The following is a 60,322-nucleotide window of genomic DNA, read 5'->3' as shown; positions in this document are numbered from 1 at the left end:
TACCTTAGATCTTCAGATTGATCCATTGATACTAGGGTACACATTTTATATCTATGGATAGGTTTAGGATATTTCCATGCTTAGTGTCATGCACCATCTTGCATGATTGCATGCTGTGCGATAGTCGACTCCATTATTGTTGAGCACATCGTTAGTTACATGGATCTGTACACACCACCACTTATGGGTTAGTGATTTTTATCAGACAGGGTGTGTGGCAGTTCTGCTGTTAGGCTCCGCTGGTCTGGTGACTTAGCGTGGTAGCGGACAGACAGTTCTGCTCTGTTAGGCCCCGCTGGTTTAGTGTAGCAGCGTGGTAGCCGGTAGACGGTTGAACTTTGTTAGGCTCCGTTGGTCCGCTCATGGGTAGTGTGACGCAGCGTGGTAGCTGGCAGAGATTCCTCCCTGTCATTGTGTACCGGGAGATGAGATCATTGAGCTCCCCCATTTATGATTTGGGGTAGGAGGATAGGTGTACTCTGACAGCATCCCGTCCACTCGGTCACTCATCAGGAGTATGTGATATCAGAGTGCACGGTTGTCACGACCCTACCCACTCGGTCTCACCATCGTGTGCGAGATGGCTAACTGGCGTCAGGGGTGACCAGGACCCATCATTGGCATCATATGCATTTATGCATTTTCTGATTGTGTTTGCTGCATACAGGATTTTGATACCCCTCGGTCTGACGTCCCTGTTATACTTATACCTTGGTCCTGGTTAATACAGTTTTCTCCTGCTTGTTTCAGTTGCATTTATCCTTCTTATATCAGGAGACTGTATGCATGATTAGTGCTGGTTGTTATTTTTTTTATTATGCATATCAGTTGTTACCCGTTGAGTGTTAGACTCACACCCTTCTCCGTTACTATTTTCAAGTTGATGTTGTCCGGAGAGTTCCAGTCGCTAGTCCCCTACAGTCCACGAGGACGTTTGTTGGTCCTTTGGTTTTTCTTTATTAGACTATGTTTAGACTTGTTCTGTTTTGATACTTTGGATCTTGTATGGATTTTTATTTGTCGATGGATTTTTATTCGATATGATCTTCTACATGTCTGCCTGGACGGCAGAAGAAGTAAGTTGACTTTATTTGCATAGTTGAGTTTTTGTGCTTTATGAGTGTAGTTGAATAGGATATCAGTTTTGTACTTTATGAGTGTAGTTGAATAGGATGATTTGAGATGTTTACTTAACATTTGTTTTAGTTCACTATTTAACTGCGTGGATGATGTGATTGTTTGCTTATTTATTTGTTGTTATATTCATATGTTCCGGTCGTGTTGCCCGTGTATAATTATGGATGTAGATAAGTTTCAGATTGTCACATGTACAGGAGAGATGCTGTCGAAATTTCTTCGGACAGGGACTCCCCCGGGGTGTGACAAAACGAACCAAGTTTAATCTAAGATTCAAATAAGCTCAAGATAGGTCTAGGGTGTAGCACAGACGGTGAACACATGACATCTCTGACATAATAACCAGGGGTCGATTATCAGAAACTGACGACTTAGGATTTATCCCACCATGCGTCTGACGCCTGTGTACTTACATGTACCTTTCTCCATATCCGTGAGGTCGACATTAGGGGAGTCCTTAATATAATGAATCTACATTTCAAATAAACTCAAAGTTATAAAAAATAAATTAAGTCAAATTTAAAAATCATTTTAAAGATTTGATTCTTTTTAAACTCAACTCAATTTAATTCATTGAGGTATACACTTAACTCTTGGTCATCTCCTAACATAAGGGCATCTCTTTGTTGGGTTGTGGATCTACAAACTAGCATATCTTCGAAGATATGAGACAAGTTGATTTAGTTGTGGAACCATCTTTCTGGATGGCATAATATTCTTTAAATAATATTTAAAAGATATAAGACAAGTAGATTCTACTAGCTGAGAACTATCTTTAATTGAACAATCAGTTATGTTGTATTAATTTCAACATTAATAGTTTATTTACTCGATTATAAAGAGAAGATAATTTTTTTTGATAAAATTCTATACGAAATTTTATTATTTTGCATATATTTTACATTATTTTTTTTAATAGTTATTGTGCTTTATGAACATCATAGCCCTTGACCTCATAGGAAATCCTATGGAAAGTTCCTCTAATAGAAATTTAAAATTTGAGACCGACCAAAGACCAACACGGGTCTATTCCGCGGGCCCCACACCGCCTAGCTACTTGTTGTTCGGCTGCGTGGCTCCAGGCCTGCATTTTATTTTTTTATTGGAGGCCCCACTTCTGTCCAATCACAGCATGCCTTCGCCATGGGCGGTGGGCGAGTGGGTGGGGCCGTGGGATAGTGAATTATTTATATATTTAAAGGTCCACCGTGGGTTTCCGTGGCACCACCGAGGGTTCGGAATCATCCGGTCGCGCGATCTCCCCCCACTTGCCAGCGCTTTCTCGATCGTTCTCGGCCTCTCGCTCCTCCTCCCAGCCGCCGCCCTCCATTCGCCGTCGCTTCCGCCGCCGATATCCCACCGCCCAGCCAGTTATTGTATCTCGCTGCTCCTGTCGGTAATCCTACGACGTGTTTTCATTTCGCTCTCCTCTGCTCTTCCAGTTGTTCCAACAATGGGGTGTGATTCGTTGTTTCACTAAAATCTTCTGTTTGAGTTATCGTCAGGAGTGTCCAGTGAGTTTCCTTTCAATTTCCGTTGCGAGGCGGTTGACTTTGGTGCTAGCGTTCTTCTAGATCTCTCGACGCGTTCCATTCTTTTGTGTTGGAGTTGCTAGGTCTATTCTTTTGATTATGATTTGAGTGTTGTCCTTGACTTTGCGGTGACAGGAGCTTGATAGGTTAAACTAGTGATGATTCGACTTGCAGAAATCTATGACATTTTTGGCTTATTTGTTAAACGTCTGTTCAAGCTGTTCCACTGAGCGATATTTTTCCCCCTACGCTTGGCTTATTCATCTGATATATGTCGGTATCGATTGTTTAATTTTTTTATTTGTTGATGGGTGGATTAAACCGTGGTCTACGTGCATTCAGATAGGAATCTGTATGACATATGGTCCGTTTGTGCTGGATTTCTTTGATATTGTCTTGTTACTGTCCATATCTTTTGTTCTTTAGAACATAATATTTGGGGGCGATAAAGTTGATCTTTTTTTGAACTCATCAGTATGCATTAGGTGTAGAAAAGTCACCTCACCGTCAGCAAATTCTTTGTATCTCAACATGATTATACAGTAGATTTCTTTGTTGACTCCAGCACTGGGCGTGTATTCCTAATTCAAGGAGATAACTGCCAAAAGTGAGACCACCTGAAAAACCACATGATAGCACAGAAAAGTAAAGAAGAGTCGTTTTTCTACCCGACTGGATTACTAACATCCGTTAGGAACCCATACTTGTTTGGTGTTCTATTCACTTCGCATGGTTCAGCTGAAAAAGATAAAAGGACCATAACGTAAATTATGATTTGGTTTAAGGATTTATTTCTCCACTTAAACCAAAACTAGGTTTCCATTGGCTGCCTAAATCAATGAAAGAGCAAGAATATGTTTTTCTGGATAACTCCATGTCCAAGCAGGAAGTTTTCCAACTTCCATCTGCTAGAATCCTAGAATTTGCACTCCTGGTGCACATAGGGACCTATATCTGAGCTTGGAAATGTTCATACAAGCCATCACGTTCAGTCCATCATTTCTCATAATTACAGTAAGTAATATTTTTCGAACAAAATAAGCAATAAGATAATACTATATGCATATATTATGTTAATTTTTTGTGGTTCTCTGACTTCTGACTAATGACTGAATTTAGTATGCGGTATTGGTTCTCTGGCTTATGTAGGCAGCACAGGGTCAATCTACTATACAGTAGATATACAGTATATAGGGGCAATATGTGATCATTGTCATAATTTTTTAAAATATTTAGAATGATAAAAATTACTAATTTACACACAATAGAGCATCTTTATTAAGTATCAACACATCCACTTTATACTCCCACTGTCCCACAGAGAAAAAATTATGTCAATCATACAATACAAAACATATAACAACAAATATGAATTAAAAAAAAATTAAGGGGGCGTTTGGTTTAGGGGAATAGGAGTGGGGAATGAGAATGGGAATCATTGATTGCCATTGTTAATGTTTGGATTATAGGAATAGGAATACAAATAAGGAAATGAATCCTTGAAATTGGGTAATAACTCATTCCCATATACCTCCCTTTCAATGAGTCATTACCCTATTTTCATCAATCAAAATATTTCCTTATTCCAAAAATATCCTTGACCTAAAACTAAAATTTTCTCCCTTAATATCAAATATCAAAATATATTTATTTATTTTTTATTTCATTTCACTTCTCTCTCCTTGTTCTCTCTCATCATATTTTCTCTCTCATCATTTTATCACACACTTTCTCTCTCCTTAATCTCTCCTATCACACTCTCTTTCTTCTTTTTTTCTCATTACACTTTCTCTCTCATCATATTTTCTCTCTCCTCAATTTCTTCCATCGCACTCTCTTCCTCTTTTTTCTCATCATACTTTCTCTCTCCTCAATCTCTCCCATCACACCCTCTTTTCTCTTTTTTTTCTCATCACACTTTCGCTCTCATCACACTTTCTCTCTCCTCAATCTCTCTTGTCACACTCCCTCATTATATTTTCTCTCTCATCATACTTTTTCTCTCCTCAATCTCTCCCATCACACTCACTGTTCTCTTTTTTTCTCATCACACTTTCTCTCTCATCATACTTTCTCTCTCCTCAATCTCTCTCATCACACTCTCTCTCCTCATTTTTCTCATTATATTTTTTCTCTCTTCATCCTCTCCCATCATACTTTCTCTCACATCATATTTTCTCTCTTATCTTCTCTCATCATGCTCTCTCCTATCACACTCTCTTTTCTCATTTTGTCTCATCACACTTTCTCTCTCATCACACTTTCTCTCTCATCATTCTCTTTCATCATATTTTTCTCTCACATTCATCTTTCTCTCACATTTAATTTTTTCTCTTATTTTCCTTTAAGGATAAAAAAGGAAATTTTGATTTATTCCGATAGAAAATATGCAACTAACCAAACATTGCTTTTAAGAATGATATCCATGCTCATACCCATTCCCATTCCACAATACAATGATTCTCATTCCGATTCCTATTCCTATTCCTAGGAAAGAACCAAACGCCCCCTAAAATTGATCCAACTAATTTTTTTAAAAAAATTTTATTTTTTGTCCACATGTAAACTGTATGTCATATGTAGTCACTATGTGTTCACTTCCAAATTCCCCTAGGAGGCTGCATATGACCCCCAAATGAATACTTTTTTAAAACATGATTAGCTTAATGTTCCTAATATTAATAAGGAAACTCAAAGTTTGCAGCTTGGATGACTTTATGCTTGAATTGATTGTGCCAAGCTAGGTGGTAACTAGCTGAGTTAATAAGGAAACATGATCACTTTTGAAATTTTAGACAAATTTTTTAGTATTGTACCTAAAATTTTAATGGCAACTAACTGAGTTTTCTGTTGCCTTAGTTAATTTTGGAACTGATTCAATCTTTACGTCATAAAAACTGTTAACTATGTCTAGTTCTAGACTACTGTGTTAGCTGTTGATAATTCAAATGCTTGAGTATCTTGCATAATCTTATTTCACACTATAGATGATATTATTCCTCATCTGAATGTAGAAACTTCTGCCAAATGTTTCAGTTTAATGGAAAAGTTCAAACACTTAGTATAGTTTGCACTTTAAATTGTAGATTCTTTAGCAGCCTTCATCCACTAGCTTAGTTATTACGATTATAATTTAATTTTTCTTATAGGTTTCAATCTCCATTCTACACTTATATTCTTTTGCTTATGGCTTATTTCTTCTACTCATGCTTATTTTACTTGTGGTACAGAGCTATCCCACTTTTTTTTTTGTCGATGGATCAAGATAATTCTATGATGGACTCACCTCGACGTAGGCATGGCCTATTAAGAGATCAAGTTCAGTTGGTGAAGAGAAAGGATTCTGATCGTTATGAAATTGTTCCAATTCAAGATCCACTGTCTTTTGAAAAAGGTTTCTTCATAGTAATAAGAGCATGCCAGTTATTGGCCCAAAAGAATGATGGGATAATTGTGGTTGGGGTAGCTGGTCCTTCTGGTGCTGGGAAGACTGTATTTACTGAGAAAGTTCTCAATTTCATGCCAAGCATCGCTGTCATATCGATGGACAACTACAATGATTCTAGTCGCATCATTGATGGAAATTTTGATGGTAAGTTTTACTCTGAGGAAGAATTTTTTCTTTCGATACTTTGCTCCTGGTTTCTTTAATCTCTTTTTCCTGTCACAAGCATATTGCTCTCCATCTTGATGTTATACATTTTCTTTTCTGTTCTTCTTATATCTTTTCCTCAATTCTTTAAGCATGGATCTGATACCTACTGCTATTTAAAAATTTTTATCTATCACTTTTATATTTAGGTAGGTAAAAAAGATTCACTCGCCCAGCTGGTTGTAGTGTGCTGATGAATTGCCTCACTTACAAGTGTTTATAATTTTGATAACAAAAGAAAGTTCCTTTTTGGTAGCTTTTTCCTGAATTTTGTGGATCCTGTTTTAATAAATTAAGTAGAATGAAAACTTTGGAGTTTTTTATGATAATACTGCATTATTATTTTGAGTAGGGAATCACAATTTTTACATTTTTCAATATGCTTGTTTTTGACTGAATTGCAGCTTGCTTCCTGTATTTCCTCCTTTTCCCATTCCTCTCTTTAAAACATTATTTAATGAAGAATATATAGGCTAACCACAATGTGCACGAATACACTCAAACAAAGATTGGCCCCCAAGGCCACTGCCAGGCTACACTTAGATGCAATGGACATTTGTGGTTCTTGTTCATGAATTCTGAAGATGCTCATCTAACACAAATATTCTCTAATGCAACCACCTTAATGTAAAAATGCTTCCAAACGATAAATTTTACCATAACTAATCTGTAGGCCTACACACTTTTGGATCTAACTTATCTTTCATTTATTGTTTATACTGTATCATATTTGGACTCTTCATCTACCTCTCTAACCTATGACAAATACACAACACTCGGATACTCTCACTCCTAGTAGAATCAATATTTTTATTGATCACATGCAAACAATTTTAGATGAGTCAATACACTTGGATCTATACTCATGTAGGATAGTTGTATCTCGATCCGAGTAACATGGCTTATAGTTGCATCACAATGATTTGTTTTTGTTTTTGTTTTTGTTCTTGCACTTATCATTTGTTTCTTCAGAGTAGAGTGTTGTTTGTTCCTGTATGTTCACGATTGGAACTGGACTTGTTTCTTTTTGTACCTATAATCTTTTTGTTAATGACCTCAAACAACTTCATGTTACGAAGCTTGGAATTATACATGTTACACTACATCATTTTATGCTTTCTAATTCATGCATTTTCTTCCAGATCCACGGTTAACAGATTATGACACTTTGCTTGAAAATATTCGCGGACTAAAAGAAGGGAAATCTGTTCAGGTGCCCATATATGATTTCAAGTCAAGCAGTCGCATCGGATACAGGTAAATATCAACAAAATTTTGATTTTTTTAAATATCTATAAAATTAGGTAGCAGTGCACCAGAACTCCCGACCATCTTTTCATAGGATAAGGACTTATCATCCTTCTTGTTGTTTTCTTGGCAGGACTGTCGATGTCCCAAGCTCTAGGATTGTTTTTCTTGAAGGGATCTATGCTTTGAGTGAGAAGTTGCGCCCTTTACTTGATCTACGGGTTTCTGTGACTGGTGGTGTACATTTTGACCTTGTTAAAAGGGTTTTGCGGGACATACAGCGTGCCGGACAAGAACCTGAAGAGATAATTCATCAAATTTCAGAAACAGTTATCTACTTTATCTTTTTTTCCTAACTTCTGCTAACTGCACTTTAAATTAGCTGATGTTAGTAAGGTCATTTACTTGGATCTCCTGAACCCTGACCATTTATACTGACTTGTCCACGTTATGCAGGTTTATCCAATGTACAAGGCATTCATTGAGCCAGACTTGCAAACAGCACATATAAAAATCTCCAACAAGTTCAATCCATTTACAGGCTTCCAGAATCCAACCTACATTCTAAAGGTTAGTGTTTGGGGGTTTTATTGCATATATGGTTGCTAATGATTAGAGGTATGGTATTTACAAACTGTTCTTATTGATGTCTTCAGTTATTTTGTTTAAAGCTTTGACTTCTTTTTACTATTGCAGTCGCCAAGAAGTGTAGCAGTGGATCAAATCAAAGCTGTTCTTTCTGAAGAACACAAAGAAGGTACAGAAGAAACCTACGATATATACCTATTGCCGCCAGGTGAAGATCCAGAAGCATGCCAATCTTATTTAAGAATGAGAAACAGGGATGGGAAGTACAATCTTATGTTTGAGGTATACTATTCTGGATAATTCCTTGTGGAGTTTTTATTTATATGTGTGACTTATGTATTATGGATGAGGGTCACTTAAAAAAAAACTTTAGAGAATTGCTTGAAACATGTAAATGAAAATTTTGTTTTCTCTGTTGGCATTATGTGCTTATTTGCAGATTTTGCTAACTTATAAATTTGAGTATTGATGTTCTTATATCAATATGCATGGGATGGAACTTTTGTTAAATGCATTGCCCATCTTCAGTAATATTTATTTGGAGTTTCTGAATTCACATGCCTATTCTTATACTTTGCATATACGATTTCCTTTGCATGTATTTATTTAGAGTGTTTCGTATGTCATTTTGACTATTGACTACTTGTGAATTTTCAGGAATGGGTAACTGATAGTCCCTTCATCATATCACCCAGAATTACTTTTGAAGTTAGTGTGCGTCTTCTCGGTGGGTTAATGGCGCTAGGCTATACCATTGCAGCTATTCTGAAGAGAAGCAGTCATGTGTTTTCTGATGACAAGGTGGTTGTAAAAATTGATTGGTTAGAACAACTTAATCGCCAATATGTTCAGGTAACTGAAACTGAATATTTGCAAGTTATTTATTTCTGAAACTGCTAAAAATTTCTTGTATTATGTGTTGTTTTGAATATTGTTTGATGAAAGATGCCTCAACATAATTCCTTAATCTAACGTATTAATAATGGCCTATACCTCTGTAGTTTGGCTACTCACCATGAAATTCCTGTTGCTTCTTCTGCTATTGTCAGTCATTACCTTTTATGGTATAATGAGCCAATGTTTAATTAAGTTACGTAATTCCCGGTTTCAGATATATCTGGACACTTCTTCCGTAGTTGCATTATGATACATTGTTCAGTTAGGTTGTGACCAAATCTACGATATCACTAAAGCAGTTCTAATTGGACTTGGTGAATATTATTTTTATATTTTGGTTCCAGTGAACTATTTGCAATCCAAGTCTTTACTCATCGTGTATACTGAAAGAACTCATCCAATTAGCTACAGAAGTCAAACATCAATATTCTATGGTTCATGCATCTCCATAACTCATAAGGATGGCAAGGAACAGGATAACTATCTTTGTTGCTTGTGAGAAATTAAACATATAGAAACTGTACCTTGCAGATGGTCTTCCATAGTTGCATAATGCAGCTGTGGAAGTTACTCTTAGTGGCTTCTAATTTAGGCAATTTTGAAATACTTTCAGTAATTTGAAATAGTATTTCTTGATTGTTCCTCAGTATTCTTGCTAGATCTCTTACATTCATCAGTCTCTATTGAGGGATACACGGGTGTTATTGTACGTCTTGATTCTTATTTCTTGTGATGGTTTTGTTCCTAACATCAATTCATGGTGAAACTTAAAAATTTATATGACAACATAATGTACTCTATTGTAAGTTTTGATTCATCATAACATGGGCCTCATGGTGCATGCAAAACAATCTAGACCTTCCCCATGTAGGCTCTGCTGTATAGCTAATGTCAATGTAATATATTATTATCATATAGCTTTCTACAGCTTAACTCAATGAAACATCTCTTGAATGACTGGCATGAATTTGATGTTAGGATTGACAATGATTAAGCTTACGGGATCCATGCAATTCTACAGATCATGTAATTTTACATTTTAAGGGTAATCACCAAACATAAGAAATTGGAGTTGGGTTCTGATATCATGTTAGCTGAACTAGAAAGAAATTTTCTTCTATGCATTCTGGGTTGTCATTCTTGTCTGCACGACTATAAAGAATTGTACTGTGCATCACCTCAGGAAAGAATTTAATGGTGTATGTAAACTTCAGCTGTTTCCTATGTTTCTTGATTCTTAATTGTATTCTATCTTCTTTGGTCATGTGCATTTTTTGAGGAAAGCTATTTTTCTGTTTCTTCATTATAATTATAAAGATTGTGTGATTCATTATACATATGTAATGTGTTTTGCTCAAAATCCATTTTGTTGGTCTCAAATTTATAGTTGTGCGATTATGAAAGGTGCAAGGAAAAGAGCGACTGTATGTTAAGCATATAGCGGAGCAATTGGGTCTGGAAGGTGCTTTCATTCCTCGTACTTACATTGAGCAGATTCAACTTGAAAAGCTCGTGAATGACGTGATGGTATAGGTTCTTTACACCAATTCTTGTTGCACTTAGCTTCGAGCTATTTTAGCTTTTTTTATTCTTTGCATTGTTTTTGCCTATTTTATTGTTAACTGCAGGCCCTGCCAGATGATTTAAAGACAAAGCTCAGCATAGATGATGATATGGTCTCTAGTCCTAGAGAAGCACTTTCACGGGCATCTGCTGATAGGGTTGCCATGAGAAATAAATTTCTGAAAAGGTTTGTATATGTATCATCATTGATGATAATTTAGTTCTCCTTCAAAATTACAAAATTATAATACGCATCAGTTACTTGGCCAATACAACATGTCATCATCTAATATAGACGTGCACATTTTGTGATTCCTAATAAAGATTCTTAGGTCTTTTCTTTTTCTTACATTTAGCAGACCAATTGGTCTGGCTTGGTTTTATCAATACATCTCTAATGATTTGTCTGCAGATCTAACCTAATCCTTGTTGGTATCTCAAGGTAACAATTATTTTGAAATGAATCTTCTCTGTTTCCTCAGTGGAATGTCCCATTCCTTCTCTACGCAAAGGGAGAAAAATATTGCCAAACTCAGACTTGACGTCAACCAGAGAAGGTTCGAGAAACAACCACCTGAGTCACCTGCAATCAGTCGGGTTAGTTGTCATAACACAGGATGTTCATCTCATAGAAATTGGGAAATAAGTCTCGTTTTTTTTTTGTATGAATGGATTTTATGTTACAAATGGTCTAACGATGCAACTTTCTTTTTGTGCGTTCACTGATGCTGTATAGGAAGCTGTTAATCATCTATCAGAGCAGATTTCAGCTCTAAATGAAAGATTTGATGAGTTCAGTTCACGAATGGAACAATACAATAAGAAGTTTAGCTCACAGAGAACTTCTATGAGCCAGCAGAACTTGGCCCTCCAAGGGGAAGCTTGTAATGGTTCTGTCCCAACAACATTGTTTGTGTCTAACTTGGGCAATGGCACCCTTTTGCCTACCTCATCATCTTCTTCCCAACTGAATAAGGATTCTCCCCTACTGGATGAGGTGTGTACCAATTCCATCTACCTTTTTTTGTTGTAAAAATAAATAGATTTAGGCTTCAGGGATATAAGTCCTTTGCTTTGAATATTTGATTTTTTTTTTTATGTATTATCCGATATTAGTCAACCTTCCATTTTTTGAAATAGTATAACAGCAAACTCATTTTAAGACCCCAGTGCCTAAAATGACACGCCAACAGCTTTCTTGATTCTTGTTTATTCTCTTAGTTATAGAATTGTAGTACTAAAATCCTTTTACAGCTGATGTTTTAACTGGCTAGTTCAGAGCCGTAATCACCCTATGAACTTTACTGATATGTTCTTATGCATTCATGGAATCGATGATGATGATGCTTTCTGTCATTGGCAGCTAATGCTCGTCTCACGGGGTCAGCGGCAAATCATGCATCAACTGGATAACCTTAACAATTTGATGCACGAGCACTTGCCTTTGTTGTCCCAAAAAGGCTTAACTGACAACAGAAGTGGATCGCTTGACTGGAATACGCTAGGGGTATTAGCGATGGGTTGCATTGGCATTTTTCTGTTCAAAAATCTGAACAGGAATTAAAATGAACCCTCAACTTCTTCTATTTGACATGAACCTTAGGATCGTGATTGATGACTTTGAGATATTAACCTCTTCATGCTACACAATTGGTGCAGGGCCTTAGGCTCAGAAGGGATCTAATGAAATCTACCAAGCTAACACACGCTACAATTTTGCAGGAGTCGTGGTGCACCTCTCTTTATTTCCCTATTTTCTTTTTTTGTTTTAGTTTTTTGTTTCTGAAGAGCTACAGTTGAATTTGTACATTTCAGACAGCAGAACTTGTAGTTAAAAAATCAATGGCACGGAAAACCACTATTTATTTATTTGTCTCAAGTATCCACGCCACTCTTATGTGGTTATGACACCTGAATTGAATATTTTAGGCATATATCCACACCTCTCTTATTTGGTTATGACACATTTACCATCTGTTTTGTATTTTTGTAAGTTAATTTATAAATTAGTATTTACCATAAAAATTATAATTTAATTTAATTTTTAGTTATTCGATATTTATTTTTGTAGGCGAACATTTCAGGTATTAGACATCCAAAAATTTGTAATTTTTGTTGTCATAAATTAAGCTCGCAAGAATTTCAGCCAGTGGAAAACAACGTGGGCATGCTTTTTCTCTCAGGAATTTTGAAAAGGTAAAGAGATGCTAAAATGCCTAACGCGGATTATTGAAGACTACTCGAGAGAATACATATATTGAATTTTTGGTGTGAAATAAAATTGCCATAAAAATAAAACTGAACTGCAACCCATTCACATATAAATTGGTCAAAAAAAAAAACAAACACTTTTGAAATTTTTTTTATTTTAGCTTTCTTAAGGTGATTATAGAAAAATAAATAAATAAGAGTAGTTCGGTGTGATATGATTCACTTAGGCGAGGGGTAATCATAATATTACAATGTTGATTATTTTATTTAATACAATTTTAAAATTATATTAATATAATGTAATTTAAATTATAAGATTTATGCCGCTAGGGCCTCTGTCGTTTCTAACAACTTTGGCAATGTCGTCTGGGATTGCTTCTTGTCTTCTAATATCGACTCCATCTTCTCTCATGCGGTCGCCCCTGTCGAGTTGCCCTCTAAGAAGGATTTCATCCTCTGTCTCTCCGCTCGTCCCATCCTCATAGATAGAGGTGATGTGATGACAAAACAAAATTCTTCTTTTCTCGTCTCAACCACTTCGTTTTTGATCGTTGACAGCAATGAGTGTAGTTTGCATTGGAGAGATATAGTAATGATTGTAGTTTGCATTGGAGAGATATAGTGGCAAGAAGTGCATGATGTTAGTCGGTGAAGACACTATGGATCACTATGGATCACTTGGCTTGGATCCAAGACATCAAATATTGAACCTTCATTCCAAATAAAAGAATATAATATTTTTTAGGGAGGTAGTTGGGCTGCGGGTCGTTGATGGATACAAAATAAAAAAATATAATAATTTTTAATCAAAAATTATATACATAATATATAATTTTTTTGGGACCAAATATAATCATATAATATTACATTATTATAAATTTAATTATATTATCTCTCATCAAACATCGTATCGTCTTGGTAGTTTTGTATTCTTGTTTGGCATGATATAACTCAAAAAGGGTCATTTTTGGTATGTGTCGATGATCCGGTGGATGAGCTTATATTAAATGCCAGGAAAATGACCTTTGCAAAAAATTCTTTCTGAAAAAAAAACCATTGATCAATAAAACATTTTACAATTTTATAGTGTGCCGTGGTTGGAATTTAATTTTAGTGTAGTTCAATTTGAAATCGTAATTCAGATTATTACATTAAAAAAACATATCAGCATATAATCAATAAATGATGATACGATGAAACATAACGGCACCTTAATAATTATAGTAAAAGAGAAAATCTATCACCCAACAGTCTTTCAAGGTCGGATTTATAGTAAAATTTTAGATGTTAAATTTTAACAAATACATATATAATCACACTCAAGTTTAACACACAAATATCAAAAATTTAATATCGAATCTGACCACTTAAAATGCGCTTGCACCAACAAAAGCCAACAACACTAAAGATATGCTTTATTAAAATCACATCACTTATTTATTCTAAAAAATAAATATTACCATGTTTAGTAATATTTTTTTAATTTTTCATATGCACGAAATAAAAAAAATATAAATACGAATATATTTCTATTGAATTACGGGCTAATTTTTATATTTTAATATCTAAGAGAATAAATATAATTTTATTTTTACACTAGATTTATTTATGATTTATCCTTCGAGGCGCCTGATCAATGGCGGTGGGGCGTCCGACGGCGGATGAAGTCTGATATAACAGTCGTCGGATGTCGTTCCGACGGTGGATGATGCCTGATCCCAATTGAGTCGGTGCCCCCAGCACTAGCAGCCAGCCTTTATTGGTATTTCAGACTTTTCGTATATTTATTTTTATTTATTTGTTTCATCGAGACTTTATGTATCATCATCGATCGAGTCTCCGGCGATTCTGATAGGGTTTTGAGAAGCAGCTATCTGCACCTCTTAGCAAGGGCATAGCGGAGGAGGTCATGGAAGGCGATGACGAGGCCTTCGATGGGGCGCCGATGGGAAACGAGGAGATGTTCTCCAACGGTGGCGACATTGACGATCCGCGCCATACACCGATTTCTACGCTGGGAAAGGCGGGGGCTTCCGGAGGCGGCGAACTGATGGACGTGGAGGCCTACGCGTCACTCTACACTGGCCGGACCAAAGTGGTGCGGTTGCTTTTCATCGCCAAGCGCTGCGGCAATGAAGCTATGCAGCTGGAAGCCCTACGAATGGCTCATGACGAGATCAAGAAGGGGGAAGATACGCGACTTTACCATGAGGTCACTACGAGGATCGGTGATCGGCTCGGCCCACAGTATGCCCTCGACCAAACCTGGGCGGACATTGTAGATCGGCGCGCTGAACATCGTAAGGAGAAGCTCGAGAACGAGTTTAATTCCTATAAGGTACCTTGCCTTGGGCTTCTTATTCTAGTTTGTCTTTTTATTACCGTTGAGGAATCTACATATGCTGTTTGTGACTTTAAATTTCATGTTATTTTCTGTGAAGTTTCCGTGCACTTCACAAATCTTTATATGCCTCGTATGGTGCAGTACTTCCTCATGATTGCTCCTAAACGCGATGATCCTTAGGGATGACTGAGCTAGTTACTGATTTAGATGAACATGTAGATGCATATCCAAGTACAAGACATTTTTGTGCGTTTGTTTAAGCCCCTTATTTTTAAAAGTCAAGGTGAATCTCCACTGTAGACATGACGATCCTGTCTTGGCGTTCATATAAAGTCTTCTTTAGCGTGAATGACATTGCTTTCTTAGACGAATATATATAAGGTATTGCACCATGAATTTGTGAATTTTTCCATGAGTTTGTCTTGTCTTGCTCCTTTGAAATTATAATATAATCTTAGTACAGAATATGGATGAATACTCTTTTTGTTTTTTTTAAGCTATTTTAGATTTTGTTTTAGAGTTGGATCAATTTGGCAACATGGTCAAGTGGTAAAGCAGGGTTTGCAAGTCCTTTATCCCTTTTCAAATTTAGGTGTTGCTTAACCAACAAATTTTGGGGATTTCTTGTTCTATTGATTTAGTTCAACAAATTTTGTCCCTAGAGCCAGAGAAGTATAAGCTTATCATTATTTTCCCCCCCTCAAAATTCGGTCTTTGGGTATTGCCCAACTTAAAAGACAAACATTCATTATGTGCAGACTAACATGATCAAAGAAAGCATCAGAATGGGCTACAATGACATAGCAGATTTTTACTATGCTCAAGGTGAACTTGGTGATGCCTTCAAGAATTATGTCCGTACACGTGACTATTGTACTACTTCAAAGCACATAATCCAGATGTGTCTGAATGTCATTCTTGTCAGTATTGAGTTGGAACAATTCATGCATGTATCCAACTATGTGAGTAAAGCAGAGCAAACACCAGAACAGTTGGATCCTATAATGAATTCAAAACTACGGTGTGCTGCTGGTTTAGCATATCTTGAAACAAAAAAGTATAAGCTTGCAGCCCGGAAGGTATGATTTTTGCTACTGCTTTGTTGAGGAAAATATAATAAAATAAGCTTGCAGCCCGGAAAGTATAAGTATAGCATATTTGTCTTAACAGAATCTAGTATTGCATACATAACGATCTTAATATACAAGTACCTACCTCATAAAGTTTCATTTTATTTCAAGACAAAAATAGCAAATTCATCGTAAGTGATATTTGGTTTTATTTCTATGTTTGTTGCTCTAATCTCCTTTCATTTGGAATTCAATTCCTTTTCATCTCTTCTTGTAATCAAATATTATGTCAAAATACTAAACAAATATAATAATTCAAAATGAGAAGTAATAAAACAAACTTCAAATTGAAAGGATTTTTGTATAATATTTTAACTCTGTCAATTTTGAATTAACTTCCATTATCACATTTTGTAATTTTCATTCATCACACCTAATATATGGTTCTGCTGAGACACCAATCAAAGCTTTGCATTCATGTCAGAACCAGACTTTGGTGATTGACAAACACTGGGGGTGTGTGGTGGAAGCTTGGATTAGTTATAATGGCTAATGACAATGTTTCTTTGGAGAAATGGTTTCATCTCGCTTGGTGCATCATTCCAAAGCATTTAAAACCTTAACATTGGTTGAATTATCAGTCGATTGGAAAAATCTTCTATTTATTGCTCATCAGTCCAGTTGACTATAACCACCTCCTAAAGCCTGGATTTGACAAACATTGTGGGGGTGTCTAGTGGAAGCTTGGATCAACTATAATGGCTAATGACAGGCTTTCTCTGGAGAAATGGTTTCATCTCTCTTTGTGCATCATTCCAAAGCATTAAAACCTCAATACTGGTTGGGTCGAATTACCAGTCAATTGGAAAAATCTTCAGTGATTGCTCATTAGTCTAGTTGACTAAAGCCTGAACTGAAACATTCTGTCCTCCGAACATAGTGCTTACAGTTGACTCTCGAGTTAGCTGAAAACTCTATTTGATTGAGGCTTAGTGTCAAGTCATGCTAGTTGACACGAGTGAAAATTTATAGAATTAGACATAAGTGTCAACTCTAGTTGATTTTCCTGTACTTTTATTGCTCACGGATGAAGATTTGGATTTCAATGTAAATGACATAACTGTAATTACCATTTTATGTTAGACATTTTTCCAAAGTTTCACATTTACTGAATGTTTGAAATATAATGTAGTGATAGTGATACTTGTCGTGAAGTAAAACTCCACAAACCATATACTTATTTCTTTTTTTCTGCAGATTTTCATTTTTGGTAAATTTTTCCTGATTGTATTTGTAAATTCCACAGTTTTTAGAGACAGGAATTGAATTAGGTAACAATTATACAGATGTGATAGCACCACAAGATGTTGCTATATATGGTGGACTTTGTGCACTTGCATCTTTTGATCGAACAGAGTTGAAGGTATTCAACAACTTCATCTTATGTCAGTTATCGTTTCTTATTTATCTAATACCACTTACCCATTATTAATTAATTACCTTGCTTTTTTACTAGAACAAAGTTATTGACAATATTAACTTCAGCAACTTTTTAGAGTTGGTGCCAGAAGTAAGAGAACTTATAAATGATTTCTACGCAAGGTAAGATAGGACTAATATTTTGTTCATTGTAGTTCTGACAACCTGGTATTTCATTAAAGTTAGACATAAGTGGTTATTTGGTATGATTCAAACAGCTGAGTTTTTTCTCTCGTATATTTGAGCTCAATATTTCTTGTTGAGCTTTATGATAAGTGCAGATATTAACATATTAGAAATAATTGTTTTCTTGGTGGACCTTGTCTTCTTTTTCTGGAGTATGAAATCAACCTGAATATTGGAGATAAACATGACATCAATCTCTTGGAATGTGAGTGTCTAATAGATTCAATAGAAAATATCTTGAATCACATTCTAAAATCCTAATGATTCCATTTGATATTTGATTTTAAAGCCTAATGTTCCTTCCTGTTCACACATGAAATAGACTTGTGGTCACATGTTCTAAGAAAATTAGAGAATGTCATTCGTTTTGTTAGTCGTGTTCTAGTAGTTTACTTTCAGGTGATTTCTTCATTTATTTTTTGTACTTGTGAATTTTTGGCTAACCATACTCATACCCACTTGGTACATCCAAACCCATATCCTCCATCACATACATAGGAGAGGTACTTGTTACTCTATTCATATTCGTCCCATCACTACTTGCGGTTTCTTGACCTAACCTGGATCCAAACTCGCTTTAATGCATCATGACACTACCAATAAACAAAATAATTCCGTAATAGATCCCCAAAATTGTCTAATCAATTTTTCATTAATAAAATATCTCTACAAAAATGTAAGTCAAGCCGTAAAATTGGCATACCTATTAAAATCATAATATCCATCAAAGTTAAGATAAAACATATACAAGATCAAGCGAATGTTGTCAATCGACATTGTTGTAGATGGGATAGCAAATGACGTACACCATGCTAATATATATATCCAGTTACCCGAACTCTGGATGTTAAAACATAAAACTAAAACTCTCATATAACCTATGACATGTGTCTACTATTGCCCTTAAATCCATACCTTACTCATCTAGAAGGTACTGGAACCCGATAATGTTGGCCATTGGTATTTTAACTAAATCTCTCCTATACCCATGACAGGTATCTACTATTTCAACTTAAATCCATCCCTTATTTACAAGGTACTTGAACCCAATTAACATGGGTCATTGGCATTTTGAAAAACTCTCCCATCTACATCCTTATTCTTCATCAAACTAATCCTTTAAAGCTTGAGTACTTGTAAGAGTTGATTTATTAGCCACTCTTATAGACAAATTATAACAGATGACATTGACTAGGGTAGGCTAACTGTGGGATACGGTTAGAGGAAGTATCTGTGTTTGGCCTGATTGCTATACGGCTTGGTTGAGCTGCAAGGGAAGTTAAAAAGGTGTTTCACTTTGCCCAAACTGAAAGGAGACTGATCAAGGTCAGATATCGTCCCTAGGAGGTTTAACTGAATTTCATTTAGTTTGTTATGAGGTGGAGAATATTACCGGTATGAGCTGGTGATTCTAGAGATCGTGAGGGGACTTGGTGAGTCTAATTCCGCATACAGTTGATGTTGACATCAGGACCCTATATATAAGCCTCATGATTTGTGTCTTCTGCTGCGAGGCGCTGACACATGGGAATAAAGACAATGTCGCGAGCTTGGTGTTTGTGTCACGAAATCTTTTGATTGGCTGTGAGCTTGCAACCTTTGTTCCCTTCTTTGCTGGGACTCTGACTTCGGTGACTAGTTTTATTCCGACACTACTTTCACTATACCCCCACCCCCCCATCTTGTGCAATGCACACTGGGGGTCCTAAACATACTCAGTATGAAGGGATGGTAGTTAACACACTGTTGATCAAAGTATTTTCAACTGAATTACTGGAGTGCTATTACACGAATAGATATTCTTTTCCCTCGGATTTCCAAATGAACTGAGAACACCAATTCTGACAAAATTGTCAGTCTCTAAATATCCTTCCTATCCATTCCTTATTAAAAAAAAATCCTTACTCTAAATTCTCTAAGAAAAGCACATATTTTGAATGGGTTTGATGGGCTGTGAGAGCTGCACAGGCTGGGTGAATGACTAATTATTATTGAGATGGATATTTTATCATGGAGATTTATTTATCATCTATTATTGATAAATTCTTACAAACCAAACATAGGAGTTAAAATGATCCATCTATTTCATTCCATAACCAAATCAAACAATATATATTCCAATTCTCTTTTGTATCACCTTTCCTAGGAATACTAATTCTATTTCCTATCAATTCCATTCCATAAATAAATGTAGCATTATATGATGAGGAACTTGTACTCTCAGTCTAGAATATTTTACTGTTTGAGAATAATAGTAGGATCTAAACACTTTGATTGGATCATTGGATATACATAACAAGTTAAATAAATTATTAATTATTTTTCTTTTTTCCTTGAATATTATCATTAGCTTTTTTAATATATATATATATATATATATATATATATATATATACACACACACATATTTATCTTTTATAACCATATATGGATATCCAGCTTACATATGTCTAGATGATTCTTTTAGCTTTTATTTTGATGTTTAGTAAATGAAGAAAAAAATGTCTGATCAATGGAGGATAAATACTCTAGTTCCCTTATATAAGAACAAGGGAAATGTACAAAATTGTGCAAACTATAGGGATATTAAACTAATGAGTCATACTATGAAACTTTGGGAAAAAGTAATAGAAAAAAGATTAAGGAGACCACAGTGACGGAAAATCAATTTGGGTTCATGCCTGGAAGGTCGACAATAGAAGTTATACATCTTCTTAGACAATTAATTGAAAAATATCGGGAGCAAAAACAAAATCTGCACATGGTATTCATTGACTTAAAAAAAGTTTATGATAGAGTCCCACGAGAAATTATATGGAGAATTTTAGAAAAGGGAGGTGATAGTGTAACATATATTGAACTAATTAAGGATATGTATGAGGATGTAACGACCAGAGTAAAGACTTTAGGCGGAGTAACTGAAGCATTTCCAATAAAGATAGGATCACATCAAGGATCAACTCTAAGTCCTTATCTTTTTACACTAATTATGGACGAACTCACTGCGCACATTTAAGACACAGTACCGTGGTGCATGTTGTTTGCAGATGATATTATTTTGGTAGATGAAACACGTGAAGGAGTAAATGCTAAATAGAATCGAGGGAAATACTAGAAAGGAAAGGTTTTAAGTTTAGTAGATTAAAGACAAAATATATGGAATTTAAGTTTAGCAATATTAGAAGTAATAAACAATTGTTAAGATAGGAGAGGACGAGTTGCCCGAAACTGAGAGATTTAAATATTTTGAATCATTTTTATAAAATGATGGAGGGATTGAGAAAGATGTCTTACATAGAATACAAGCAGGATGGGTGAAATGGAGAGGAGCGTCGAGTACCTCTTAAACTTAAAGGTAAGTTCTATAAAATCGTAATTAGACTTGCTATGTTATATGGAACTGAATGTTGGGCTATGACTCGAGCACATGAGTAGAAGATGAGAGTTGCAGAGATGAGGATGTTAAGGTGGATGTGTGGACATACGAGGATAGACAAAATAAGAAATGAGAATATTAGAGAGAAAATCGGAGTTGTATCTATTGAGGAAAAACTCCGAGAGACACGTTTAAGATGGTACGGACATGTACGACCAATAAATGCTCCAGTTAGATAATGTGAAACTATGATAAACATGCATATCAAACGAGGAAGAGGTGGACCAAAAAAGACTTGGTTAGCAATAATAAAACAATATAAAATTTATTTAAATATAGATGATGATATAATAGGAGATAGAGCTCAATGACATAAAAGGATTCATATAACCGACCCCACCTAGTGGGAAAAAACTTGGTTGTTGGGAGTAAATGATGGCAGTATAATATTTGTTAATTTAATTTTTTTTTAAATGATAAATAACATATGCAGTGTATGCTTGGCCCCATGGGATCACATCTGAATCAATCAACCAGCAAAGGCAATCCGCTCATGGCTTTTGCTTTTCTTATGAAAACGAGCTTTCTTTGTTAAGCTGTATAGTTGATTTATAGACATGCATATTATTTTAATCTTTATTTATTGGATTGATGTTTTGAAGGAAAACTGATACTTGAACTTCTACAAGCTAAATGACTACATGGCATTTTTTTTTACACCAGACAGTTAATTAGTAGCAACTCTTTGAAAAGGTATACTGAAACTAGCTATGGAGCATGAGAGCTTTTGTTCGAACTTGTTTTACCTTCATCAAGGAAATATTATTTCCCCAGATGATATCTGTAAATTGATTTATAAATCAGTCTTTCCTGGCTGCCTTATTGTTGTTCTAAAGATACAACTCGCAGACTCTCTGAATTAATCAGTTATCTCTTTCCCCTACCATCATCATACGCTTGCTGCAGAAAAAGCTTGGGGGATTGGATAGTAGTTGCCTCATTGTGTTGCTGTATTTCTACAATTCTACAGTATGCCAGTTTTGGGATTTTTAGTTTTATCCTTATTTACAAAACAACTTCTGTTGCAGTCACTATGCATCATGCCTGGAGTATCTTGAGAATCTAAAACCAAATCTACTACTGGATATCCATCTGCATGATCATATTGAAATGCTTTACACAGAGATTCGCCACAAAGCCATCATTCAGTACACTCTTCCTTTCATTTCTGTCGAGCTTCATACAATGGCTGGTGCTTTTAAAACTAGTGTTGCTGGGTTAGAGAAAGAACTGGAGGCTTTAATTACTGAGAACAAAATTCAAGTAAACGTTGATCTATTTATTTATTTTTCATCATAAACTGAGTTAGAACTGCAACATAATAATACAATTTTCATGTTGATTGGCTACAGGCTCGCATAGATTCACACAACAAAATTCTTTATGCAAGACACGCTGATCAAAGGAATGCAACCTTCCAACGCGTCCTACAAACTGGTGTTGAGTTTGAGAGAGATGTTAGAGCCATGCTGTTGAGAGCCAATCTGATCAAACATGAAAGCATAATGAAGTCAACTAGGAAGCTTTGAGGCTGATTGGTGATCTCGTGTTTGCGGATTTTTCAGATTTGCATACGGGGTTGAGAGAAGATTATGCACTTGTTTTTTCCCCCCTGCATTCTTAGATGACATGCTTGATATCGTGACTTATTTGTATTTGAAGGTTGGTACTTTGGGTGTCAGTATTATTTTTTCTATACCTTTTCGTGCTTGATACATACATACAAGGCAGTTTTTTTAGGTCTTCAAGTCTATTCATCGTTTTTCTGTTTTTCTTAAAAAAAAAAAAAGAACAATTCGCCTTACCCCTTGCGTATTAAGTCTAAAAATTATTGTTTCTCAATGAATTATCTATTTGAGCTGCGTAAAGATCTGTCTTTATTAAGTAAATTTTTGTACATTGTCTAAAAAAAATTGTTGGAATTTGAGGGCAGTAAACAATTTTGTGTTGGATATGATGATCACGAAATCAAACGGATCACCTTTTAGCTGTCGCCCAGAGGCAGCATTTGGCATTTTAATCAGTAAGTCAAACCCATCAATTCAGCCGTCGCTCGTTCGCCTCCAAAGAACCGTCTTCGAAACAAAACAACACTATGACAAGAATACATCGAGCATATTGTGGACGATTACTTTTCTAGGTTGAGCGATCCGAAGGACCATTCCAGGGTCTCATTCTCTGGCTGCCACCACACGACACAATTTTGTCAAACTCAAAATGCCGAAAAGAACAATCATATTTCTATATGGCAGAATGAGATTACAAAATGCAGTTGCAGACTTCTAAAAGTGGATACTCTGAAAGCTAGCATTTTTAAGAAAATAACCAGTTCATCCATACTTCTAAAAGTGATACTCTGAAAGCTAGCATTTTTAAGAAAATAGCCAGTTCATCCAGACTTCTAAAAGTGGATACTTGAAAGCTAGCATTTTTTTCTCCCTTATAAAGAAGTCATTATTCCCAAGGTTAATAACCGCCCATGATTTATCTCCTCCATATTGACTCTGGAACTAATTAACGGGGATGCTGGGACGAACATATTCACTTTTTGTCATCTTGAAAGCTAACATTTTTAAGAAAATAGCCAACAGAAGCACACAAAACTTACATTTAAGCATGTTCTTTGCAACAGTCTTTCTTCTATCAAACATTGGGTACCGAAAGGTAAGGTGGAAAAAGTTGCCACCTCTGTCTCTCTCTCTCCTGTATCACACAACTTGAGACCTCTGAAATGCAATGCAGTACATAACATTTCCAATCAGCAGTACAGGGCTTCAGCATCAACTACACCTCCCCTCCATTGTTGTTGCTTTTTATAATATTGAACTTGCAGAGTGGGCAAGTGGCATTAATGTGCAACCATTTATCTATGCAGCCACAGTGGAAATGATGGTTGCATGGAAGTTCACGTAGCTCTACACCATCTTCATACGGTGAAAGGCAAATGCAGCACTCCTGCAGGTAGATAACAAGTGAATCAACTTAACAAGACTGGGGACTCGGTTGTACTATTGCACTGAGATAGTGCTCATGGCGTAGCTACTGATTCAAGATGCAGAAATCCACAGTTTAACACACGCACACATACAAAAAAAAGCTTATAACTATCAATGACTATGATATAAGCACAGAACTGAAGCTTTTAAAGAGGTATGTGACAGATTTATAAGTATAAAACAGTTTATGAATCTTGCTATATCAAAATTACCAAACCTCACTTTCATTACAGTAAACTGTGTTGGCTAAACATAATCTAAAACGAAGGGTTTCTTGAGAAACAATTCTTTAGAAATTCCCACAGATCCAAGAGCAAGTCTTCAGCAAAAATATGGAGTTTATTCTTATGCACACATTAGTTATTGAGAATCAATATCAATAAAAAAAATCAGAATAATTGCATAATCGGGTAGCTTAAATGTGCAGTAGGAAATCAATTATCCGATGGCTTGCTTCTATGTTATGAAAACGACTCCACATTTAACAGGAATAGTGATTTACAGCAGCACTTGCAACTCTCACTGTGATTAGTAAATGATTAAGTAAAAAATTTGTTTTGTGCATCTGAATTTTACCTAATAACTAATTCATACATAATATAGCAACAAGGAATCAACCAAAAAAGTGAAATGGTCAAGCTTGGAAGCTTACAGCATCCTCTGCTGAAAGGGCATGTTCCACAGGTGGATCGCTTCCACACTCGGTCATGATTCCACTGAAACGCCCTGATAACTCATCAAGCTTTTCCGAATCTTCAATCTTGCGAAATTTGTATTTTGGTAGTTGGCATATATCTTCTTCAGATGCTCCTTCCTGTTTCAGGAATGAAAATATGCTTAACAAAACTCTACAAACCATATGGCAAAATAACAAAATATGACATTTGTGTATTTGGTTTCAAGGGTTCAAAAAGTATTATCACATAATCACGTGCAGGACTAGGACTGGACACCTCTGTTACTGTGAGCAAATGGAAGCCAAGATTTTTGAGAAACCAAAGAGTTGTGAGTTTTGAGCAAGAATGATGAGTATGAAAGATAGTGGAGAAGTGAATTTAAACCTGAAGTTATTGAGTGGCTTCTGTTGGACCAATTGATAGTCGTATTGAACAAGAATTCAACCATCCGGACAAATATTGCCCAATTCCATAAATTCATGAGTTTTGATTTTTTTCATCACATTCTTCTCTTGTTTTGCTCATTTGACCACTCCAACTCAGCCAATCCATAAGACGATTGGCTGATATTTCCAACTATGGTTTGTGCTATCAAAAGTTTTTTAAAAGAATAACAAGGTTAATTTCACTAAACCATGGTGTTTGGCTACTAATTTCCTGATAAGTGCATCTAAATTAAGAAACTTCACAATACATACACCTAAGTTATATTTTTCCCTAAATCACACTATATGAGTATTTTGGGTAAAAAAGATACGAGTTATGTGATATAGGGAAAAACAATGAAAATAGGGTGCATGATTTAGGGAAAAAGAAAAGTTAGGCGTGCCCTATGGAAAATTTGCCCAGAAATAACACATGCCAATTAATATAAGATGGAAGCCTTTTAATGTATCCATAAAACTAAATTCAAGAATAATTACTTAAAGATGACAGAAATTAGCATACCAAAGAAACCAAAGATAAAGTTAAAGCACTCAAACTACCAAAAAGAGCTGTAGTATGCTAGGCATAGATGAAAGTTTTATGTTAAACCATGCATTCAAACTAGCAGTATCAAACAATTGAGATCCCCAAACAATGGTCCAATATGACAGCTAAGTGAAAGACAGTTGCTGCATAAAAGCAAGACAAATAATTGCACCAGCACTCAAAGTGGTCCACCTGATCAGCAACAGCATACAAAATTGCAATGATGCAAGGCAGACAGCAACACACAGCTATACCAATTACACATGCCAAAGCAACACAAAAGACAACAAAGAACACATCAAACGCTAGGAAAACTATGCACAGCCTGCAAGATAAAAAAATAAATTAGATTAGACTAAATTCTAGAACCAAAGGTAAGCATATTATGTCATAGAGAAACCAGTAAAGTTGTGGCGCATCATGGGTCAGCTCTTGTCCTCCAGCAGAAACCCAATAAAATCCAATAATCCACCATATGAATGAGAACATAGTGTTTGCAGACTCCAAATGTTTCACAAAACTGCCATAATAGAGCGACGGAGGATCAAGAAAAATGCAACTTGTAATTTTTAACAAGAACTCATTTATTGAAATGAAAACAAAGGTGGTACCCATCCACTACAAAAGTTTTTAGTACTCATGCAGAAAAATCTGTAGACCATAATCACAACTTGTAGCATGTATCATCTACATTTTCCTTTCATAAATGTTTGAATGGCAATCCAACACCAATCATCAATATGAAGAAATTATTTGAAGTTAGAAAAAAAAAGATAATAATATGAGAGGTAATTGATTAGAGAATAGTGAGTTTATGAACTCTTTGCAAGTCAAAAGGTTATTGAGTATCTTATTTTTGTTGAATTCTCAAATTTCATGTTTTAACGAGAAAAATACACTACACAATGTTGTACAACAAGGTGTATAGCTACAAGAAAGCAAACACACAGATATTCCTTCAAATCCATAACATATCAGTACACATCCGTCAAATAAATATTTGAAACATATACACGTATAGGTGTGCCAGTTCTTGGAGGTGCATTTATCCATAGCGGTGTGTAACTGAAAGACCACAATACCATACAAATGAATCTCCAAGAGCTCTGTCAGTGTCTTCACCTTCTACTGTGAAGTCATGAGTCAACACAAGGAACGGAGGATGTTTATTGGTGAGTTCCATGTGTTGATCTATAGGCACAATGAAATATACATCTAACAGTAATGCTACTGACACACTCCCAAACATATGCTTCGGATCCAAAATTTACTTTTGAAGCATTGACACAGAATACATCATGCTCCAGGATTAATAAAAATTCCTAGGAGTCAATTATCCACTATCGGAACCTAGTGTTTTAAATCTCATTCTATATTGGTTGACAGACAAACTTTTTTTGTTCCGTCAGTCAATTGGCACATGTGAAGCCAATTGGCACACATAAAGCTATAGAACTATCAATATGCAAAGCCGGTAAGTGAACTACTACCTTCATCACTAGAATCTTTAGAAGCTCCAAATCCACCTATTCTTCATCACGAGAAGTGACAACCTGCTCATCCTTCATCTCTAAATCGCTAAGTGGAAAACTCAGTCGCTCAACCTTCATTGCCTCTTCCTTGAGTTGCCATCTTCTTCCTCCTCTACCTCTTCTCCAAGTCGTGACATCTTCCTCCTCCACCACTTAGATCTCCATCACCGCCACCTAGGGTTCGTTAGTCATGCTTCCCTTATACCTAGAATTGTGATCATCACACCACTAGCACTAGCACTAGAATGACCAACACATCTTGTTTTGGTTAGGGACCAAACCCCAGCTTGAAATAGGATTTCAATATTTGCTTGAAATTCGAACTCACAAAGCCTCAAAACATTCTCTACTAAAGTTTTATGATAAATCCTTTTGCATACTTACTTGTAATTTAAATTCTTTGGCATTTTAAATCACAAAAACTAGCACTGCAATTTAAAGGAAATAATGATTTTTAATTCTTTCCTTAGTGGATTTGTTCGAGTGGTGAGCTTTTTTTAGTTAGGAATGTGATTTTTAGTTAGGAAATACTTGTCATCTTGATTTCTCCACCACTTCAATGTGTAGTTCCCTGGGACCCCGCATCTCTGAAAGAGAGCCTTGATGCAACGGTAAAGTTGTTGCTTTGTAACCAAAAAGGTCACGGGTTTGAATCCTGGAAGCAACCTCTTGCAAAAAGCAGGGTAAGGCTACGTACAATGGATCCTTTCCCAGGACCTCGCATAGCGGGCGCTTCATGAACCGGGCTGTCCTTTTCAACGTGCAGTTCCCCACCATCTTATGTGCATTTTCCAGTTGTCAGCATCACTATAAGTCTACACCTATTCTATTAAAGGATTTTTATTTGAAGTCCTCCAGTTTTATCACATGTATTGGGTTTATTGGACACATGAAATCAAGCATAATTAAGATCACTATCACATGGGTAATTCAACAGATGGGTGCGGGAGCTTCTGACATTAAACCAGACTTGAAGGAGTCAAATTTTGTTTGTGGATAATAATGATGTAATAACGGTTATTCTAAGTCATCATGTGTGACAAATGTTTCTTTTATTTTTCTCTTTTTTTTTCCTACAAGACATGTACTTATTTTGTTTGTTTTTGCTCTCCTAGAATGTCAGGAGGCAGATTTCCTTGTTATATTACTCAAACTCAGTTGCACCGATGAATATTCTATTCAATCCTTAAGATAAAGAATCAGAATGTCACACTGGGGCATTCTTTAGGGCAGTGTTGGAGACTCATTTATTTCTTTTCTAAAAATCTTGTTATCTGTATCATAATATGAGTTAGCACTATATTGGAGTTTGCTACAGCATAAATATCAACAACAAAATAAATCTTTAATCTCCAGGTAAAAGAGATAGTATGAGTAACTTGAAATTGGAATGCCCATTAGTCAATGCGATTAAACAGAAAAAGATATTGAACATGCATGTTCATAGGTTGATGGGAAACCGATGTTACCAACTGTTACATTCAAGATGAATAGCATGTAAGCCATTACCTAGTACTGCCTCCTTGCTCACCCTGCTCATCGTCTGCAGCCTCTCCTATCGCATTTGGTGAATTTGAGTTGGAGGTCCTTCCACTCCCGCCTTCTTCCTCGTCCAGGTGAGCCCCCTCGGGAATTTGCCTACGCCTATACTCGATACACACACAAACCATATGCAGGATGCACTGTAGCGCGTACCCGACGATCCACAACCGAAGAGGCATCGACGGCGTCTCATCGTTGCTCTTGACTAACACCCCGACGCCGACGCCCACAAATGCGAGGTTCCACAGGATATCGAGCAAAACCACGGGCTTGGAGTAGGCCCAGTCGCTCTGCCGCTCCTCCAGATGCGCCGCCGCCGTCTCCCGCACCATCATCGACGGCTCCCGCATCATGTGCCGGCCACTCGCTCGTCGGAGGAACCGAGCGGTGTGAAGAAGGCCCCATCCGCGGCCGGAGCGGCGGCCGCCGTTGCGGGTACCGAGCAGCGGGGCGGGGTCGGCGCTCGAGGCAGCGCCGGGGCTCGCCAGGCTCGCAGCAGCCATCTCTACGATCCAAGAAACGAAATCAAGCAAGAGAGCTGGAAATCTTTCGCTACGCCTGATAGCTCCGGCCGCTTCCAGTCATGCTGATCGAAATCGAGAAACCCTAAAGAAGGGTGAGAGAGTCGGAAAATACGTTCACAATTCTCGTGCCTCTCGTTTAACAGAGACAGCGACAGCAGCCAAGCGAAAGCGTCCAGGTGAGGCTGAGATGCGTGAACCGTATTACCTAAATGTGGATCGCGGACCACGGGAACGAGCCTACGTGATATGTGATAAACAGGGCTGTAAAATGAACTAAACGTTCGAACAAGTTAGTAATTATTTATATTCAATTAATATATATATAAAATTAATTAAATAAATAAATTTAAACAACTCGATAAATTAAACAATATAAATTTAAACATATATATTCAACTCATTAATATTCATGAATAATATTCATAAACAAAAAATAAAACTCTTATCAATATTTTGAATAAACAACAAATAAAAATAAAAATAAAAATAATAAATAAGTTTGAATTATCAGACTCAATAATCAATACTCAAGTAAAAGTTTTAAACAATCAAATAACCTTAAATTGAGAGTTCAATAATATCTAAACAAACAAAACTCAAATTAAGTTTGAATTGAAAGCTCGATAATATCTAAATAAATCAAACTCAAGCTCAAGCTAAGCTTCAAAGAAACTCAAACTAAAAAAAAATAAACTAAGTCAAGCTAAGCAATTATTTCAAAGACTTGATTCATTTTAAGTCCGGCTCAATTTGACTCGGTTATCTTATCAAACAAGCTTGAATACCCTAAATCTCGACTAGGTTTATTTGCAATCCTAGTGCTAAAAAAAACTAGGGCAAAAATTAAATTAACATAAACATCGCTCCTATTCTGAAATTACCCTGTGATCCAATATTATAAAAACTACTAGATAGTTGGTGAATTTAAAATTTAGGATTTATAACATATAAAAGTTAGTAGCTACTATAATGTGTAAAAACTAATAGAGTGAATTTAATATTTAGAATTTATACCATATAAAAATTATTTAGTAGTGACTACAATGTGTAAAAATTATTCAGAAATCGCTACAATATATAGAAGATACTCAATAAATTCTATAATGCGCTTAGAATAAATTTAGGATTTAAGATTTACATCGTAAAAACCACCCATAACTACTATAACACGTAAAAACTATTCGATATCTAGTACAACGTATAGTGTGAGTTTAAGATTTAAGATATCAAAATATTATTTAATTATAATTATTTAAACATCATCAAAAATAACTTTAAAATAATTATAAACACTATTTTAATATAATAGTATTTAAATATCAACCCTAAATCTTAAATCCAAAAATCACACTAAATACATAATGATAATTACTAGGTAGTTTCTATCCATTATAATAGCTACTGAATAATTTCTTATAAATCCTAAATCATAAACTCACTTAAATACATTATAACAACTACTGAATAATTTTTGCACGCTATAACAATTATCCAATAACTTTGACACATTATAGAAGTTATCCAATAACTATTATAATAGTATGAAGTCAAGGGATAATTTTAAGATAAAATCATAAAAACACGGTCCATTTGAGTATTTTTTTTAAATGCTCTTTTATAATTTATAAAATCTGAGATGCCCTTTTATTTTTATTTTTATTTTTATTTTTTTTAAAGAAAACCCACTGATATGAGATGTAACGAGCGGACCATAGAATGATGTGGCAGTTAAAGTTAAGATGGGGTGGAGGTCAAAATCAAGATAGGGTGGAGGTCAGAGGGTCACCCTGGGGCAGAGTTTAGACTCTCGACTACGTACTAAGGCCTCCAATGCAAAGATGACCTACTTAAAGGTCGATCATTCTAAAGATGACCTGCCTGAGGGATGATCGTTCCTGAAGAATGAGCGTTCAAGTCCTAAGGGTAAGCGGGTAGTCCTGTATATGGTAAGGCGGTCACAAGGCCATCCGGACTCAAGGGACTAGTTTCTATGACTCCATATATTTGAGCAACCGTAAAGACCGGGTGATACCTCACCCAGAACTCCAAATGACTCCATATCTGAGCAACCCTAAAGATCGGACAACTTGCCCAAACTCCAGATAACTTCATATATTAGAGCAACCCTAAAGACCGAGTGGTACCTCACCCAGAACTCCAGATGACTATATATTCGAGCGACTCTAAAGATCGGGCAATATCTCACACAGAGCTCCAATATGACCACGTAGGGATGACAGAGCAGTACAACAAGAACCGAGCAATAACTCATTCAGAGCTCCAATATGACCATGCAAGTATGGTAGAGTAGTACAGAATACCGACCAATCTTATAAAACTCAAGTTTCCATTCTGCCTTCACTTCAAGGGACGCTTAGTCTGGCCAACTTTCGACCGAGATGCATCTAGGAAACAATATTGTCAAGGAATGTTAACAACTTGTCAAAGAATATTCTTTTAGAACCTTTTAAAGGGGTTATTATGTTCCCTATCAGCCGACCACTTATGACAACATATTCCTTCAACGGCCTCAACAATGTCACGAACTATAAACGACAAAAGAGGTATATATATGAATAAATGGAAGATTTCTCAAACAATTATTGTATATTGTTCAGGTTGTGCACTCTCCTTTACCTAACAACCTCCGATACACTTTTTCACCTCATGATTGTGAAAATTATGAGAAGTGGTATATAAAGGAGTTCTCTCCATTGGGAAGGTACGTTCTCTAAACATCTGAACTTTACTCCTGTGTGCACGTTCCTTTCTGTTCTTCATTCATCCGCTCGGACTTGTACTAACTTGAGTGTCGGAAGACCTTCCCCAGGGACTCCTCCTGGTTCCGAGGTACTGACGTTTTGTTAGTCATTTCTATATGTGCAAGACCAAGAGAAAGTTTTTCCATGAAATGAAAAGTCTTCCATCAGTCAACCATTAAATCACCGTGTCTGGCGTATCATCTCTAGACTTTTCAGACAAGATCACCCACATTGTGAGAATATATATATTGCTACCCTCATGGGCCTGGATGGGCGCCTAATAGTCTAGGCTGGATGGTATTATAACCCACAGCATGCCATTATCTTCAATCTCTGTGCTAAGAGAGAGTATGGAGTAAATTTTATCACCTTTTATAACAAGAGTATAGGCTGATGCACATTATGGTTTATGCTGCAGTGACAAGGTTTTTGCAGTGCTAAGGTTAAGAGTTCAAGAGCAGAATGACAAAGTTGAAAAAGAACGGAGTTGCTATGATGAAGGCGGAGGTTGACACAGGTGCATATAACTGCAGTTTTTTGCAAACTGAAACAGGGGTAAGTGCAATTTCATTCCTTTCTAATGCAATTGGGTGAATCGTCATCTTTTTAACAAGAAAAGAAAACAAAACAAAACAAAACAAAAAATAAATAAAGAAGAGAAATCTATAGGATTTTACAGCTTGCATTTCCTGGTGAATGCCCTGCTTGAGGAGGATTCCTCGATGATAATTGAATGATGAACAATCGAAGCATGCCCCGAGAAAGAGAGAAATTTGTTGTCTTAATGAAGAACAAGAAGAAAATTGAACCAGAAAAACCTTCACTCGACTGCAGATATTAGAGAGCGTTACAAAGAACACTGTGTTCGTACAGAATCGATTTAAAGATTTCTCTACCTGCAGGCTTGATGCTCAACCACCATGCAAGGTAGAAATGAACACCACAACGTCCTTCTCTTCCAGCGCAGTGTCAATGCCATCACAAAGTTCCCAGTCGCAATCGTTTATGAGAACCAACACTCCAGGTCTCCTGCGCACCCAAAAACCAGAAATCCATCAGAAACTCGGAAACAAAGTCATCAAAAACGTAACTTTACACGATTAAAATCATGAAGGCAAGAACTACAAATCGAACAGCTTAGAAGATAATATGCGTACACCGAGTCCCCTTTCACGAACATCTCAGGCCGCTCCTTAATCAGATTCGACTTGACCCAGGACAAGAGGTCACGCATCAATAACTGTGGGAAAGGACGCCGAGATGATCACGAGTTGTAATATAAACAGGGAGGATAAAATCGGAGGCGATTTCATGTTACCTTCTCCTCTCCGGGTTTTGGATTGACGTCCACGGTGTGGATCTTGATGGATTGGCAGAGCAGCTCAAGGCCGCCGCTGAAGTGCCGCGAGAATGGGAGCGAGGTGAGAATGATAACGGTCGAAACTACGACGAAGTAAAAGTTAGAAAAGAGGAGGAAGAGGTTACCCGAATTCGAGCGTGAGATGCATTTTTCTTCTGCTTTTGTCGATCGCCGCAGCTGAAAAAAGGACAGGAAAATAAAGGGCACAAGAAAGGCAGCGAATTGGGTAACTAGGATCGTAAATACGGAGGAGAAGAAGCCCTTCCACCTACAAATGACTGCCTTTTTCTAGGGAGCGAAGCCGCCGGCGAATCCGGATTGGCAAAGGAGGAGTTGGGGCACGGTTCACGGCTGGTTAACCTAAGAAGCGACGTTAGGGTTCTTTCTTTTTGGGGAAAAAAAAATAAAAGACGTCTCAAATTTTCAAAAGGGCACTTAATTTTAAAAATAAAAATAAAATTTTAAAAATAAAAGAAATGTGAAATCGTCCAGAATGGTCATAAGGCCATCTAGTTAAATCTCTCAAGTTTTTGTTTTCTTAATCTTTTTCATTTTTTTAAATTTTAGTATGTCACGTCAATACTATATATATATATGATGATAAAAGATCATCAGGCATTGATCATGGAGCAGAGGAACATTGCAACAACCGAAGCGTCAGTCTGGTCGGACAGAAAAGAGCTATCAAGTTGAGTTACCGCGGGGAAGAGTAGTCGAGTCTGACCAGGCAGAGGAGCTCCCAACCGAGCGGTTATCCCGCTCAGCTGAGCAGAGAGATCATTGACGTATCTCTTAATATTCTTCTAAAAGATAGTGTCGCTGATATAAAACATGATCAACAGGAGGATCGTATGACGGAAGCTTCTACTGTCTTGTCAGGGATATGCATCCCCTGTTAAGGTATGATTTCAGAGACACTTTCCTGACAAGTCATTTTATAGGACAAATTGGAGAATGTGTTCATGTCTGGAGGAGTGTGCACGTCGCCCGTTGGGGCTCTATATAAAGGGGAGGTCCATGCACTGGCGAAGGTACGTATTATTCACTATTCACGCCTGTGCTTACTGTTGCTCTGTTTTCTTTCCTCTTTTCGGTGACTGACTTGAGCATCGAAGGGCCAACGCAGGGGACCCCTTCCCTGACTCGGCACTAACGTTTCTTGTGTTGCAGAATGAAACGAGGTCTACATCCAGTCAACGTATCAGCCACATCCCCAGCTAGTCATCTTCTCTATTTTCGAACAGGATCATATTAGCGCCGTCTGTGGGAACGTAGCCTGTATCCGAGAAGTGAAGATGGAGGACGCTGGACGACTCACCACGGCGACTTTGACAAAGGAAGAGCTGGATATGTTGATACAAGCTCGAGCAGCAAAAATGGTGGAGCAACAACAACAACATGCGCTCTCATAGCGCCAAGTGCATGAGCCTGCAGGATCAGCGGCAGGTCAGTAGGACAGATACAGAGACTGAGCGGATCACATATCTGTTTGGGGCCAGAATAAGAATCCGACCGACACATATGAGGAGGCGCCCAATGCGTCAATCCCCTTTCATCGCGCATTGTTCCGAACTCCATTAGAGGAACAGTGTCGAGCAGATAAGGAATGAGGATCATCCTCGGACGCCGTGCCTGTTCAGGATGCGCGGAAAGGGAAAGCACCAAGGAATGATGATTCACCCGAGCGGATCAACCAACAGTTCTCTCAGGGGATCTTGGACTACCCTCTACCAACACACTACACCCCACTGACGACCGAGGAGTACAATGAAACAATTGATCTGGACGACCACTTGGCCAAGTTTGAAAACGTGGCCACACTCCATTAATACACTGATGTAGTAAAGTGTCGGGTTTTCCTCATTACCCTTTCCGGATCAGCGAAGCGCTGGTTCCGATGATTGCCGGAAGAATCAATTCACAGCTTCAAAGACTTCCAAGAAGCGTTCCTGCATCATTTCGCCAGCAACCGCCGCTATCAGAAGACAAACGTTAATCTGTTCGCGTTGAAGCAAGGGCCCAAGGAGGCATTGAGGGTCTACATCAAGCAGTTCAACCAGGTGACCATGGATATTCCATCGGTCTCCATAGAAATATTGGTGAATGTCTTCGCCCAAGGGCTCACCGAAGGGAAATTCTTCCGCTCCCTCATTCAAAGGCCGCCAAATGACTTTGACCACCTGCTCAGGAGGGCCACAGAATACATAAACATGGAAGAGACCCAAACGGTGAGAAGAAAGGAGGTGCTTGCCAAACCCACAGTAGTGCCTAAGCGGTGACCACCGAGTAGCCAACAACAACCCAAGGGGCCCCAATCGAGAGGAGCACAACAACACCAGGAGCCTAGAACACATGTTGTACAACATGTAGCAGCAAGTCGCCTAAAAGCTTCAAAAGGCAAGTCATGGACGCCACTGTTTTGCTCCTTCCATCAGTTGGTGACGCACAACACACGCAACTGCTACGACTTGACACCCATTGCAAGCAAATCGGCTCCATGAGAATATCACCGTCGGCCACCATCTCTCGATTGGCATCATAGGTGCCGATCAGTCGGGTGAAGAGAAGAAGATAGGCAGGCAGATGAGCAGCGCCATCGTCAGCCTCAAAGGAGAAATAACACAAGCCCCGCCCAAGCTTCTGCTGAACGGAACAGACTCTCGGCTCAAGAGGAGGAGAACCAAAACAACGCCGCTCGGGGAGAGATTAGAATGATCGTCGGTGGGCCGACGGGCGGTGATTCCAACCGAGCGAGGAAGTCACACGCTCAACGACTATAAATACATACTGTTGGATGTAGCAAGGAGAAAGCCGAGGGACCCGAGATCAGGTTCGGCCCCTGAGACTTGGAGGGAGTAGAAATTCCGCATGATGACGCCTTGATCATGCGGGCGATGATGGCTAATTATACTATTCATCGGACTTTTATTAATACAAGTAGCTCGGTGAATATTATATTTAAGAAGACGTTCGCCCAACTATAAATTGACTGAAGCGAGTTGCAGCCAATGACGACCCTGCTCTATGGGTTCACAAACAATGAAGTGTTGCCGATCGGCCAGGTTCGGCTAGCCATATTGCTTGGAGAGGAGCCGCTCAAGAGGACAAGGACCACAAATTTCATTGTGGTGGACGCACCATCCACCTACAATGTTATATTGGGCAGACCGACCCTCAATGAGTTCCGAGCGGTGGTGTCCACCTTCTGCTAAAAAATAAAGTTTTCGGCGGACAATGAGGTAGGTGAAGTCAAAAGTGACCAGTTGGCCGCTCGACGATGTTACTTCGAGATGGTCAAGACAGAGGCAAGGGCAGCATGGAAGATTCAGCGTTTGGAGGTGAACACCTGTTGGAGTGTATACTAAAAGTCTAGCTTTTGTAAACATTTATTTTTGAAATAAAAGAATCACATTGGTCAATATCTGCATTTATTTGTTAAATATAATTGTTCAATTAATTTATATAGTAGATAACATGGAGTGTGGTGTCACACTCAGAAGATCATGTTATCAGTTCTTTATAAATTATAAATAGTTGCTCACGACTAAGATAGAAAGGAACACACTCATGATAAGAATGCGCCCATAATGTAATTTGGGATTGGTGCGGTAGTGCGGTAATAACTCTCTAGTGGAATGAGTTATTATCGATAAACTTGAGTTGTGTGTTCGGGGCGAACACGGGATACTCAAGCTCATCGGAAGGTCAAAACCAATTTCTCCTCTAGGTCCCTGTCGTAGCCTCATTATAGCCTCAAATCCATCCAAATGTAAGGCTCTTTTTGGTGTCCAAGAAGGGGGCCGGTCCAATGCTTAGTGACCAAGCAAGGGTCGGCCACATCCTCTTCTATAGGGGCCGACCCTTAGCTTGGTGACCAAGCACGAATGGGTCGGCCACAATAATTCAAAAAGGGATGGTTGTTTTAAATTTTTAAAATCTTCTCATTATAGAAAACTATAAGTTTTAAAAGAGATATTTTAATTTTTAAAACTTTCCTTATTTGAATTAGGCCACATGTTTTAATAGAGAGTTTTAAAAATTTTTAAAACTTTCCTTTTTTAACCATCCTCATGGTTTAAGAAAAAAAGGAGAATAAGTTTTAAAATTTAAATTTTCTATCATCATGTTAAAAAAGGAAATTTTATAAGAGAAGTTTTAAATTTTAAAACATGGTTTTAATTTTTAGAACTTTTCTTTTTTAACTTCTACTTTTGGAAAGAGAGCTTGTAAATTTTATAAGAGGATTTCTTCTTGTAATTTTTTTTTAAAAAATATATTTTCTTATTCTTGATGTGGTGGTCGGCCACCTTGCTTGGAGCCCAAGCAAGGGGCCGACCAATTATAAAAAAAATCATCATCTAATTAATTTGGTGATTGATTCAATCAAGAGGAAAGAAAAGGAAAAATAAAAAAGAAAAAGGAAAAACTAGAGGATGATTTTATTTTTTTTATCAAAAGTTTTTCCTTATTTGCCTTAGGTAAGCAATATAAAAGAAGGGGCGAGGAGGTCTCATGAGAAAACAATTCTTATTCTCTTGCTTGGAGAACCTCAAGTGGTCGACCCTCTCTCTCCCTTCTTTTTTTCCCTTTTGCTCTCTTCTCCTTGGTGGTGGTGGTGGTCGGATTTTAGAAGAAGAGGAAGAAGCTTTTGGGTGGTGTTCATCTTGGAGGATCGTCGCCCACACGACGTCCAAGGTGAGGCGAGGAATACGACAGAAGATCTTGAGGTCATTAGCTTACAAAGAGAAGGTATAACTAGTAGTTTTCTTCCGCATCATACTAGTTATTTTCTTTGTAAGAATTCTAAATACAAGAGACAATTAGATCTAGTTTATCGAATTTATTTTTTGAGTTTGTGTTTTCTTCTTTTTCAAATTTGTGATTCGATTGTTCTTTTTTGTTAATCTAGAGTTATTTAAGGAAATTAAATATTAGCTTTCCTTAAAAGGCTTTGTCTAGGCGGTGGTGATTGCTTCCATATCCAAGAAGGTCATATGCCTCGCCATGCAGTCCTGGAAGCCAATTTTGAAAATTAATATTTAATGGAATTAATAACATAGGTAGATTTGAATCAATAGTGTTAAGTTCCGCTTGCGATTCAAATCTAAACCATTAAGAACAGATAAGTTAAATTTGGAATCAATGATATTAAGTTTCGTCTGCGATTCCTAATTTAACTTTTAAAGAACACAATAGGTTATTTAAGGAAAGGTTCAACACTTGTACAAAAATTTTTGTACAGTGGAACCGGTATGTTTTCCTAGGACCAATCAACAATTGGTATCAGAGCTAGGGTTTGCCTCTGTATGTTTAAAATTCAAATAGGTTATGCACATGTCATACATAATTTAGGCAGGATAATAGTAGGATGTGCTAACTCTTTGGTTGCAGGCTCCAACTATTATGACTTATTGATGTTTTGTGTGATTGGACCCTTGGACATGTCAAGGGCAATATTTTGTGTGTGTATGATTGTATGTAACTAATACAGCAGGAGCTGTATTAGCCCTAGGATTTTATAATTTTATTTTCGATCTAGATTACATGTGCATTCCCTCGTGGAATATAGGATCGATATATGTAAAATTCTATTTTTGTCGCGGATCGGATTCTTGCGAGGCGTGGTACTTATGGAGCACCAGAGGCGCAGCGGAATAAGAAGTAAGATAGATGCGACAACTCGACCCGATGGCGGTGGCTAAATATGGCAGCAGCTAGGATTGGAGCATACTGAAGACAGTGATGGAAAAGACCATAATAGTTGGAAAATTAATTTACAAATTTATTGCTTTTATTTACTGTGATGTTTATGTGCATGTGATGTATGCTAGCATAGGTTAAAATCCTCATTTTAAATAACTAAGTGGGAGAGGAATTTTAAATAAATCTCATGGTCTCCAGTACTGATTTGTAAGTGATGCAACAAGCTTGCGTGTTGACTCTGAGTGTCTCCCTCCACAACGGATGGGTTTGTTGCGGATCACTAGATCAAACTTCCTTTTATGGATGGTTATAGGAAATTATTTAGGAGCGTGTGATCTTCTCCAACTGAAGGGGCACAATCCTATTTAATGGACTTAGTATCAAGTAATGGTATATACTTAGACGCATTCAATAATATCCTCCCCAACGGAGTCACTGCTATTGTTTTGTGTGACCAAAGTGAAACCAACTATTAATTTTATTTGTGATAAAGTTAGGATGACCAGATAATAAAATTAATGTGGCACACCCTCCTCTTACAAATGTTGAATTTGTATACGTCCACACTAACGTGACATGCAATATTCACGGTGATTTGAGGTGTTGGTGAATTTAAAATAGTATTGTTTGAGGAATCAATATTATTCTAAATTTAGAGTCTTGACCAAAGTTTATTTTTGTGATTCTTAGGATGACTTTTAACCCACTGGCCATTATACTGAAAGAAAACAAACTTACTGGTCCCAACTATATTGATTGGAAAAGGAACCTGGACATTGTTCTTACTGATGAAAGCTATAAGTTTGTACTGACTGAGGCTTGCCCTGATGCACCTGACGGTGACTCTACCCCAGAGGAGATTGAGTATCATAAGAAATGGGTAAAAGCTGATGAGATGGTGCGGTGTTACATTTTGGCATCAATGTCAAATGTATTGTAACATCAGCATCAAAATTTATCAACAGCTTATGATAAAATGAACAATCTCAAAGAACTCTTTGGGCACCAGAGTCAGACTGCTAGGCAAGAGGCAATGAGAAAGTTAATGACAGCCACCATGTCTGAGGGAACACCCGTAAGGGATCATATCCTCAAAATGATGGCCTATCTGAACGAAATACAAGTTCTTGGAGGAGAAATCGATGGGGAAACTCAGGTCGATATAATTCTCCAAACGCTACCCAGAAGTTTTGAGCAGTTCCGTCTGAACTATAATATGAACAAAAGAGAGTATACGTTGGCGGAACTTCTGACAGAACTACAGGCAGCAGAAGGTATATTTCGTCAAAGTTCTCAGATTCACTATGCTGAAAATGGTTCTACTTCTAAGCCGAAAGGCAAGAAGAAGAAGAAACAGGTCTTTTCAGCAAAGAGGGTGAATAAACCTTAGGGTACTGGACAAAAAGCTGGAATGAAGAAGCCGAAGGGCAAGTGCTTCATCTGCAAGCAGTCAGGACATTGGAAGGTGGACTGTCCTCGTAGGAATCAGAAAAATAAAGGTATATCTCATGCTCTAGTAGTTGAAACATGTTTAGCAGTGTTATCTACCAACACCTGGTGTGTAGATACAGGAGCCACTGATCATATCTGCAATTCTTTGCAGGGGTTCCAGGAAACCCGACGACTATTTGAAGGAGAGATAACTGTCTACATGGACAATGCTACTAAGGTGGCGACTGTTGCAGTGGGAGACGTCTACTTTGTTAGGACCTTCGGATGGCTAGAGAGGGGGGGGTGTGAATAGCCTCCTCTAAAACTTAAACAATCTTCTCACAAAAGTCTGTTAGCACAGCGGAAATATGCAAAAGAAAAACTAATACAAGGAAAAGAAACAACCCACAACTAACACAAGTATGTACGAGGTTCGGGGATAACTTGCCCTTACTCCTCGGCGTGTCCGTAAGGTGGACGATCCCTTGATCTTTCGGTAGATCACACCCCGGATAGATTCCGGCTAAAAATTTCTCCTTCTCGGTGGAGTAACCTCTCCACAAAGTCACAGAAAATATTTAAATGAAGCACAAGACTTACAGGGATTAGTGGCTAAAGGGTATGAAAAATAAGCTTACAGCCACGATGAAAGCAGAGCGCAAAACCAGAAGAAGTTCCTTAGCCAAGAGCTCAAAAACACACAGCACTCTAGCTTGATCGACCGAGAGAGATTTTCTTCTTCCTTTTTTTTTTTGGTTGTTCTCTCGAACATCTCATACTCCTTCTTCTTATGCCTCTGCCTTTTCCATTGCGTCTGCCTGTATCGAATCACTACAACCTGCATCGAATCGCTGCTGCTAACTTAGGCGTCGCCAATCACTTTTCCTCCTCATCTAGTTCTCTGAACTCACACCAATACCATCCATGGTCTTCACTGGTGTCTCTGAGCTCGAACCAATAGCCAGGAGTCAAGCTGATTGCAACCAGAACACAGCCAGATCGCCAGTAACCGTTGACGCTCCAATTGCACCATTTACAGCCAAACACAGTAGAAAAACCACTTTGTCTTATTCCTATGATAGACCTTAATTTGAACTTAAGCACTGGCATGATACCTGCAACCTGCAACGTAAAAAGCTCACACCAGATGGTTAAATCAGACGAATCAAAAGTTGCAGACAAACAGACAGTGTTGTGGATCGGTCAGCAGACCGATCCATAGCCCTCTGGACCGATCAAGACATACCCTGATCGGTCTGGGAGGCTTCTGATCGGTCTGTGGACCGATCAGCCTATAGGTGGATCGGTCCACAAACCGATCCCCTTATTGTCCTCTGAATCCCATCGCTTCCTGATCGGTCTACAGACCGATCAGATAACTTACAGTGAACTATTGTTTGGTTACTGATCGGTCACCAGACCGATCAGATAACCCACAGAAAGCTACTGTTTGGTTACTGATCGATCACCAGACCGATCAGATAACCACAGTATCACTGGATCGGTCTGTTGACCGATCAGATATCCATTGTATCACTGGATCGGTCAACAGACCGATCCAATGCCTATGTAAGGTAGGTTTGGCGCTTCCCAGCCCTAAACCCTAAAGCCTTTCTAGTCTAGAGAACGAGCTACCGAGCCCTCTCTGACCTAGTTCGGAGAACGAGCTACCGAGCCCTCTCCGACTTCGTCCGGTCCAGAGAACGAGCTACCGAGCCCTCTCTGACCTAGTCCGGAGAACGAGCTACCGAGCCCTCTCCGACTTCGTCCGGTCTAGAGAACGAGCTACCATGCCCTCTCTGACCTAGTCCGGAGAACGAGCTACCGATCCCTCTCCGACTTCGTCCGGTCCAGAGAACGAGCTACCGAGCCCTCTCTGACTTCGCGTGCCAAGTTCCATACTTGGACTTTTCCCTTCCACCTGATCAACATTGATCAGTAATCAATCTGAGTTTAATTAATATCTGATACAAACTTAAATCAGTGTCAACATCAAAACAGCAGCCAGGTCAGACCGTATCAACAATCTCCCCCTTTTTGTTGTTTGACAACACAATTTAAGTTTAGATTAGAAATGCTCATATTTCCCTAATTTTAGGGGAATCAAGATCCTCCCCCTAAGACGAATACAACACTAAGGAAGTCAATAATCCTCAAGATTATCCTCTCCCCTAAAATCAAAACTTCATTCATCTCTACACACCAGATGGTTAAATCAGACGAATCAAAAGTTGCAGACAAACAGACAGTGTTGTGGATCGGTCAGCAGACCGATCCATAGCCCTCTGGACCGATCAAGACATACCCTGATCGGTCTGGGAGGCTTCTGATCGGTCTGTGGACCGATCAGCCTATAGGTGGATCGGTCCACAAACCGATCCCCTTATTGTCCTCTGAATCCCATCGCTTCCTGATCGGTCTACAGACCGATCAGATAACTTACAGTGAACTATTGTTTGGTTACTGATCGGTCACCAGACCGATCAGATAACCCACAGAAAGCTACTGTTTGGTTACTGATCGATCACCAGACCGATCAGATAACCACAGTATCACTGGATCGGTCTGTTGACCGATCAGATATCCATAGTATCACTGGATCGGTCAACAGACCGATCCAATGCCTATGTAAGGTAGGTTTGGCGCTTCCCAACCCTAAAGCCTTTCTAGTCTAGAGAACGAGCTACCGAGCCCTCTCCGACCTACTCGGGAGAACGAGAGAACGAGCCCTCTCTGACCTAGTCCGGAGAACGAGCTACCGAGCCCTCTCCGACTTCGTCCGGTCTAGAGAACGAGCTACCGAGCCCTCTCTGACCTAGTCCGGAGAACGAGCTACCGATCCCTCTCCGACTTCGTCCGGTCCAGAGAACGAGCTACCGAGCCCTCTCTGACTTCGCGTGCCAAGTTCCATACTTGGACTTTTCCCTTCCACCTGATCAACATTGATCAGTAATCAATCTGAGTTTAATTAATATCTGATACAAACTTAAATCAGTGTCAACATCAAAACAGCAGCCAGGTCAGACCGTATCAACAATCTCCCCCTTTTTGTTGTTTGACAACACAATTTAAGTTTAGATCAGAAATACTCATATTTCCCTAATTTTAGGGGAATCAAGATCCTCCCCCTAAGACGAATACAACACTAAGGAAGTCAATAATCCTCAAGATTATCCTCTCCCCTAAAATCAAAACTTCATTCATCTCTAAACTTAGTCATCTTCTCCCCCTTTGTCAAACACCGAAAAGGTGCGAATTAGGTAATAAGACTCAAAGGACTCCCCCTTAACCTATACTGTCTCTTTCTTAATCCACACAGAATCCCCTCTAAGTGTAATATCGGACAGTAAATAAGAGACAATCAAGATATGGCATATGAAAAGCATATAAATAGTCAATAAGAACTGAAAAATAAGGAGAAGCAAGTAATAGAAAAATGAGTAGCATAAACAACTAATATCCAGGTCAGACATAGTATATATCAAACAGTATCTGAAACATAGGCAGTCAAAATGACCAACATAAAACAAGGTGTATCAATCAACATTCTCAAGATGAGGAGCAGCATCATCATCTGCTGGAGGAATGGATCCCTGAGGCGACATGCTCGAGGGTGGATAGCCCGAGTAATACTGCGGAGGTGGGTAGCTGGCCATCCATCCCAGAAGCATCTGCTGCGTCGCTAACTACTGACTGTGTAGATCATCGTAACCCTGGTCAATCCGAACGCGCAACCCATGGAGCTCAGTAGCCAGTAACTCATCGTGCTGATCAATGCGGCTCTCCAGCTCAGCAATCTGCCAGCGCAGATCAGGATCTGCCTCTCCATACTCAACAGTAGCAGGAGGAGGAGCAACAACGGGAGCAGCATCAACCTGTGGCGGAGGTGCCCGTGGTAACTCACCCAGTGCTCTCCCGTCCTTCCAACGAATCACCCCATTCTGTCCTATGATGCCAGACTTGGAAAATGCACGTTTTCCAAGTCTGCAGTCCTGCCTCACCATCTTGACTATCCTCCCCTTGGAGACATCAATCTGTAGGGTCTCGAGTCAATCCGTAATTATATGCCCATAAGGCATATAAACTGTGAAGCTGTTAGGCTCACTATAGGAGATGATAGAAGAGTAAATACTCGACATGATGTCAAAATTGAGACGCCTACGCAATCCATAAAGCATTAGCCAGTGATATGGTCGGATCTCTGACAAGGGTTTAGATGTAATTGGCAGAAGACAATTCGTGACAATCTTAAAGAGAATGTAATCTGGGGCAGATAGTCTTAGGGTTGCAAAGGTAGGAAATTCAACATCTAACTCATCTAGTCCACCTGGTCTAGGATGTCCGAATAAATACTCATAAATGGAGTCAGATGAGACATCAAAGGGAGAAGGTAAGGGGTCTGGTAAATCAGGATATATAGAAAAGACATTTCCTGAGCACCTCCGGCAAGCTAGATAATCAAAGAAAGCCGAGAAAGAGAAATCAATAGTTTGCTTAGCAACCTTAGTTTTGTAATTAACATCATTAGTTTGATGAAGATTATTATAAAACTCAGATACTAAGTCGTAATTGATGTCCCGTTCTAAGTAGACTAGAGAATCAAGTTTGTAATAGGCAATTATTTCTGACACAGATGGACAGAATTCATCCATGAATTTTCGATCCACAGACCTACAAGGAAGCAGTTTAAAGGTTCTTTGTTTAAAGGCTTGCTCAAAGTGATGGTTTGGAAATCTTCCAGAAACAGATGGTTGAGGTCGGGAGGGAGCCTTAGATTTAGACTTCTCAGACGACTTAGAGGTTCCTTCACCCACTTGTTTCTTCCTAAGGTTTAACAATGTGACACAATGGGGCAAATATGTGAGCACCGGAGCCACCAACAACCGATAACCAAAACAAAATACACAGATACGATGAGAAATGAAACTGAAATGCCAAGGTGAGTAGCGCTAGGGGAGTATGGAGTTACCTTGGTGCCATTGACGTATCTTTCAGCTAGGACTTTGGCTAGGGCTTCGGCGTGCAAAGAGAGGAAAGGAGTTGAGGTGTAGGAGGGTGTCGGCTAGGGCTTCAGCGTGAAATGAGAAGAGAAGGGATCAGGAAGAATTAAGAGAGATGGGTGTCTAGGTGTCGAAATGATCGGACGACTGTCCGATCAGGAGATATCAGGAACCTCCTGATCGGTCCCTGGACCGATCCTGGAAACCTCCTGATCGGTCTGTAGACCGATCAGGAGACGATCAGTAGCCCCTGCGCGTACCAGACTAACCTGATCGGTCCCTGGACCGATTAGGGAACCTCCTGATCGGTCTGTAGACCGATCAGTAAGCTTCCTAGCGTAAAAAGAACCTGATCGGTCCCTGGACTGATCAGATATCAAATCTGGAGAGTTTTTGGATCGGTCGACAGACTGATCCACCCTCTCCTGATCGGGTTGTAGACCGATCAGTGTCTGACACTCCAGTAATTTCAGTAACTGAAATTCATAAATTCGTAGAAGTGTTCGATAATTCATAACTCAAGAAGTCCAGAAACTTCCAAATTCAGTACCTAGAATCTGAAGAATCTACAAACATAACTATTCCCTAAAGATGAACTCTTATGGTCTGAAATTGTCTATAGCCCGAAAGTTTCAGACGTTTAAAAGAACACAAACAACTCAAGGCTTCAAACACTGAAATTTCTGACCTTGTTATGTTCAGTTTCAAGTTTGTCAAAATATATCCAAATTGCTATCATTATTCCAATGACTTGTCCTAGTTTCAATCAAAAACATGAAAGGTATCGATCAAAGGTATCAAACAGTCCATCAACCAACGTTACATAATTTCTAGGTAAAGGTCCAACCAAGTTTCCTTAATTGGAATATATGAGTAAGATTTAGGAACCAAATGCACATGAATTATGTAATGGTCTTCCCCATACTCAATTTATGTCTCTTCAACCTAATTATTCAAGGGATGCATGATACATTTTGAATAATTTAGTTGATCCTAGCATCTCACCTCATTTCTAGCAAACAAAAAATAATTTGTTAAACCTTATAGTTTGTGTGAGATGTCCCCAAGTTGCCCAAATTAATTTTCCAATTTCTCTTGTTGTTTTAATTGTCCTTATTGATCATGATGAGGTCCTAATGGCCTATTGAGCCAAACACATTCCCAATTCTCTCCTTAAATGACTAAATTCATTTTTCGGAAGAGGTTTGGTGAAAATATCGGCTAGGTTTGACTTTGACTCAACATATGTGAGCACAATGTCTCCCCTAGCTACGTGATCTCTAATAAAGCGATGACGCACTTCAATGTGTTTGGTTCTTGAATGATGGACTGGATTTTTCGTTAGGTTTATTGTGCTGATGTTGTCACACAGCACTTGCACTCCCTTATACGAAAGCCCATAATCTTCTAGGGTGTGGATCATCCACAACAATTGTGATACACTCTCTCCAATGGCAATGTATTCAGCCTCGGTCGTGGAGAGAGCAACGCAATGTTGCTTCCGACTTGACCAACTAACCAATGATGAACCTAAAAATTGGCAACCCCCACTAGTGCTTTTCCGATCCAATTTGCACCCAGCATAATCGGAGTCGGTATAACCTATTAAATCAAAAGACTCAGTATGAGGGTATCAGAGACCTACTCTAATTGTGCCCTTAAGGTATCTCAGAATTCTCTTAACTGCAATTAAATGAGATTCCTTGTCACAGACTTGATATCTAGCGCATATGCCCACAGCAAAAAGTATGTCCGGTCGACTAGCTGTGAGATATAGAAGACTACCGATCATGCTTCGATATTGCGTTAGATCAACTGGTTTTCCATTCTCATCATTGTCAAGGCGAGTGTTTGTCGCCATTGGAGTGGATACTTCCTTAGAGTCACTCATTTTGAATTTCTTGATCATCTCTTGAGTGTATTTTGTCTGATGGACATAAATGTCATCTCGAGTTTGTTTGATTTCAAGTCCAAGGAAGAATGTCAATTCTCCCACCAGACTCATCTCAAACTCACTTTCCATGTGAGTGATAAATTCATTCAAATAGCCCTTGTTATTTGAGCCACAAATTATGTCATCGACATACACCTGGGCTACAAATATATTTTCACCATCTCTACGCAGAAATAGTGTTGGATCTATTTGACCTCTTACAAAACCCTTTTCTAGTAAGTAAGTTGACAACCTTTCGTACCAAGCTCGAGGTGCTTGTTTAAGTCCATAAAGAGCTTTCTTGAGCTTGTACACGTGGTTTGGAGCTTCGGTATTCACAAACCCCGGTGGTTGTTCAACATAGACCTCTTCTTTAATGAAACCGTTTAAGAAGGCCGATTTAACATCCATTTGATAGAGCTTGAAGCCTCTATGTGCAGCAAAAGCTAGCATCAAACGAATGGACTCTAATCGGGCCACAGGAGCATAAGTCTCATCATAATCGAGACCTTCGACTTGACTATAGCCCTTGGATACAAGTCTTGCCTTGTTTCTCACGACTTCTCCCTTTTGGTTTAACTTATTTTTGAAGACCCATTTGGTTCCAATAATGGTGGTCTTCTTAGGTCTAGGAACTAAGTCCCACACCTGGCTCCTTTCAAATTGACCTAACTCATCTTGCATAGCTATGACCCAGTCAGGATCATGCAATGCCTCATCAACTAATTTTGGTTCGATTTATGAGATCAAGGCGACCTCATTAGACTCATTTCTAAAGAATGATCTAGTCCTAACCCCTTGTTGGATGTCTCCCACAATCTGGTCTTGGGGATGACTAGAGGCTATCCTTGATTGCCTTGGTGTTGGCGGTGTCTCATTAGTGGTCTCACTAGACACAAGCAAAGACTCAGTATCAGGCAAAGGATCAGACTGAGCCCTCTCTTGCCTTTGTTCATCATCATCGGAGTCAATTTCGACTCTTTCTATGTTTTGATCATTTAAACTTAGATTTCTAAGTTCAAATTGAATTTCTCCTACATCCCTTGATTGATCATTTGATTTAGGAATTTCTTCAAATGCTATATCCGAGGACTCTTCAATAAATTTAGTCCTATTGTTGTAGACTCGATAGGCTTTGCTGATGAGAGAGTACCCGACCAGTATTCCTTCATCAACCTTAGCCGTGAACTTTCCAAGATGATCCTTGGTGTTCAAGATAAACACCTTACAACCAAACACCCTAAGATTTTTAATTGTAGGGGGTTTTCCAAACCAAAGTTCATGGGGAGTCTTTCCTAAAAACCTATGTATCAAGACTCGGTTTTGCACATAGCAAGCTGTATTTACAGCTTCAGCCCATAAATAGCTCGGTAGTGAGTACTCATTGAGCATGCTTCGTGCAGCTTCTTGCAAGACTCGATTCTTTCTCTCCACAACCCCATTTTGTTGTGGGGTCCTTGGAGTAGAGAACTCATGCCTATATCCTTTTTCTTGACAAAATTCTAAAAATCTATGATTTTGAAATTCTCCACCATGATCACTTCTAATTGTTTTAATTGTTGTTGATTTTTTATTTTCAGTTCTTCTACAAAAGGAAACAAAAATATCTATGGTTTGATCCTTATTTTTCAAAAAGAAAGTCCATGTATATCTAGTAAAGTCATCAATGATCACTAAGCAATATCTACTACCATTCAATGAAATGACATTACTACAATCAAATAAGTCCATATGCAATAAATCTAAAGCAGTAGAGGTACTTACAGCGCTTTTACCTTTATGAGACGCTTTTGTTTGCTTACCCTTTTGACATGCATCACATAATTTTGTCTTTTGGTACTTGATGCTTGGTAGGCCTCGCACTAATCCTTTGTTGGCCAGCTTTCGAATATTCTTCATGTTGACATGGGCCAACCTCCTATGCCAAAGCCATTATTCTTCTTCTTTTGACATGAAACACTTAGCAGAGGCATTAGTAGCACTTTTAAAAGATACTTGATAAATGTTATCTACCCTTGTGCCTACTAGTACCGTGTCAAGTGTGTCAATGTGTTTGACCAGACATTGATTTGAATGAAACTCAATTGTGTAACCCATATCACACAATTGGCTGACACTTAGGAGATTAAAGGTCATCCCCTTGACTAGAAGGACATTCTTGATTTGGAAACATTCGGATATATGAATATCTCCAACTCCTATAACCTTAAGGCTACCATTATTACCAAAAGACACATTACCTCTATTTTTATTTTGAAGGGTAGTGAAGAGTGACTTGTCCCCGGTCATGTGCTTGGAGCATCCACTATCAACAAACCAAGTTGATAGATGCTCCCCCTTGACAAATGCCTACAAGACACGAAAGATAGACGTTTTAGGTACCTAAATCTTGGGACCTAATGCATCTACAATGAAAGACCTAGGAACCCATGCCTTGGTCACACCCTTCCTAGTCTCATGAACCCTAGAAGCATGTGATCTATGAAATTGGGTTCTAGACACTAGTGAAATGAAACTAGACTCCTTAGGTTGATATCCTAACCCAGCCTTGTTGTAGACCGCCCTTTGGGCATTTAAAATCATATCTAAGGTCTTAGAGCTAGTTGAGAATTTTTCAAGCATTTTCTTGAGTTTCTCAACTTCACCCTTGAAGGCTTTGTTTTCATCCTCAAGGAGCTCTTGATGTAGGTCATCAACCTCATCTTCCCTAAGAGCCTTTAAGTGCTTTACTTCATCTTTTAATGATTTAACTTCAGTTTTTGATTTCTTAAGCAAAGTAGATAAATGTGCAATAGTTTTATAACATTTCTCTAAATGCGGAGAGGTTACCTCTTCATCATCCGAAGATGATGAAGCCGCGGTTGAGGTGTCACTTGTGTCACCATCACTCCCGGAATCCGGTTCCTCCCTTGCCATGAATGCTAATTGACGTGTGCTTTTCTCCTTCTTCTCTTCCTCCGATAAGCTTGAGGAGGATTCATCCAAAGTAGCCTTGAGAGCTTTCTTCTTCTTGGCCCTTTCCTCCTTCTTCTTGAGTTTTGGACATTCGCTCCGATAGTGTCCTTTGTTGCTACACTCATAACAAGTAACATTAGTTTTATCAACATTTTGATCGATAGATTTACCTTTCCCTTTGTATCTCCGGCTTCTTCTCATGATTCTCCTTACAAAGTTGGCCATCTCGCTTGATGATGATCCACCTTCATCATCGGACTCGGAGGAGGATGAGGATGAAGGAATCTTTTTTTCCTTCTTCTTTTCCTTCTTTCTTCTTCCATCCTTGCTCTTTTCTCCTGCAACTAAGGCAATACCTTTCTCTTTTTGACCTTGTTAGCAAGTTCATGAAGTTCCATTTCACAAAAGAATTCATCTAATTTAACAATTGAAAGGTCCTTGGAGACCTTGTAGGCATCTACCATCGATGACCACAAGGTATTCCTCGGAAAGGCTTTGAGAGCATACCTTACCAGATCGCGATTCTCTACGCGTTCATCTACGGAATGAAGACCATTGATGATTTCTTTGAACCTTCAGTGTAGTTCACTTACCGTCTCGTTCTCCTTCATGGTGAGGTTTTGTAGTTGGTTTAGGAACAAGTCTCTCTTGGCGATCCGAGAGTCTCGGGTTCCTTCTTGGAGCTTGATGAGCTTGTTCCACAAATCTTTTGCGCTCGTGAATGGACCTACCTTGACGAGTTGATCCTTGGCTATCCCACATTGTAGAGTGACCACCGCCTTGGCATCGGCTTGTCCTTTGCGAGTTTGCTCGGTGGACCACCTTGATGAGTCAAGTTCCTTACCTTCTTCGTCCTTCGGAGGTGTAAACCCTTCCTTGACAGAGAACCACATGGAGATGTCCGTCTTGAGATAATATTCCATGCGACTCTTCCAATATTGAAAGTCCGCTCCGTCAAAGTAGGGTGGACGATTGGTGCTAAACCCTTCCTTCATAGCCTTCTTCTTGCTCTTTAGGGTGTTAATCCGGATGAAGAGCACCAAGCTCTGATACCACTTGTTAGGACCTTCGGATGGCTAGAGAGGGGGGCGGGTGTGAATAGCCTCCTCTAAAACTTAAACAATCTTCTCACAAAAGTCTGTTAGCACAGCGGAAATATGCAAAAGAAAAACTAATACAAGGAAAAGAAACAACCCACAACTAACACAAGTATGTACGAGGTTCGGGGATAACTTGTCCCTACTCCTCGGCGTGTCCGTAAGGTGGACGATCCCTTGATCTTTCGGTAGATCACACCCCGGATAGATTCTGGCTAAAAATTTCTCCTTCTCGGTGGAGTAACCTCTCCACAAAGTCACAGAAAGTATTTAAATGAAGCACAAGACTTACAGGGATTAGTGGCTAAAGGGTATGAAAAATAAGCTTACAGCCACGATGAAAGCAGAGCGCAAAACCAGAAGAAGTTCCTTAGCCAAGAGCTCAAAAACACACAGCACTCTAGCTTGATCGACCGAGAGAGATTTTCTTCTTCCTTTTTTTTTTGGTTGTTCTCTCGAACATCTCATACTCCTTCTTCTTATGCCTCTGCCTTTTCCATTGCGTCTGCCTGTATCGAATCACTGCAACCTGCACTGAATCGCTGCTGCCAACTCAGGCGTCGCCAATAACTTTTCCTCCTCATCTGGTTCTATGAACTCACACCAATACCATCCATGGTCTTCACTAGTGTCTCTGAGCTCGAACCAATAGCCAGGAGTCAAGCTGATTGCAACCAGAACACAGCCAGATCGCCAGTAACCGTTGACGCTCCAATTGCACCATTTACAGCCAAACACAGTAGAAAAACCACTTTATCTTATTCCTATGATAGACCTTAATTTGAACTTAAGCACTGGCATGATACCTACAACCTGCAACGTAAAAAGCTCACACCAGATGGTTAAATCAGACGAATCAGAAGTTGCAGACAAACAGGCAGTGTTGTGGATCGGTCTGACTGTGGTGGCGAATACCTCTTTGGAGAGTTTAGGAATTACTTATCAGAAGTCGAGATTCAATCCCAATTATCTGCACCTGGTACACCCCAATAGAATGGTGTGACATAACGAAGGAATAGGATGTAGGACCGTTAGATTCGATAGAGGGGGGGTGAATATCGATTAGAAATTTTAGAGTATAAACGCAGCGGAAAAGTAAAATAGACATAAATGTTTTTTACTTCGTTCGGAGCCTGTGACGACTCCTACTCGAAGGCCCGTGGTCCTTGACCACTTTCGTTGGGCAATCACTAACAAGTCGAAATATGATTACAGAATGAATACAAGAAATGCTAGTGAAAATAAAGCAATACCGACAAGGAAATTAAATAAAAACCGAAGGAGCACTTTGTCGGAGCGTTGTTGGTGTCGCACTGAACGTCGAGCAGCAAGACCAGCAGTAGAAGAGTTCTCAGATTAATTATTGATTCTGAAGCTCTTGCCTGGGGCTTCTTTTATATGCTGCTCCGGGCGCCTGGATTCCTTCCGGGCGCCTGGAATGTGACGTAGCTGCTCAAACCGAGGCTTCCGGGCGCCCGGATACCTTCCGGGCGCCCGGACCTCCGGGCGCCCGGACCACCTTGTTCCAGAAATCTCCTTTTTCCTGCAAAACAAAGTTAGTCCGAGGCAATATATATCCTGCAAAACAGATTGTTAGCACATTTTATCATAGTAGGAATTAGCACAAGTAGTATGACTTAGATTCCGTCTTTCCGAGACCGGAATCTAGTCACGATCTCGACTTAGACATCCGAAATGGTTCTAAGCCGGATCGACGCCTAATGTTCCCTTCCCGGGAACGCGTCCTCGCAGTCACTCCCCTCCAGTGACTTACCTCACTTACCTGCCAGACGTCCGGTCCCCTTGACCCGTCTGGACTTCTTGCCACTATCCGTCAGCGTCGACCTAGGACTTTGCCAAGCGTCCGCCAGCCCGTCGACCCGCTTGGACTTCGCCACTATCCGGTCACCCGTCGACCTAGCCTTGGACTTCGCCAGCGTCCGTCGGCCCGTCGACCGCTGGACTTCTTGCCGACTATCCGGTTGGCGTCGACCTAGCCGGACTTCGTGCGGACATCCGGTCGGCCCGTCATCTCTGTCTCTAGACTTATCCTGCACACTCGATCAGAGTGTTAGATAACGACGAACCTAACTTAACCTGATTTGTCATTCATCAAAACCTGGGTTAGACCGTTAGTGCTAACCGCACCAACAATCTCCCCCTTTTTGATGGAATGACAACTTGGTTAAGTTAGTGATAAATATATGCAAAAATCAAGCATGATTTTCGAGGTTTTTAAGTTAGTTTTTCAAGTTTGCATTTAGTTGCTCTAACTTAACCACCTAACCCTCCCCCTTTGGCATTCATCAAAAAAAAAAAAAACAAGGGTAAACATAGTGTAGAGTTACTGTAAAACAGCTGATCTTGAAAAATATCTGAGTTTGGTTCAAAAATTCAAGAAAAAAATCCAAGTAAAAGTATAAAGTTAATCAAGTTGTCTTGGGGGAAACAAGTTGAATTTTGAAAAGTATAAAGTTAATCAAGTTTTAACCTTTCAGGCGTGTAAAATTTTTGAATCAGGTTTTTCAACTTTTCAAAAAAAATTTCGGTTTAAGTAACATTTACTTTTCAAAAGGTAAATTTTCAACTTCACTTTTTCAAAACAAAGCAAAAATTAAGTGAGATTAAATTTTGCCAAAATAAATTTTTAAGGCTAATTTGATAAAAGCTAAATTTGTAAAGTTTAATAGTCAACTTTTTAAATCAGGTTTGAAAATTAGGTGGAATTAACCTTCCAAGTTTTTCAAACACTTAGTTAAGTTTAACTTTTTGTAAACATAAATTAGTTTTAAAAACATTTTTCAAACACACAAAATTTTAGTTAATTTCTCCCCCTGAATTTGATACTTAAATTTAACCAGCTGTCTAACCAATTAGGTACTAACTGACTATCAGAAGATAGTAGCTTTCACTTGGTTAGTCAGATTAAGTTGACTTGACTGATAAACTTAATCTGATTAATATCTGAGTTGTATTTAACGTCCAGACTTATGTTGATGCACTGAATTAAGCATCTTAAGTCCAGACAATTGGCCTATGCATCTCACCCCTTTCTATGTTTGTCAAACACAAGCAAGGTAAACCTAAGGTGTTGGTGAGATGCTCAAAAACTAGACCTATGGGTACATGCTTTCTAAGGATTCAAAACTAGTCTAAGGCCAAAACTGTTTTTGAAAATCTAAAAATGGAAAGTTTTGAAAACAAACAAGTTTAACTTATAATTTGATAAAACCATTTTTGAAAGTATTTTTGAAAAAAATAGAACATAATCAATGTAAGTCTGAAATATCACTAGATAGATCCAAAATATTTTACAGGTGGTGTAGCTACAGAAGTGAGTCATAACTGGATCTACTGAGATGATGAAGGGGGTGGTCCAGATCCCAAGGATCGGAGAAGCGCCATCAGCTCAGTGTGTCGGGTATCCCCGGTAGCTCGTAACTCGGCAACCTCTCGCCGAATGTCCCGATGAAAATCTGAGTTCTCCTGCTGGAGACTCGCCATAGCTCTCTCTAGTCCGGTCATACGGTCGGCTAGAGTGCGGGGAGCGTGGCATGGTGTTCGAGCTGGGGGCGGTGGTGGAGCCTGTGCGGCTTCCTCTGGAAATAGTGCGAGCATGAACTCGTCCACCTGTGCGTTTGGATCGGGCTGGTGCTGTGCCCCCCTCTGCCAAGACATAGTCCCGTCATCCCTATTTATCTGGACACCAGCTAAGGAGAAGTTCCAAGCTACTATAACATCGAACTCGGTCATATGGGCAATGTCTCCTCTAGTGATATCAATGTGCAACGAGGACATATAGGCTGTCAAAATGTGACAAATGGCATGTGGACTCGTCTATCGGTCACGAATCCAGCCGAGTAGATAATGGTGGAGAAGATATGTAGGCTGATATCAATATCTAACCTATGACTCAGGGCATAGAGTAAGAATGAATGAAATGGGCGCATCACAGCGATGTCCCGAGTAGTCAGTGGTAAAATGCAAAGGACTAAAACTCTATAGAGAGCGTAGTCCTAGACCCGAAGCTCTACCGACCTAAACTGTGTCACAGTGGGATCTCGCTCTCCCCCAAAAAAATATGAATAAATCGTATCGAGAGTAATATGTGAGTAGGGATCTCCGAATGGTAGATCCCTGGGAGGATAGCATAAAAAGGAACAGGTAGATGGACGCAACTCTAAAAACTCTCGGATAGTCGTAGGGGAAAATGTGATATCAGTGCCCGCTGCCCTAGTGGTATAGGTGAGATCGTCTACTTTCACTAGGTTATTGCAAAATTCAGCACACAGACTTATGTTTATTGGACTGGTACATTCTACAAGGTTCCTTAAGTTATAGTGGTCTATAACCTCTAAAACGGAGGGACATGAAACTAAAAAGAACGACCTATCTATGCAGGTAGTCCTAATGGCCCTATAAATAGTTGACTCAAACTTAATCCTAAGTTCGTTTATGGGAAACCTAGGGTCTGTACTAGCATTGGAGGGTCCAGCACCAGTATTTGTTCGTTTCCTACTGTATATATATAATAAAATATTCTAAGAAAAAATGAGAGGACAAATTCTAATAAAATTTTAGAGAGGGGAAGAATTTTTACCGAGGAGCCATCGACAAATATAGATCTAACGACCTTGGTTGAATCGCAACAGCGTCTTCACCGCAAGAAAATTTTGATTTAAAGTACTTTCGCACTGAGGTTCGGAGTGAACCTTGGCAAAAGTGAAAATTGGTGGGGCAAAGGTTGGGGGCGCCTGCTGCCCCTTATTTATAGGGGACTCCGGGCGCCCGAGGTTGATTTAGGGCGGGGCGCCCGGATCCCCTTCCGGGCTCCCCGGAGGGTAATACCAAGGGCGCCCGCCCCTGGTTTTTAATAATTTTTTTTTTTTTTTAAGATTAGGTTTTGAAGTTAAGTTTTGAAATAGTTTTTTAAGTTTAGAATTTTGAAATTAATTTTTAAGTTTAAAATTAAAATTTTGAAATTAATTTTTAAGTTTAAAATTTAAATTTTGAAATTAATTTTTAAGTTTAAAATTTAAAATTTTGAAATTAATTTTTAAGTTTAAAATTAGAATTTTGAAATTAATTTTTAAGTTTAAAATTAAAATTTTGAAATTAATTTTTAAGTTTAAAATTAAAATTTTGAAATTAATTTTTAAGTTTACAATTTAAAATTTTGACATTAATTTTTAAGTTTAAAATTTAAAATTTTGAAATTAATTTTTAAGTTTAAAATTAAAATTTTGAAATTAATTTTTAAGTTTAAAATTAAAATTTTGAAATTAATTTTTAAGTTTAAAATTAAAATTTTGAAATTAATTTTTAAGTTTAAAATTAAAATTTTGAAATTAATTAATTTTTAAGTTTAAAATTAAAATTTTGAAATTAATTTTTAAGTTTAAAATTAAAATTTTGAAATTAATTTTTAAGTTTAAAATTTAACATTTTGAAATTGATTTTTAAGTTTAAAATTAAAATTTTGAAATTAATTTTTAAGTTTAAAATTAAAATTTTGAAATTAATTTTTAAGTTTAAAATTTAAAATTTTGAAATTAATTTTTAAGTTTAAAATTAAAATTTTAAATTAATTAATTTTAAGTTTAAAATTAAAATTTTAAATTAATTTTAAGTTTAAAATTAAAATTTTGAAATTAATTTTTAAGTTTAAAATTAAAATTTTGAAATTAATTTTTAAGTTTAAAATTTAAAATTTTGAAATTAATTTTTAAGTTTAAAATTAAAATTTTGAAATTAATTTTTAAGTTTAAAATTTAAAATTTTGAAATTAATTTTTAAGTTTAAAATTAAAATTTTGAAATTAATTTTTAAGTTTAAAATTAAAATTTTGAAATTAATTTTTAAGTTTAAAATTAAAATTTTGAAATTAATTTTTAATTTTACAATTTAAAATTTTGACATTAATTTTTAAGTTTAAAATTTAAAATTTTGAAATTAATTTTTAAGTTTAAAATTAAAATTTTGAAATTAATTTTTAAGTTTAAAATTAAAATTTTGAAATTAATTTTTAAGTTTAAAATTTAAAAATTTGAAATTAATTTTTAAGTTTAAAATTAAAATTAATTTTAAATTTTAAAATTTAACATTTTGAAATTGATTTTTAAGTTTAAAATTAAAATTTTGAAATTAATTTTTAAGTTTAAAATTTAAAATTTTGAAATTAATTTTTAAGTTTAAAATTAAAATTTTGAAATTAATTAATTTTTAAGTTTAAAATTAAAATTTTGAAATTAATTTTTAAGTTTAAAATTAAAATTTTCAAATTAATTTTTAAGTTTAAAATTAAAATTTTGAAATTAATTTTTATGTTTAAAATTTTAGCCTTATTCATCTCACCCGATCTATATTATCAATCAGGGAATCCTATGATTTTGTGAGATGAAATTGGTTTGGTTACAGAGTTTGGTTTAACTAGCATTAGATTCATGTTTAGTTTTGGTCTCTACAAACAGGCATTTTTCGGATAAACTTCTAAGCTTGGTGAGTCACATGGACGTCATTAGAAGTAACCAACCTTTCGAGGTTTTCCGAATAGTCCTATCAACGGAGCTTAGTACTCAACCTTGGTCTAACTGATTAGGATCCATTTAAGGGTAGCTTCGGTCAGTTCCACTTGGCCAAATGCACCAGATCGAAGCCATATCTTTCTAGACATGCGATGCCCAAGCTTCCCTAACGTACTATCATCCAAAAATTTCACCAGTACCATGATTCAAGTTAAACTTGGTCTCTAATCCTAATTACCCTGCCGGGTTAGTTTGTTTTGGGTTACCCTGTCGGGTAAGTTAGTTTTGGAGGTGCCAGCTATTCTGGAGCCTCCCCCTGAATTATTGGCCATTATTTTAAATTTTGATTTTTGGTTTGGTTTATTTGATTTTATATAATGTATTTTTTCTTTAGGTATATAATATTGATTGAGTCCTACTTGCGTGGTTAAGCACGCTTTCGGAACCCAAGCTTGATTAGTTGATTTGTATTGAGTTATTAATGACTTAAAAGTTTTATTTGAGTTTGACTTGTATCCGAGTCCGGTTTTATTATAACATGCTTTTTGATTGTTCAGGATTAAGTCAAGATTTTTTGATCTTGCTGTGAATTTTTCTAACATTCCTTTTAAACTGTTGATCTCATTTTTTAGTGATAAATTCTCCTCCTCAAGTGTTAGATCTTGAGTTGGATCTGAATTTTTGATTTGTTCCTTGAGGTTTTGATTTTCCTCAAGAAGTGATTTGTTTTCATTTTCTATTTTGGTTAATTTACTATTTAAACAGGAAATAATTCTAAAAATTTTTTTGTTTAAATTAAAATATACCTCATTCGGGCCTTCGGAAACGAGTACAGACTCGTGGCTTGCTTCGGGTTCAGACTCGTCTTCATCTTCCGACTCGTCTTCTGTTTCGTCTTCACGGGCCATCAGTGCGAGGTGGCTCTGATGTTTCTGCTCTTCTTCCTCTGATTCGTCCGAGTCGTCCCACGTTGCTTTGAGTGCCTTCTTTCTGGTTGGCTTTGGTTTGTCGAACTTCAGTTTTGGGCATTCGTTCTTGTAGTGTCCCTTTTTATTGTAGCCGTAGCAAGTCACGTTCTTTTGTTCTGAGGGAGAACTGATCTTTTGAAGATCCTTTTTGCTGAAACTCCTCTTTCTCCTGGTGAACATTTTGCTTACCAAGTTCACCAGGTGTTCTTCGTCTTCGGAGTCTTGGTCGGAGTCTTCTTCAAATTCAGGCTTGCTTTTCTTTTCTTTGGAGGAACCTACAAATAAAGCTATACCTTTCTCGGCTCCAGCATTAGTTTGTTCGTGTAATTCTAATTCACAGAAAAGCTCATCTAATTTTAATTTAGAAAGATTCTTAGAAATTTTGTAGGCATCCACTATTGATGCTCACAAACTGTTACGAGGAAAGGCGTTTAATGCGTACCTTATTAAGTCTCTATTATCCATCTGGTGGCCTATCGCATGAAGCCCGTTGAGGATATCCTTGATCCTCGCGTGGAGCTGATTCGCCGTTTCACCTTCCTGCATTTTTATATTAAAAATTTTATTCAAGAGCAAGTCTCGTTTGGTTACCTTGGCGTCGCTCGTTCCCTCGTGCAGCTCGATCAATTTGTCCCACAGCTCTTTAGCGTTTTTGTGTGGACCGACTCTGTTTAGTTCTTCTCTTGTTAATCCGCACTGTAGAGTGTTGATTGCTTTATTTTCTGTTGATGCTTTCTTCTTCAAATCAGCTGTCCAGTCTTCAGGATCCAGTATATTCCCGAAAGTGTCTGTTGGAATTTTGTAGGGCCTCGTAACGCTCATCCACTGGTCGAAGTCTGTTTTGAGGTAGACCTCCATGCGCTTCTTCCAGTATGGAAAATCACCCCCGTTGAAAAGTGGAGGTCGTACTGTGCTGAAGCCTTCTTGTTGGGACATCCTGTACACAGATAAATAACCAAAAAAAAATCCCAAGACTTGGTCTTGGATTAGTAGTGCGGGAAGA

General features: G+C 38.0%; 4 protein-coding genes across 7 annotated transcripts; 2 read left to right on the top strand and 2 right to left on the bottom strand.

The window, feature by feature from the left end:
• The first annotated feature begins 2,346 nt into the window (after positions 1–2,346).
• LOC121996134 (inorganic pyrophosphatase TTM2-like) lies at positions 2,347–12,527 on the top strand. Its single transcript, XM_042549977.1, has 12 exons — positions 2,347–2,533; positions 5,900–6,261; positions 7,464–7,578; positions 7,703–7,898; positions 8,026–8,139; positions 8,266–8,439; positions 8,815–9,009; positions 10,459–10,581; positions 10,683–10,804; positions 11,100–11,214; positions 11,354–11,614; positions 11,981–12,527. Exons 2-12 carry the CDS (start codon positions 5,925–5,927, stop codon positions 12,179–12,181), a joined length of 1,953 nt encoding a protein of 650 aa, XP_042405911.1. The 5' UTR covers positions 2,347–2,533; positions 5,900–5,924; the 3' UTR covers positions 12,182–12,527.
• A 2,074-nt stretch (positions 12,528–14,601) lies between these two features.
• LOC121996133 (COP9 signalosome complex subunit 1-like) lies at positions 14,602–23,041 on the top strand. Its single transcript, XM_042549976.1, has 6 exons — positions 14,602–15,166; positions 15,931–16,251; positions 17,549–17,665; positions 17,759–17,844; positions 22,372–22,606; positions 22,696–23,041. The coding sequence occupies exons 1-6, from the start codon at positions 14,738–14,740 to the stop codon at positions 22,870–22,872; spliced, it is 1,365 nt and encodes a 454-aa protein (XP_042405910.1). The 5' UTR covers positions 14,602–14,737; the 3' UTR covers positions 22,873–23,041.
• An 871-nt stretch (positions 23,042–23,912) lies between these two features.
• Positions 23,913–29,736, bottom strand: LOC121996132 (E3 ubiquitin-protein ligase At4g11680-like). 2 transcript variants are annotated; one of them, XM_042549975.1, is made up of 5 exons: positions 29,030–29,731; positions 26,389–26,508; positions 26,181–26,313; positions 24,992–25,153; positions 23,913–24,298 (listed from the first exon to the last, which is right to left on the bottom strand). In XM_042549975.1, exons 1-5 carry the CDS (start codon positions 29,563–29,565, stop codon positions 24,128–24,130), a joined length of 1,122 nt encoding a protein of 373 aa, XP_042405909.1. In that variant the 5' UTR covers positions 29,566–29,731; the 3' UTR covers positions 23,913–24,127. The 2 variants fall into 2 exon arrangements, 1 of the variants encoding a protein (XP_042405909.1); XR_006115974.1 differs by having other exon boundaries at positions 24,169–24,298; positions 26,161–26,313; positions 29,030–29,736.
• A 3,168-nt stretch (positions 29,737–32,904) lies between these two features.
• LOC121996131 (ubiquitin-related modifier 1 homolog) lies at positions 32,905–34,119 on the bottom strand. 3 transcript variants are annotated; one of them, XM_042549972.1, is made up of 5 exons: positions 33,981–34,119; positions 33,834–33,885; positions 33,667–33,742; positions 33,506–33,588; positions 32,905–33,377 (listed from the first exon to the last, which is right to left on the bottom strand). In XM_042549972.1, exons 2-5 carry the CDS (start codon positions 33,854–33,856, stop codon positions 33,260–33,262), a joined length of 300 nt encoding a protein of 99 aa, XP_042405906.1. In that variant the 5' UTR covers positions 33,857–33,885; positions 33,981–34,119; the 3' UTR covers positions 32,905–33,259. The 3 variants fall into 3 exon arrangements, with proteins under 3 accessions (XP_042405906.1, XP_042405907.1, XP_042405908.1); XM_042549973.1 differs by having other exon boundaries at positions 32,905–33,176; positions 33,245–33,377; positions 33,834–34,113; XM_042549974.1 differs by having other exon boundaries at positions 33,977–34,112.
• Positions 34,120–60,322: the final 26,203 nt, after the last annotated feature.

This window comes from Zingiber officinale, chromosome 6A, assembly GCF_018446385.1.
Source record: "Zingiber officinale cultivar Zhangliang chromosome 6A, Zo_v1.1, whole genome shotgun sequence".
In the NCBI taxonomy this organism is placed as follows: Eukaryota; Viridiplantae; Streptophyta; class Magnoliopsida; order Zingiberales; family Zingiberaceae; genus Zingiber; species Zingiber officinale.
This window is presented reverse-complemented; position numbering and strand designations above follow the sequence as displayed.

Excerpts from the sequence above, each read along its gene's own strand:
- LOC121996134 (XM_042549977.1), top strand. The coding sequence starts at position 5,925 with ATGGATCAAGATAATTCTATGATGGACTCACCTCGACGTAGGCATGGC. Across the intron at positions 6,262-7,463 it reads CATTGATGGAAATTTTGATG|ATCCACGGTTAACAGATTAT; the intron begins GTAAGTTTTACT and ends ATTTTCTTCCAG. Across the intron at positions 9,010-10,458 it reads TTAATCGCCAATATGTTCAG|GTGCAAGGAAAAGAGCGACT; the intron begins GTAACTGAAACT and ends CGATTATGAAAG.
- LOC121996133 (XM_042549976.1), top strand. The coding sequence starts at position 14,738 with ATGGAAGGCGATGACGAGGCCTTCGATGGGGCGCCGATGGGAAACGAG. Across the intron at positions 17,666-17,758 it reads TTGATCGAACAGAGTTGAAG|AACAAAGTTATTGACAATAT; the intron begins GTATTCAACAAC and ends CTTTTTTACTAG. Across the intron at positions 22,607-22,695 it reads TTACTGAGAACAAAATTCAA|GCTCGCATAGATTCACACAA; the intron begins GTAAACGTTGAT and ends GATTGGCTACAG.
- LOC121996132 (XM_042549975.1), bottom strand. The coding sequence starts at position 29,565 with ATGGCTGCTGCGAGCCTGGCGAGCCCCGGCGCTGCCTCGAGCGCCGAC. Across the intron at positions 25,154-26,180 it reads TGTATGCTGTTGCTGATCAG|GAAGGAGCATCTGAAGAAGA; the intron begins GTGGACCACTTT and ends TTCCTGAAACAG. Across the intron at positions 24,299-24,991 it reads CCCTTTCAGCAGAGGATGCT|GAGTGCTGCATTTGCCTTTC; the intron begins GTAAGCTTCCAA and ends ATCTACCTGCAG.
- LOC121996131 (XM_042549972.1), bottom strand. The coding sequence starts at position 33,856 with ATGCATCTCACGCTCGAATTCGG. Across the intron at positions 33,743-33,833 it reads CATCTCACGCTCGAATTCGG|CGGCGGCCTTGAGCTGCTCT; the intron begins GTAACCTCTTCC and ends GCGGCACTTCAG. Across the intron at positions 33,589-33,666 it reads CAAAACCCGGAGAGGAGAAG|TTATTGATGCGTGACCTCTT; the intron begins GTAACATGAAAT and ends CCTTTCCCACAG.